This window comes from Fistularia commersonii, chromosome 22 (assembly GCF_037954325.1).
Source record: "Fistularia commersonii isolate RoL2024-O1a breed Wild chromosome 22, RoL_Fcom_v1.0, whole genome shotgun sequence".
In the NCBI taxonomy this organism is placed as follows: domain Eukaryota; kingdom Metazoa; phylum Chordata; class Actinopteri; order Syngnathiformes; family Fistulariidae; genus Fistularia; species Fistularia commersonii.
The window spans coordinates 8,746,666-8,806,395 of record NC_141305.1 but is presented as its reverse complement, the minus strand read 5'-3'; the positions used below and the strand labels follow the sequence as shown (position 1 = coordinate 8,806,395).

Genomic DNA, 59,730 nt, shown 5'->3' with positions numbered 1-59,730 from the left:
AAAATTATGATTAACGGTATATCGGTAATCTGTTTTTATTGGAAACACCAGCGCCACAACAATGATTTACATAAATTCCGTCATAAGCACTTTAGCCATGAGCACTACATATCATGTAAAAATATATTACATATATAATCTTAAATACATAGTGCCCCTCTATTTCTATTACATGAGCAATATAGAGATAGAGTGCTCATATTATCCTTTTGTTTAACCTGCCCGGTCGAGACTGAAGGCCACCCATGTTGAACTGGGATCTGTCCAAGGTTTTTGCCCAGTTAAAAATAGTGATTCCTTTCCACCGTCCCTTCAGTGGTTGCTCACGGGGGAAATGCTAGTTTTCCTAAAATAATCTTTAAGAATGTTACTCTACATGTTAAGTGTCATGAGGCAATGGTTGTGAATTGGCGCTATGTAAATAAAATCTCACCCGGTTTGACTTTCCGAATGCACAACGGAGCGTATTTTATAGTCCATAAAACCAAACGATGATAATAAATCACTCTAAAAATGGAACGAGGCATTCCAGGATAACATCGTTGTTTTATTGTACATCACATATCCTATTCTGAGCCAATCACAATCGGCAACACCCTTTGTCATGGCCAAATGGTTGCAGAATTTCCAGCAAACCGCAGGGTAGGACGAACCTTTCCCTGAAACACTAGTCGCTAAGCAAAGTTCACGTTGTCTTGATGCCTGCTGTGAGGTGTGCTGGTAACTGTTTGAACAGAATTTACTGTTTACTGGTGGCCTGTCAAGAAAGGACAGGGGGACAAATGTTGACATTTCCCAGGCGCTTGGTGCTGTTTGGACACATGTTTCCAACAGGCAGTCAAGCCGAATTGAAAAACATGCTTTTCAAACATTGTCTTATAGAACGTTAACCCGTGCATACCTGCAGCTCTGTGTAAACAAAGCATTGTGGCACTGGGCCGTGTCGGCTATTATATGCAAATATACAGCGAACAGCACGTGCCTGGAAATTATTCCTAAATAACTCATACATGCCCATGAAAAAACAGTCAAATTTTTCCCTTTTTAGGAATGTCCAAATCTGGATCTATATTCCTTGGCCTATATTCCTGCTTGTGAATGTGAGTTAAAGTAGGGATGAATGGAAGATTTGATATTACCACAATCAAGCCAATTTTCTTGATTGTATGATGGCAGGCAGTAAGAATTTTAACAGTATTTGATTCCATCAAGGCCTTCTAAAAGTTGAGTTCACTATTGTCTAAATTGAAAATTTTCACATAGCTACCTTGGTAGATGTATGCGCTTGGTGATATACAAATATGAATGGACATACTGTTTTTGGAAAAATATCCTGTACAGGACTGTCTCAGAAAATTAGAGTATTGTGATGAAGAACAACAAAAATGTCATACATTTTGGATTCATTACAAATCAACTGAAATATTGCAAGCCTTTTATTATTTTAATATTGCTGATTATGGTTTACATCATAAGAAAACTCAAAAATCCTATCTCAAAATATTAGAATGTCATGAAAAAGCAATTTTTGTTTTTTTAATTGCATTACAGAAGATAAAGAACTTTATCACAATCTTCTAATTTTCTGAGACAGTCCTGTATATGAAACAGCAGTTCAGTTTTTCATCTCTAACTTAGTGATGAAATTCTTCTACTCATCCGTCAAGGTGGTTCTCGATTTTTTTTTTTTTTTCCAATATATTTTCAGTGATCAATGTGCCAAACTGATGTTTACAAGTCTGTTAAGCAGTGTTTATGCATTAAACTGATTATGGAAAATGGATAGGCATCATCTCACGAATGTTGTGTTTGTTTTATTGGTTCATATACAAGTCTAAAAGTAAAACTTTAGGACCACAGGAGTATCACACCATCATTATTTTTTTGAATAATCAGCAAAAAACTTATATCATGATGGCACTTGTACTTTACACATCTTGACTTAAGTGAGAATGACAATGATTTTATGAATTAGATAACTTTGAATTTGAGGTATTTACTTATTTGCATCAGAATCTTGTTTATTGGAATAGATATGTATACACACACACACACACACACACACACACACACACACACTTGTGTTTATATATATATTTACATATACATCTAATACATCTATAGTAATCAATATTAATCTGTTTTATGTTTTTTATTGCATCATGAGATGCAATTTTGGTTATGTGCACAGGTACACCTCAAGGTGAATATCCTCCCATTCATTCATTCATTCATTCATTCATTCATTCATTCATTCATTCATTCATTCATTCATACATTCATTAATCTATACAGTGCATATCCTGCACACAGGGCCACGTGGGCTGGAGATAGAGCTGCAGGGTTCACCCCGGCCCAGTTGCCCGTCGATCATAGAGGCATGCAGAGCAACAACCATTCACTCTGTCATTCACTCGTCTGGGCAATTTAGGGTCTCCTTTTAACTAATTTTTTTTAGATTGCAGAGGGAAACTGGAGAACCCGGAGGAAACCCATGCAGACCTAGGGAGAACAAGCACTAGGGAGAACAAGCATTCCACCCAATGAAAAAATATGACAAATCTACAAAAATGTCCAAAATCCTGAGTAAAAAAAGATGATCAAATCAAAATCAGCAAAAGCGATGCCAGATTCAAGATTCATGCAAACTTCGCTTAGAAAGGCACCAAATCAGAATCAGCCCTTTTTGCTGCAAAGTGTAAGCGCTGCCCTTTTAGAAAGCTCTCAAATGTAATATCCCAAGTTCCCTGTGACCCCTTGATTCCTCATTAAATTTGCTTAGAATTACCCTCGCCTGTTGCTAATGCCATGTTTTTAGGCTATTTTCTGGTGTTCCTGCCTTGTGTGACGCTTTGATATTTGTCCTATAGTCTAATAGTTTTGGCTGATGCAATTTACTTTTAAATTTTTTCTTGTCTTATTTTTTTTCCCCTACAAGTAAGAATGTACTTCCATTGTCTGAATCTAAACTTTTGGGTTTGCTTCTTAACTCTAACCAACTATCACTAGTTATTACAGGCCCATGTTGAGATATTAGTAGTATTTTTGCCTGATAAGAAAAAGAGTTAGAATTTCCAAGTATGTCTAAGGCGTGGATCGAATCTCATTCCCCAACGAACGTCCTTGGTGATTAAAAAGTTGCGCAAAATTGGGCACATTCAGACAGAGGGGCCAGACGGCTTTATGAAAACACACACACAACCTCAGATGACGGGAAATCATTAGCCAAGTACCTTTATTCAAAAAGAGAATTATTCTTTTTCCTGAATTGATGTTAATGGTTCAGCTTGGATGTTTGATTCACGAGAGCAAGTCTCGTGATATTTATAAGATCTCCTTGAAAAGACCACTCAGTATTGTACATCGTGTCTCTGAGACAGGTTTACAAAGCACATTTTTAGTGTCCACTGTATAAAATATTTCCTCTATAAATACAGGAAATGGCTCTGGCTGACTGAGATTCCAATTTGTTTATTTAAAACACTTCTTATTTATTCAGGATTATGTTTGATGGGGGAGTTATGCTTTACTTACATAAGGCTTAGCTCCATTCTGTGTATATTTCATTGATAGGTTTCGTGAACATCACTGTGGTGCAATTGGGCTCCAGCCATGGTTTGTAACACTTAATCAAAATATTATATTTGAGTTAAAGTCAGGAACCATTCATAACACTTTCCAATGGCATTATTTATTTGTGTGATCTGCCTTAGTGGTGCCCTGTCATGCAATAGCCTGAGGTCGAAGTCCAATTTATATGAGGAACAAAAGCAGATTGAATTGAAGTAGGGTCAACTATTCATCGCGATGAAATTGGAATGACTGACTGAGAAAAAATTATTTCTGTAAACAACCAGTCATTGATATTTGCTTGCTTCTGAACAACATTTGCATAATAAATGGATTGTTACATTGTCAAATGTGATGTTTTGGGGAAAAACCTGGAATTAAGATGTAGCCACATCTGTAAAAAGGGATTACATTTTTAAAGTGTCCCTTTTTGATTTTTTTTTTTGTAATATGTTTGTTCTAAAAATTGCCCTAGGCATATCATACTCTGATTAACCGGTGGCACCTGTTGCCCACGGACAGCAGCCCCACCATGACCAGGAATGCAGGATATGCATTGCAGACAGTGGATAAATGAATAATTCAATTAATCATTAACTGTGACATGAACACAAATAAACCCATAATTATCTAATATAAATCACGAAGTTGCCATGCAAATCAAGTGACTAAATATACATAGTTTGAGTATTGTATAAAAAAATTAGAAGATGAGAAATCGAGTTAAGGAGATATTTTAAATTACGAGTAAATTTAAGTGTATACACAGTACTTTGCTCATTCCAAATATTCTAATTCCTGTAAGATATGCATTTTTTTCACCTCAGGATCTCCAAAATCCTGAAGAGCATGTAAATGCATCCGACTAGGTTATCGCCGATACATGATTATTCCCAGGTAACATTTTGTGCTTGCAAAAGCAATCATAAATACCTTTTTGATATTTAATTCCATCACCCACATTTTTTTCACACCCACAGGACTTTGAGGTCTATGAATATCTCACTGTGGAATAAAATGAAAGAATGGGGCTTCTGGTTTCAGATAAAATAAAAAAGGAAAACAAAGCAGCTCAAGGAGTTGTTTTCCTTACATGCATTCTTGTTTCACTGGCATGTGAAACATCATCTGTCCTCAGAATGAAATCTGAGAAAACCCCCTTTGTCTTATTTTATTTTACGTTTTTGCACAATTTCTCATGACTAAAGCTGCAGATTTGAACCCAATGGAACATCTCTGGGAGATTTTGGACCAATGAGTAAATGTTCCTTGCTATCATCAACAAAACACCAAAAAATTGAATCTATTAGGGTGATTTCACCCCTGACTTAAGGCCAGTTTCATCCCTTACGGACTAGTTCTTTAGTTGGTTTTTAGCACTGGTGCCTTTTATTTGACCGACGTGAGCAGAGCGCAAACAAATCTGATCAACTCTAGGAAATGTTGAGCAATTTCTTTGACTAAACAAGTCTCTTGAGCAGCTCTGTTGTTCTGTCAACTCAATCTGTGCTTCTTCTCCACACAAAATCAATGAGACTGACCAAAATGCGCTTTTCAGAGAGACATTTCATAAATGAGCCCCGATGAAACCGAACTGGAGGAAAACTGCATCAGCAAACCGACGGTCCAAAAAAAAAGGCCCCAAGATGCCTGTTTCTCCTCAAGTTTATGACACATTTATAAGCTTTTTTAAGAAATTATCAGCAATCGGTATTATAAACTGTGAATATGTGCAACTTGAACAGAGGTAGCTGTGGCAATCAGCTACAAACACCAAACACACACCTCTCACACAATATCTTTCAGTGATCAGCGCATTACGGTCATCGAGTCCAAATCCAAATATAACCTACACATAGCCGGTTAAAGACAGTTGTCACGTGTTGAACTGCTGCCAGGGCTGCCTCCACACAAACGGTTGTCAAGGAAACAGGGTGATGATCTAACTAGTTTAGCCGTTTCCTCACGACTCGTTCCTTTGACAACTGGAATGTCAATTAGCAACGCTTTCAAAGAAAAAAGTCTGACTGGCCTTTGTAAGGATTATTGGAGCTGTTATAACTGAGAGTAATAACAGTTGCTATAAATCATCATGGCTTCTCATTAACATCACTCAGCTGGGCTCTCTTTGGACATGCATTCCAACCTGATATGTGCAATTTTAATGGATTTCCTGCTGGGATGAGTTTAGTCATTCTCTCTTGACTGATGGTGTTTTACTCCTTTTACTCTTTATGTCAGAATGCAATCCAAATGTAACCGGTAGCGATGGCTCTTCTGCCGATATCTGCCTTTTTTGCAAAAAAATTGAGACACGGTATTAAAAACATGGGCACAACGTGAGATTATTTTATTTCTGCTGTTTAGAATGGCTAGGAACGATGGAGCGTTTGAGCAGAGGTCAAATGCTTCAAGAGGCTAATGAAATACAGAGGAAAGGCCAGCTATTTCAATGCATTTCATGACAAACATCAGTTCATTTAGACTTACAACCACAAAGGCACTCAATGTGACTGAAATCAACAGTGTTTTCTTATATTAGTTGCCCTGTCATTGGAGATTGGTTGCTACACCACTGAGCCTCAGCACCCCGAGAACAAAGGTCAGAGGAAAATGCTCAACCTTTTGAAAAGAATCTGTCAGAGACACGCAGTTTGCCCTCGACATTGCATAGCGATCACAGTGAAGGATGGATATCCAGCATCAGCCCTAGTTTCAGATGCTTATGATGATTTCAAGACCCACAGTTAAATGTTTTTACTGCAGGCTTTAACCATAATCACTTTATCTTCTACATCTTTTTGAGCGGATGCTAATCATACTTTGATTAATTGTGTTTGCCATAATCAACATTTTTTCTGAATGACAAGCCTTCCTGGGCACATGTACAATCAAAAATGTTGGAACATAACAGTTTAATGGAAAATATTTGTAGAAAAGAGTGATGTCAGAAAATACACGAACTGACTTCAATTTCTCAACATCACATTGGATAGTTGTGACACGAGAAATGTGGAAATATAAAATGGTATCATGGACACAGGTTGATATTGATTACCTTTGAAATTTTTTTTTGTCTTTGACAAGATCAGAAAAAGTGGGAGCAACTGCAGCATATTATAAAAAATACACAATCAAACTTACTTTGGCTTGCATTTAATTGTAGGAAATACAGATAGAAAAATGTGTTCTTACCTATTTATTTATATTCATAACCCATGTGCCTAGCCATTGTTTTACTAGCGCAATGCTGGCTGTTTTGATGATGCATACTTTGGCTTTTCCACAAGCGTTAACTTTCACTCAGTATGGTATGGTATACATGGTAATAATGCCACATAGTACTGCTTTTGGGTGCCATTTCCAAGGGACAACAGGAGAAGAAAGGAGTGGAAAATTGCATGTGGACGCACACAAATGTTGTAGTTGTGCTGCTAGTATTGAACGGATACAAAAACCAAACGGCATGTCTACAATTTTCTTTCACAAGCATACAAAAGCTCCTTGGGAAATGAGTGAAGCTCACTTGAAGAAATGCCTCAGGCAGGAGATGCTGGATGTCAACAGCCCACTCCTGCAGAAATAGCATCTGATGACAAAAGACAGGCCACCGGCACAATCACAGAGAAAGCTGACGACAAGCCACCCGGTCAATCAGCACAACGGTCTGCAAGCCTACCATGAACATCTGACGTCCAAAAATCATAGTTCCTTACAACAGAAGCTCTCTCTCTGTTAGCATAGCAATGCAGCTGCCGCACACACACCAGCGATTTTTGCAGACTCCTGCCTCTTTTGCGTCATCTTCATTTTGAAGCTCGTTTTGATCGAGCCAAGTTCAACCTTTTGACGACACTATCCAGCCAGCATTGTGACATAAACAACAATGGTGGCCTATGAGTGAAGGTGTTGTATGTTGAAAGTTAGTGTTTTTATGTAGCTGATACGAATACTGATCAAATAGGACATTACCATTTGGTAACCGGAGATCCCTTTAAACTGATGTGATGATGACAGAACCTCACTGTGGACTTTGTGCTAGCAAGGGTGGACATGGTTTGAATGCCTTCTCTGAAACCACAAAATTTGAATAGGCGCTATGGGTGAGCTCCCATGTACCCTTCAGGACCCCGATGAGGTTGTAGAGCCGGGCCACTGTTTCATGACGGCACGAGAACCACTCTGCTCCTCCTCAGTCTGAGGTTCGACCATCCATTGAACCCTCCTCTCCAAGATCCCTGAAAAGGCCTTGCCAGGGAAGGGGAAGAATGTGATTCTCCTGTGGTTCGAACACATCCTACGGTCACCCTTCTTGAAGAGGGGATCCACATCCCAAGACTGCCAATCTAGAGACACTGCCTCCGATGTTGTGATTCTGCAGAGCCGCCTTAAACAATCAGAGCCTTGAGGAACTCAAGGTGAAGCTCATCAGCCACCGGGGTCCTGTAACTTCCTTGGCAACTGTAGCCCCAGAGATAGGGTAGCCCACCTCCAGACTCTGCTATCCCATTGGAAGGCGTGTCTGCGGGATTGAGGAAGTCTTCAAAGTGTTCCCTCCAACGACTCATAACATCCTGAGTCAAGGTCAGTAGAGACCCATCAACATCATACACTGTGTTGATGATGGACAGTTTTCCCCACCTGTGCCGCAAATAAGTGGACCTGGATCTTCTTAACCCTCTTGTTATGTTAAGAGTCAATTTGACCCATTGGGTCAATGGGTGAAATGGGTCAAATGGACCCTTAACATAATAAGAGGGTTAAAGCGGTCTGGAAGTCAATGGCTAAATTTTTGCCTCTGCCACTGTCAAAGATGTACTCTATTTCTATCCACCAGTACCTATCAGCTGCCTCCGGAGTCTGAGTTGAGAAGGTCCAATATGACCACTTCTACAGTTTGATGACATCCATCATCAACAGTGCCCAACAGTCCCTGTAAAAAAATGTCCAAACTTTTCATTTAACCATTTTTCACAATGGATAAATGTGAAAGGCTTGTTGGTAGCTATGATGATTGGCTTTATCAAATCAATTACTTTATATATAGAGCTATAACAACACCAATAAGGTCTACAGTCAGCAATTGACCGTCTTAGGTGATAGTCTGCTGCTCCGGTTGATATTTACCTAAATGCCAAAAATAATTAATGTGTATTACCCCAATATACACCTAAATCCCCCGAATGACTCCTTAAAACAGAGTCCATCCCCATTTCATTAACATGAGAAATAAGAGAAGTCAGCTGTTTCCCTCTCTGTTATCTGTGGTTGCCATGGTCACAAGTCAAGCTGCGGTGGCAAATCGAGAAAGTTATGCCACCCACCCACCCACTCATAGCTCTTAAACACAGGAGATGGATGTTTGTTTCCTGTTCCCAACTGTGAGATAACATTGTTTTTTTCTTTTTGTTGTTTTTGTTTTTTTAAACCCATGACCACAGCATCCTGTATCACTAAAAATGGGAAGGAGCTTAATCACTTAACGGTGGCCACAGAGATCTCGTAACTTTTGGGGAAGTAATAATAACTTAACCTATCCAGGCCAGGATTAACAGTTCGATGCCTCAGGATGGGCATACTGGAAGTTCTCCCGCCTCCCATTTTAGGTCTTAAGAGTAAAGTTTTATGTAAGCTTAGAGCTATAGTCAAATAACGTAAGCACTACAAGACCTCTCTGAAAGCCAATTTTTATTTAGAAATCAGAAAAGATAATAATCCAAGGCCATTTGTTTCATTACATCATCTACTGTAAGATTGAATGCAACAGAGAGTATTTGACGGCAAGTTTGACAAAGATCTTAAAGGCCTAGGTTTTTAGACTGCGTAGACTTTGGAGGCTCACCTGAGGCTGCTCCGCTTAATCCCGACTGAGCCATAATCACACTATATTTATTTCTGACGTCTCCATAATAAGCTAAGAAATCATTAAACAAATGTCAGGTTGCCTGGGTCAGATCTCTTTTTGTAGTTCTGGAATGCACGCGCCAGAAAAATCAGTCCGCTGAAAACCTGACAGAATAATTGTCTCTTTCCCTTATAACCCGGAGGTAACCATGGTGATGCCACTTGAGGAAATGCTTAACAAAGAACCACCAATATAGGTCATGATAATTAGCGGGAGACGACTTTATCTGTCATGTAGCCTTGAGAATGTGAAGGTCTTTACCAGGACGCTCACTTTCTGCAAGGGACATCTATTAAATGAAACATCAACTAATGCAACAGATACAGTAATTTAAATTGAGATAATTGTATCAGATTATATCATTATGCATATCTAATACAGATGACACAAATATTGATATGCGTCAATGATTGCTTCGATGACTGCGATCTGCCTGTCCGTGTTTGATAGGATGACACTGACAAAGCAAGCATAATTTCCTGTTGAAGATTATCCTAGTTATCTTTAATTAATGTAAAGTAGTGAAGCAGTAGGGATTTTTCTAAATTGCATTATTGGGATATTTGAAAATGTCAATTTGAGGGGCAACCAGGGATTTCTGAGATCTCCAGTTCTGAGAAGTCAGTCTTGAGCAGATATTCAGCAACACCAGTGAGATGGCAGCCCATAATGACAAAAACAACCTGTCCTGATAATTTTGCAGCAAAATATTGAATTTTTGGAGGACTCTTTCTTCTCCAGGTTACAATTTAACTAAACTGCTTATTTATTGTCAGGTTGAAAGCAAGAAACGAAAATTCAATTTCAATGGTCTTGTTATTTAAAATACCCAAGAGAACGGATTTTAAGTGGTTTTATAAGGAACCGTTTCCCCACCTGACCTCCAACCCCGACGGTTTCACTGGAATTCAACAAGCTACACCAAAGCAACGCAGATAGGGAAATTGCCAAAAAAGAGTTTTTGAAGAGAATTATGGTGAACTAATATTATCTCTAACATCTTTGCCAGATGGACCATAAATGTTGAGACACGCCCACAACATCAGGGGGCTGAGGGTTTACGGGAGTGTACTTAGAGCCTCTTGAAAAGGGTTTTGTAGCCCTCTCTGGGGGTCAAGACAGGAATCTATGAAGGAGACAAACCCTGTCTGCAGCTTCCACCACCAGTAAAGCGAGAGGAAGATAGACTGCGTGCCTGGAGAGAGAGCATGATATACAGCCCAGGCGTCAAGGTGGATGTTGGACTGCGAGAGGTCACAAGAGAGAAATATCCTGGAATACAAAACTCTACAAATATACCAGACTGCTGCGCTTTAACAGTGCAGATACATGGAGCCAGACCCACATTTCATAATATTAGCAGCATGTAATCTGCAATATGCAATGCGATATCTTGCTTAATCTAACTTAAGTCACTGTAAAGTACCAATATCAAGTCTGTGAGGTACCTTGTTGTGCACGTTAAATGATTTTCTGACAATGTAATAATCACGGCTTATAATAAGGCAGTTGCTGCTGCTGATTTATTTCATAAAAGCAATCACGGTCCCTGTTAAATGTGAATGCTGATGGCGCAGTTGATCGATACAATGATTGTAATGTAATTGCTCAAAGGTAGTCTGAGGACTTTATACAGACTACTCATTTTGTGTACTTTTTTTTTCCCCCAAAAGGAATCTCTTTTGCCTCTTAATCTGACTTTCCAGCAATAAATAGCTCATGTAGGCGTGAGCCTTCATTGTGGGAATGTTACAGTTTTATGGTCATCATAATAATAAAAAATATTGAAGAATGAAAATATGTTCACGGTTTCTGAAGGACCGATGAGCGGAGTTCCTAAGGTCCCAGAGAAAATCATAGTTATGTTTTATGACCAAAAATTGTTTTTTACCAAAGCCTGACAGTGGGAAATTTATAATGTTCATCTCCAAGTGCACAGTGGCATCATTTAGAGCTATATCTAGTTATGTAGTAGGCTGGTGCAGAGTAACGACATTTACTGACATGCATACCATCCTGCAAGTGAGTATTTGTATTGGATCATTAAATCACAGGTGTCAAAGTTATCCACATATCCACAATGCAGTTTTATCAACATTAACCTACATGAGGACACTAGTCAGCGCATCCGGCATTTACCGTCACCTTTAAACAAAATACAAGAGGAAACAATCTGCCAAAATTAAAACATGCCAATAATGTTCGCCTTTCTTTTTGTTCATCTATCTCTCTGTCCTTCTGTCCAAGTTTTCTTTCTGATAAAAAGGCAACGTGTCCTCACCAGTTGCCAAGTGCTGGCTCGTGGGGGAATGCTGTAAATAATTTTAAAGAGCATGGTGTAGATCTGTATTACAAGTAAAGCGTCATGTGTCATGATTTGGTACCTTATAAATAAAACTGAACTTGGTTTATTTGTGTTGTGAAAGGAAGATGTGAGAAAAAAAATATGTGTGTGTCCTTTTCTAATATGGTGTGAAATGTCTAATCTTTTTATTTGTCTGTTGTCTATTTGCCTTTTTCTGTTATTTGGTACATCATCGATCCAAAAGCCAAGCGCTTGCTAATCCGGCGTTTGTTTATCCTCCTCAGCACCCATTTAGGAGTGCTGTGCTCATCTTTGTCCCAGAAAAGGCGGGGCTGTAAAGCTGTTTATTCCACGGAATCTACAATGTTCTCAACGCAAAAAAGAAGAGAACTCGCTATCTGAGGTTAATGAGACCAGAGGGCTGATTTTTACAGCCCAGCTATCGACAGCAAACAATGCAGGAAAGGAGAAGTGGTGGCACTGGCTCATCTAAGCAACATTTCTCTATGATGGAAAAACAGTTGCTTCAGATCTCTTGTCAAAATACTGTTTTTAATTTATTTTTCATGTTGGAGAACAAAATGATTTTGTCAACTAAACATATTAACCATAGCAGAGTATTTACACAAATGTGTCCGGGGGAAACTTAGAAACTGATACCAGATATCTGGTAATGATGATGATACCCATACCAGACATTTTTTAGGTAAAAACTAATGCCAACATCTGCTCCTGGATCCTGGTCAGTCTGCCAGTCCACCACTTATGAGTACTGAGCCGATACAAGCGCTGTAAACTTATAACAGTATTTGATATTCAGGATTTATTTGATATTTAGACATGTTCTCAGTATCCTTCAATACATTCACTGACTGTAAGAATATTGTATTTATGCTTGTTTGGTAGTTAGACCTTGTTTAATTATAACAATACATGAATATGATATTGCTCTTTCTGTTGAATAATAATCTTAATTTAGTGGGATTGTAAACCATTTTCTATTGTTTGAGGAAGACCTCAGTCAAAATCAGTCAGAACTGCAGTTTATAAATAAACTCTTAGTTTTGAGATCACTCGCCTTCTATTGGCTGATGTGCAAGATTTCCTAACGATGCAGTTTTAACGCCACTCCTCTTGTTGATAGCCGTGCTTTATCGGTAATATCGGTTACTCAGAGCAGTTAATAAATACCCCATTTATTCATTCATTCATTGTAACATTAATCCTGCACAGTGGATTGCGCCTCTATGCTGCCTATAATTACACTGGCTTATATCACCCCAGCAACAAATAAAAAAAAACAAGCAAAATAAAGAAACAGCAACAGTAACAATGGTTTTCCTTGCTCATGAATTTCTTCATCGGGTGTACTGCGTAAGAAAACCTGCTCTGAACAAATCTTGTTTCACGTAGTTTACAAAACAAGACAAAAGCCATCTCCTGTTAGCACACAAATTGTTTGGAGACTGGAAGGGGGGGAAGGGGAAGTGGATAAAATAAGAAAATTGAATTTCTCCTTTTCTTAGAAGTATGTATGTTTCATATTATCTGGTGAACTTGTTGAATGGGTTAGACGTGGACTGCGTTTGACAGACGTTTCTCTCATGCCAACAAATCTCAGTAGGTTCTTTTCTAATTTGGGCTTGGTATTTGATCATCAGTGGCGGGAAATTAACTTAACATCTCAGTTTCCGAAATGTATTCAAACGGCAATCGTAAAACGAAGATTCAGTTTGTTGTATGGAAAAGACATCTCCGACTGTTTTCAATACGTGTTAATTTTACAGGGACTTACTGTTTACTGTTTCATTTGTATTGTTTTACTGATGTAACCATCACATGTCATGAAGGAAGAGTCTTGCATAATGTCTCCACCAAATATTTATTTCCAAAGTTCCACAGTCTAATTGCAGGTCATTATACCTGATCCAGAAAGACCTCTTGTGCTACCTCTCCCTTGGGATGAGGCTCTCTGCTGAGAGCAGCCTGTAACTCTGCTGCCAAATAACCAAACAACGACAGAGAGGTGGTGCTTCTTCTATAAAAAAAAAATCCTCCATAGGCTTTGCCTTCCCTGGCATTTGTTCATTGGTAAAATCAGAACGACAAACTATGTCAAAAATATGAGAAAAACTGTGCTTGATAAATTTGAATTTTCGCCGGTTTTGAAGTTTGTACAAACAAAAATAAAAAGCAAATTGAAGGTGAATTAAGTTTGTTCCCGTCATGTAGCTACGGGGTGTAATTTGGTCAAAAGCTGCCGCAGACATTCCACACATTCTTTGTAAACTGTGGCGTGATAGACCGTAGCATCGGTGACGGTAAATAATTAAAAGCTTTTCTTTTTTGTGTAAGCCTTATTGCCAACTGGAACTCTTAAAACAAACTGACATGAAATCATGAAATGAATTCTTTAATGTAAAAAGAAATGTGTAAATGTGGAGGTTCCGAGTTCCCTGCTTTAGGTTTGTTCCAAACATGTCTTCACTATTTGTTGTTTTGATATAAAATCAAAATCTAATCTAAAATTTTCAAAATAATTTTTTCCTTTTTTTTTTCGGATGAGGACGATACCAAAATATGCTTTGTGGTACATTTTAAGTTATGCAACTGTTTATTATGTGTTTGCAGCAATTCCACGATGAATTATACATTATCATGTCGTAAATCTAAATTGCTGCTTTTCTCAACAAGATCACAACAGATATAAAATAAGAAAAAATCAGATGGCAGAGAGAAAAAAAGATAGCAATCTTAAATATATGTAAAATATATTCATACATGTATACAAACATCATCTGTGCCCTGCATCTTATCCAAAGGGGTCAACAACCCAAACCTTCTCCCAAGTGACACCTTCTGTTTTACAAAATCTACACATTAACCCTACAATTACCTGTTCAGATTTTAACCTCAAATGCTTAATTTTAGTCCTCAAATGATACACACATTCATGTAACAACCCCCTCCAACCTGTAACGGCACAAAACTCACGCATTAACTCAACGGACCCCTTTCAACTTCGACCAACGGCCGAATAAACCCCCCCAGTGCTTCGATACCTGAAACTCCCCCGCAGTCTGTTGGAACTGCAAAAACCTCTCGAATGAAGCGAAATATCTTCAAAGAGAAACTCAAGTTCAGTTGCCGTAAGATTTGACAACTATCGTCAATCAATTTAAATAAAAATATAGAATGTTTTTGAAATCCAAGGGTATATGTGACAACAACAGTGACGCAACATTGCTTTCCCATAGTGCTTTTTTTGTTCAATTTGAAAGGTGTCTGTGGGTTGAGGTTGGTTTTCTCATGCAGCCTCAGGGAAGGGTGGTGAACATGGATTATCCAGGGAGTGAGGGGTCCCTCTTGACATCTGACGTCTGTCTGTGGAGACGCCCCAAGTGGATGACTCTCAAATAACATGGTATTTAAAAGGATAATGTTTTGCGTCAACGTTGGGGACCACGAATGATATTAAGTTCTGTGAAAATGGACTTCATTACATGGCGGCTCTCGTTGTCCATCCCAACCCTCAAAAACACAGACGGGGATCAGCAAACGTGCCATCACAGACTATCTCCTCTGTTGTCTCGCGGAAAGAAACACATAAATGTGTGACGAAAGAAAACAAGGAAGAAAGAATATTTTGTTGACAAACACTGCGGCAAAAAAAAAAATAAAAATCTGCAATTATGGAAAGCATTTTTAAAATGGTCGCAATACTGTCGTAAGTGGTCTTCCACGTACATAAAAAAAGAAAATAAATTCTTCTTCTTTCTATCGGGGAAGGAATTACATTTTTGTGACCTCCGACTGTTTATGATTTCATTGAGGCTATCTTGCATGTCGGCCCCAAAGATGTAGAAGTTTTAAATTCTAGACTGCCAGATATCATAAACCCCTAAGCCCTCATAAAAGCAAAGCTGAAGACTCACTTGTTTGCTATTGCTTAGGAGTCTCAAGTTGTGTTGTTGAGGTTTTATTGTTTTATGCGGGGGGTCTTTTTGTGTGGAGTTTGCATGTTCCCCCGTTTTCTGCGTCGGTTTCTCCAGTTTTCTCCCACAGTCCAAAAACCAAGTTAATTAGATGTTAATTGGAAATCTTTAACCTTGAAAATGAATGAGTGAATGAATGACTTTCTGTTACTCTTAATTATTTTCATGCACTGAACTTAGATGCAAGGTAAATATATTTATTATCGGTACGATAAACATATAAATCATCACATAAACAGATTGTGTATCTAGTACTAAGGTTTCAATCTGAACCCGGTATTATGTTAACAGATTGGCAGCCTGAAAGACAATGCTGTCATTGGTGTGAGTGTGTGTGCGCGCGTGCGTGTATGTGTGCGTTTACGTCTATGATTATTTGCTCATCGAGGTTTGCCCACGAGCTGGATGGCTTGTTTGTGTCGGACATATTTTCTGGTGGGCTTAATGTCGAATCCTACTTGTTTTCACGAAATAACAGAACAATAAAGAGAGCAGATTTCATTCCTCTACCACACTCTGTCTTGGAGAGAATTTTGTGGACTTGAAAGAAGAACAAATAATCCTGCATGGACCTATAAAGGCCATGTATGCACAGCAGCCCAGTAAATATTGACTAAGCCCTACGCTAAGCCGGGACCCTCAGTGTGATCTGTTCAAACAAGAGCTGAAACAGTTGCTTTCAGTCAGGAGGATTCCACATAGTCTCTCAGTGAATCACAGTTCAAGCCACCTTTGTAAGTTATTGTCATTTCCAGAAAAACTCTGTTCGGACAACAGTTGCGTCCCCAAGCAGTTTCGACCTTCTTCGTTGACTTCGTCTTGAGCTGAAGTAAGAGGAATAGAAAGCTTTTACGAAGTAAAAATGGAATCAAGCAACAATTCAGTTGGAGATCATATACGGTGACAATACGATAACTTTTCTCTCTCGTGAGGCCTGCGTTCCCTTTTTTTAGATGTACTAAACACCGGCAGTTCCCCCATTAACAGCACTGAGGTGCTAAAAGCTTTCATTTATCTGGGGGAAACACTGAGCTGAATCAAACTTAGGATTTGTACCCATCAGACTATTATTGTCGAAAAAGAGGGAGGGGCAGGTGGGGCGGGTGACCTGCTGTTGTTTGAACTTTGTCATTTATTTTTACCCAAAACTAAATTTCCACATTGGCTTATTTTTTACCGTAACAGTGAAAACTATTTGTAAATTATTTAGAATTCCATTTATACCCTTTTCCTTGTGTCTTTCTTTCACTTTCCTTCCTTGCTTCCTTCTCATATACCCATAGAAATAGATACAACCCACTGAATTTACATCTGTCAGATACACTGTTATTATTACAATTCTTGACCCTCGCCTCACTTTGTATGCTTTATGCAAAACATGATCGAGTCAAATTTGATCAAAAATCTTTTAACTGGAATTTTACAATTGTATCCAACTTGGGTATAAGCATTTCTGTAATACTTTTAAAATCATAATGATATTGTTGGTCAATCAGAACTAAGGGAACCGATGGGGTTTAACACAACACACAGGTAAACTTGTTCATTCCCACTTACTCAGATTCATAGCTATCAAAGTTGTTCCTGCTTTTGTTTTTGTGTTGTTTTTTAATCATTATTGGCTATTTTTCCTTCTCATACCAGTCAATCTAACATGAGTAACAGCCTTGGTAAACTATGGTAGATTGATATTGTGGAATTTGTAGCAAGTTGGTTGACTTGGCCAAGAAATGTTGTTTTATTTCATATACACAACATATATACGATACAGAAACTACTGTTTATTTACACTGCTAAAAAGTTGTTTCAGATGGATAACCTTCCAGTGAAAACATCTGTCTTCGAACAGTCCCTTCACAGCATCTTTGTTTGGACACAACTGACAAACAATGCAATAATCGACCAATGTGTTTTTGCAATAGTTGGCCAGAACTCTGTGTAGTTGATTTTTTCTCACTTCCTACTCATCTTGATCCTTTACTTCACATCTTGTAAAATGACAAGGTAGGTACTGGTGGAGAATAGGGGAAACACAAGCAGCGATATTGTGCCATTTAGCTTGCCCCATATGAAAAGTTTTCCCTTTCACACTGTCTGACATTACCATTGCTTGGGAACAACAGACATGAATCATTCTGACATATTTGCATTTCTCGTCATTTTTCATTAATACCTGTCCCTATTTAAGATAAATAGAATAACAGGCACAATATCTAAATCAATTAGTGTCCCTAAGTGTGTGTGCATTTTCCTCTGTTATGGGTTTGCTTTTGAGTGTGTGTGTGTGTGTGTGTGTGTGTGTGTGTGTCTGTTGGAGGTTAGGGGATGCTGTGATGTCACCATGGAACACAGACTCAGTAGTCACGCGGAATGAATACCTCATCCTGATTACTCCCTCTGTTTGTGTACAGTATTTTTTCTACCTTGTAGACGAAGGGTCATCCAACTTGTATATTTCATCCATGTGGAAAGAGTCGTCCCCTCGGCAAATGGCATCGTATGGAATACGAACCTGTGAACCAAACTATAAATCGGTTTCAGAAGAAAAATACCCAAAATGATGGAAACGGCACGAAAAGGAAGCCATACAGGAAGCAGATAATGCTCGTTCTAAAATAAGTCAATCTGGATTTTACTTTAGTATTGGAGAGGATAGGGCTGACAAACCATGCTGAATTGGCCTGCATGCTTCTGGACAGGTCGGTACCTCCTAGTGGTTATTTTGGCATTGTATGAACAGGTCTTGTATGTTTTTCCCTTGATATTCGTTATTGCTGTCAAATTAAACTTTCTCTATTTATGATTTGACTATGAGAGAGAGAGATTTGAATCTGTTGAAGGCATATGCAACATTTTTAATTCATTTTCTATAACATTTAGCCTTCAAAATAACTAATAAATAACCAAACTTGATGAAGGAATTTGAGCCATGGTTTTGTCTGACCAAAATTCATAACAACTTTTTCATACCGGCGAAGTAATCGGTAGAAATTAGTAGCGCCATAATTCTTTCAAGCTGCCAGCAACCTTTTCTGTCATGTTGACTCGTGTTTGATGTGCAACAAGTTAATTCCCACATATTTTCACATTTACAGAAGTATTATTATTATTTTGCAAATGCTTTAAATGAAAATACTTTCAGTTTGACAACAACCATGTCCAATATTGTACGGTCTTAATGGGAAGTGGCAGACAGGATCTGTTGGGTTTCCTTCCAGCAGTGAATGATCAGAATTTACAATGCATCATCAAATTGTTCAAAATTTAAGTCATTAAATACTCTTGGGACATAGACGTTCGCTTACCAGCCTGCTTAAATAGTTTAATGCGTGATTTGCATCCGCACAGCTTTGTAGTAGCTAACTAAAGTAACCGTTCTTGGCAGTTGAGGGGAAACTCCCACCCTTTGGTTTTTCCTGTTAATTTGGACACATCTAGATGAACAAATACAAATAGGGACACTGGTTTGTTTGTAATCTTTCTGTCACTGTGTTGCCAGTAAATGTAGAGTTTGGCAATCACTATCATGGCAACACCTAATTACAGCTGCCAAGTTATTGGTATGGACAACCTGGGACAGTATAAACTTAAGGGTGTGGTATTAACATTAACACAGCTGATTCTATGAAGTATTCTTTCACACATTCCAGGATTTTGAAGAAATGTAATCTATGCGTGCATTTACTGTATTCACCTTACTGCCCTGTGTGTGGCGCCGGACAAATTCAGCATTGATGCTATCCTGATTTCACAGTGTTTCTGTGCATATGAAGAATACACGCAAATTTTGGTTCATTGTCAAGACTAATTACATAACAATTCGGGGTGATAAAATAGACCGCCTGGTTTCCCGCTGCAATGTCACAGCTATCACCTGTATTGGTTTTATTTTCTTAGGAATATGTGATCAACCCAATTTTGTGAAGAAGCGTGAAGTCTGTGATATCAACGGGACTCTGAAGGACACTGTCTTTGCTGTGCAATACAAACATCACAGAATTCACGATACTGTCGTTAAAAGATCGGGATAATTCACAGTGACATCACAGATGACGCGTTGTCCGAATGAATGGGAGGCTATATAATTTATATTATATGCTGTTGCTTAAGTACACTGGCAGCGTCAAAAGAAGCATGGCCTTGACAGGCTGTGGAAAAGGTCTGCCCCTTTCTAGAGTACAGTGTCCCTACCACCCGAATGCCATTCTGGTGGAGGACTACAGAGCAGGGGACATCGTTTGCACTGAATGTGGTCTTGTCGTAGGTGACCGTGTAATTGATGTTGGCTCGGAGTGGAGAACGTTCTCCAATGAGAAAACTCTCAAAGATCCGTCCAGAGTGGGAGACACTCAGAACCCGCTGCTGAATGGGGGTGACCTCACCTCCATGATCAGCAAGGGAACCGATGCTGTAAGTTTCGATGAATTCGGTAACTCGAAGTATCAGAACAGGCGGATAATGAGCAGCTTTGACCGGGCCATCTTGAATGCCTCCAAAGAAATCTGCACTATGGCAGATCGCATCAACCTACCAAGGAGCATCATAGATAGAGCGAACAATTTATTCAAACAGGTCTATGAGCAGAAGAGCCTAAAGGGGCGAGCGAATGATGCCATTGCCTCGGCATGCCTCTACATTGCCTGTAGACAAGAGGGAGTACCGAGAACTTTCAAAGAGATCTGCGCTGTCTCCAGGATCTCCAAGAGGGAGATTGGGCGGTGCTTCAAACTGATCCTCAAGAAATTGGAGACAAGCGTGGACCTTATCACTACCGGAGACTTCATGTCCCGCTTCTGCTCAAGCCTTGGCTTGCCGATGCAAGTGCAAGCGGCTGCCACCTTCATTGCCAGGAAGGCCAAGGAGATGGACTTGGTTCCTGGAAGGAGCCCCATCTCAGTTGCTGCTGCAGCCATCTACATGGCTTCCCAGGCATCTACGGTGAAGAAAACTCAGAAAGAAATAGGAGATATTGCCGGTGTTGCAGATGTCACCATCAGACAGTCATACCGGTTAATTTACCCAAGAGCAGCAGAGCTATTCCCTCCAGACTTCATATTTGACACACCTGTCGACAAACTCCCATAACTGGAGACACTTGACACATTCACAATATTCATGTGTTGTACTTACAGGACTGTCATTTTTTTAAAGTGCAAGTATGGAGCTCTTTCAAAATAGTGAGCTCACATCACAACCATACTTTTATTTGAGTCAGCGCAGAAAACAGATTCCTGATTTATGGTTAGATTCGTGTTAGCTTTGGACGGCCTGCTTGTCTGACATTTCCAGCACGTTAACTATTTAGACACTGAGATGCTAAATGTGCCTTAATGCAAATCATATGAAATAATAAATGGAATTGGAGTAATTTTTGTGCACCATAGCTGCTGAAACTGATGTAGTCTATTCACAGCAAATTATAATCCACAAAATTCTCCTGCTTAGGGGCTGATGGATTCTAAGACCCTATAAAGCTACTATTCTTTGTGTACCTGTTATAGTTTATCCTGCAGCTTGTCATGTTATTTATATGATTATTGATTTTTTTTAACCATACACAGACATGCATACGCAGCAGATTTCATCAGCCATAATTTAAAAACCCATTACATAGGAGATTTTCATGACAACACAATCACACCGCAATTAAGCGCAGCCTCACGATTGATTTGGTTGACTCAACCATAAAGAACAACATAGTGTGCGGAGGGAAAGTGAAATGGCCATAAAGTATGCACGGGCTAATGAGAGAGGAAGGATAAAGTAAAGAAGGAAGGAAGCCATTTCTTTCATAGCTGAGAGGGAACGCATTCCACCGAGTGCAAATTGTCAACTTGGCCATGTGGAGTGTGAGAATACTATCTGATAAAAGGTTTTTGACGTCATTGAAATTAACAGATGATGGCCAGATGGATGCTGTCCAAATCAACAGAGCAGGCTCTCTGATAGGGAAATGACCAAAATGAGTTTTCTTTGTTGAGGCTAACGCTGACTGGCCCCCTCTGTGATGTTTACAATGTTGATTCCAATCAAAGCGCACATATCGCTCCAAACATCCCTCCGAGATGCCACTGTTTTCCGACCTCACATGCAACTGGATAATGTCAACACAAATTTCTTTCATGTTTTATCCTTCTTTGTGACATGTAAACATGCCATGTGCACTGAGAAAATGAATGGGTGACTGTGGAAGCAGAAAAAAACTTCTTAAGAAATCCTCATGAATCTACCTCAAGTGATTTCAGATAAGAATATATAATGCAAATCTTGTCATTGCAGTACTGTCAAAAAGTCATTTAAGTTTATTTTTTTTCCCAATGTAATGAGTCCTGCAGCTATTTTGCATTTAATGGACTGGTGACATGGAGGTGTCTCATGCAGATATCCGCATGTGTATCCGCAAGTAACCAAAATCAGAGTGCCTTAAACAATTTTTTGAAATAGTTACAGTATTTCTGGTAACTCGGCCTAATGTGGATGCAGCGGAAACATTTCTGGCTCAGGGTTGTGGACAACTGGGTTGATGTTAATTCCATTGCCCACTTATTTGGGCTTAAAGCACATTAATGGCTGTTAGGGGGTGTTCTGGAAGGCCAAATTAGCAAAAAAAGTTATAAAAGCGACGTCTAACCCGAAAAAAACACGGGCAACCACCAACATAATGTTTCAGCCTTGTAACCGGGCCAAACCTCAAGCCTAGTGTAGTCCAAACATTGGATATTCAATGTGCAAAAATTAATTGGAGCTCCAATCTCCATTGTCTTATGATACATTACATGTAGAACAGGTCTGGACAACATTCTTGGTTTATGATGATTTACAGAAACCCAACATTCCCTCATGAGGATGCACTTGGTGACAGTGGCAAGGAAAAACTGCCTTTTATCGAGCAGGACCTGCCTGTCTGTCTGTTTTGAGCGGTTTGGGTAGAATGTGAAAGAGTGCTAATGGTTACTTGTTTCTAGCTGACATGATACAATAATAGTTTAGATTTTCCTGGTGAGTGCCTGGCAGGAGGGCTGCCATGGATCAAGCCAGGTTCTGGAATATAAATTGACATGTTAATTAAGAGTTTAACTATTAAATTGGAAAATTAATGTTTTTTTTTTTTTGCTTTTTTTCCCCAATAAAAACAGACAACCGAGCCTTCTCAGCTCCCCCGAGCTCCTGTCTTGCTCTGGATCGGTGATTTTAAAGCAACAATATTCTCTTTCTTTAAAATGGACTGACTTTTACTGCAGATATTTTATGTGACAAGCCAGTACTTTACTCAGCAATGCCAGATTTATTCTGATAAATGAAACTATGCAGAACTATTTTTCCCCCTCAAAGCTTTGCACTTTCACACTGCTTTGTGGGATAGTATCATGTTATACAATGATAATCAGTTTACTGCTTGCTGATTGATTATCGGTGATCCCTGTAGTTGATGAATAATTGGTAACAATTCTTTATCTGGAAAACCTGTCGTTTTAGAAACACTAAACAAGCAAAATGTTGTTTTTGAAATTGCTCACCAAGTTGGTGGATAGTGCTTTACATTCCATCATGCAGGAACTCTGTCTTTCCTCACAAACACGAAGGGACAAAGTGTCTTTACACGTGAGGCTACAGTCAAAGCTTTGGGATTGTTCAGGGAGTGGATTTTAAATAAACAAAATTCACTACACTAAGGAAACATCCATCACCACAGATATTGACAGACGCCTCAATCCTGTTCCTGTCAGCCGAAGCCCAACTCTTGCATGATATGTAGTTTTTGTTGTTTCCTTCGGAGGAAGGAATTCCTTGCTTACAAAACAGGCCATTCCTCTCCACACGAAAGCAAGGAAACTAATTAATTAAAAATGGTGGCTTTCAGTTTGGTTGAGTGAGAATCTGGCTCTTAGGGAAGTGTATAGTCACAATACAATTTGGGAAGCAAAAAGATGGATCTGTTCCTTTTACATTGCTTGACATGATTTGCATTATATGAGACTTGTCTTTGTTTGAGCCTTATTCATTTCTTTTATGAACCTGACAGCAAACAAGGTAATTTTGCCACTGTATATCAAAATATAGTTGTATAGGTAGTTTGGTTATAGAGCAGCAAACAGCAATAATCAATAAATCTAAAAACGGAAAAAAAAACCCCAAAACATTTGAAAAGCATTTTTTAAACAATTCCCTTTGGATCTTTGTCTTAAGAGAAAGTAATAATGAATCAACCATTTGTTAAATGACCACTCCTACATGGCTCCTAACGGGGAGTAGTAACACTGACCAAAAATGAATGGAATCCAGCGTAAAGTTTTACAAGATTTGGTGAAACACTTCATAAGTTACAGAGTGGAGAAAAATGGTGAGATGCAGAGGGGATACATTAATATCAGATTTTGTCAGATATTGTCAAACACTGAAGCAGCCAAACTGCAATTATAATCTTGGCTTTACTTACAGTTTCAACATTTCTCAGACATTCCAGATAAATAATTCAAATAATGCTCCAAGGGCAAGGTGCGACTGACTTCAGAGCAAATAGTATCAAGTTTGGATTTGGTTGGAATATACATACATACCGTGTAAACATGTTAAAGATGATAAATATGGATAGATGTGCTCTATGTGCTCCTATTTAAAGACCGACGGGGTTATCGTCCCAATAAAGACAAATCTAGAGCTGTTGCTAAACAGGGATCGTTCAAATAAAACTGATGTGCTCTTCAATTTCTTTATCGGATTCTTGACTCAAATCCAACGACACAATCACAAAGATTTGTGATCATGTTGTCATCCGAGACATGGGAAGTCATGGGCTTTGACACAGACCGGGCCGCCGTGTTCCCTCGATTTTGACTTGTTCCTGACTCCCTGTCATACATCTTTTACATCCTCCAAGTTGCTGTCCCCGCTGTGCCGCTCCTGTAATTTCACTAATCTCCATCGTAGGTTCTCTGAGCAAGCCTTGACAGGTTATTTAGATCGATAATAGTGCTGTATCGATTGCAGCACACTTACGCACTTCTAAAATCTCGCATTCAGTGGCAGCATTTCAATGAAATGTGAAATGACACACTACTTGCTTCCAGTTTATGTCCTAAATACTATTACTTATTAAGAGACAGACGACTGCTGTGGTGGATCTCTAAAGTGCATCTTGCAACTGACTTAAAAACCCGATGATTTATTAGTATATAACATACAGGACTGTCTCAGAAAATTAGAATATTGTGATAAAGTTCTTTATCTTCTGTAATGCAATTGAAAAAACAAAAAATTACTTTTTCATGATATTCTAATTTTTTGAGATAGGATTTTTGAGTTTTCTTAAGATGTAAGCCATTATCAGCAATATTAAAATAATAAAAGGCTTGCAATATTTCAGTAGTTTTGTGATGAATCCAGAATGTATGACATTTTTGTTTTTGTAATTGCATTACAGAAGATAAAGAACTTCATCACAATATTGAGACAGTCCTGTATATAAATAAATCAAATCACAAAGGCACTTAGTCCATATGCCATGTTTGTGTATATAGGAGTGTAAAATTACTAGAGTAGATAATATCAAGGAATCAAGTAATAAAAGAAAGGGAATGAGGGACATGGGTTTCTGTTGATGGTATCGGCTTTTCTGGACAGCCAGAAGGGAGCCTAGAACCGCAAAGGTTTTAGGTCACATTGCATTATTTCATGTCATCATGAGGAAGACCACAAAGACCACATTAAGACCACATTTGCTCCTGCAAATGACCGGGCCAGGGGTGTAGCTTTATCGGCAGGAGGTAAAGTTGAAGATGGGGGAAATGGATTGGAAGGGTGAGGGGAGACTCATGCAAAATCACATTCCAATGTCATTTTGAGGGTGAGAGATTTGCTACGATAAGCACTGAAAATGTGATTCCCCAAATTTTCTTTACATAAAAAAATTTAAATAATGGAAAATTTACAAGCAGCACCCCAGTGTGCTTTAAGAGGTGATGGAATTCGATCAGTGGCATAGAAGAAAAATACATTGAAGTTTTCCTTTATTCTGCTGTAGTTTACAATAGGTTAAACAACAACATAAGATCCCATAGAAAACAATGATTTGTTTCCTATCACATTCAAACTTTCCATCTGGCAAAATGCAGATAGGCATTTAGCCCATTTACCCAGTTGTAAGGATGTTCCTATCAATGTGGGAACTGATCACAAAGGCTGACAGAACATTTTAATAAAGTCGACTATACAGGGCTGAAATGGTTTATAGGTGGAGCAAAATGGTTGCTACAAAACCTCAAATGTTTTGATTCCATTCCATCAATGGCTGATGATGTACAATCAGAGCAGTGCATTACTGAGACTGAGGTGTGAACAAGTAATAACAAGACGGAAAAAGGGCTGAAGAGATATTTCAGACAAAAGTAGATGATATCCATATACCGGAACAGAGAAAGGTGACAGCACAATGGAAAGATTTGCACAAAAAGTTGGCATTCATTGAGAAAAAACATAACAAAAAAAGGGACACAGCAAGGTATATAAAGCTGGTATGTGACATTAATGTCTTGCAGGGAGGAGGAACCCCTTCGGGTATGGGTCCCCATGGGGCAGTTTGGCTACAAAACCTTAAATGTTTGTGATGTGTTGTGGCTTTGACCTATAGGTGCCCTGACAAACCAGGGCCTTTTGTGCAAAACTGTCATATGAGGCCCAATGTGAAATATATTAAGTATACGGTGCCCAAAGTCTGAAGAACTTCCCACCAATCCGATTTGGAGACCTATGACACACAGCTTAGCCTTGGGTCATTCTTCCCATTCATCCATCAAAATGTTTTGACATTTGAAGTCAATTTCAGAAGGTGAGAAGCTCCGAAGACAGATTGTTGGTTTTGGCTTGTAAAAGGATGTTTTGGTGAGTTCAGAAGCTCCTCTCGGTACATCTACGGCCTTTTTTAACTTCCTGAGGAAGCGCTATTATGAGGTAGCCTTTTCGGGTTTTGACGCTCCCTTCAAGCTCCTTGAGCAAACATTCACGAGTGCTGTGTATTCTATATTCTAAATATGCCAAACGATACACAATAAAGTCACTGCAAACCACTTCATGGGCTTTTTAAAGTGTTTATTAATGTAAAGTACAACTGTGGCATCTCCACAACAACTGAATAAACACTTTGACCCTGATGGGATATGATTAAAAGCTCCAGAAAATGATTTATCAAACGAATAACATAATTTATCAACTAAATTTAAAGAATGAATCATTAGAATTCTTTGCTTTTGCAGTAATAAGACATCAAATCAGTGTACAATTCTCTTTGCCTGGAAACAATACAATCATTTGGACTTAAAAAAAAGAATATTTCTGGAGCTGTCTCACCACCGGTCATCCTCAACCACTTTCCATATTTCTTTTAGTATGAAAACAGATCAGACGGAAAGCCTGCCAAATATTAGTATGAGACGTCCAAATGTGATCAAGCAACACAAGCGGTGTCTTGTGATTTAATTTATCTTGATAAAAATGACATGTGCCCCCAGGTGAGAATCCAACGTTATTTCATCCAAGTTTAGATTAGTTAAGAAAAATTGGCACACAACTAAAACTAAATGAAACTTTATATTTCAGCTATTCAGCACAGCTTTGTAAAGTATGTTTAAAGCTTGAAAGAACACTTAATTTGTTTTGTACACAAAGGCCCCAACATGCTCCACTCAATTACTGTACATAAAACCAGTGCAAGATCATTGTCATGCGTCATTGTGTTCTGGAGAGTGTCACTTCAGAGTGGGAGCTGCAGTCCACTAGAACCAATGACCTGGGATCTTTCTGAAGGATTAAATTGAGGAAAATTAAATGGAGAAAATTTCTAATTCCGTATGTATTGGTTCCTCAAAAAATACAGCATTGAATTTTATTTGATTACTTCTGGAAATATTTCGAGATCAGTCACAAAATCATGAAGGTGGGCTTTCATTGATTTATCTATTTATTTTCAAATGTGAATATTGATTTGTCGTTAAAAGACAATTGATACATAAAATAAAGTAATGGTAACTTCATCATTTATGGAAAGACTGTGAAATGATTTAGATACATTTCTATTAAAAGGCTATATTTGCTATTGGCTTAGGTTGCATTAAAATCCCCTCCTAGCTGGACCAAAGAAAATGCACCAGAAAAGATTTTCCTGAAACTCAGCATCGTGTCAGGGCAGTAGAAAGAAACCATTACAGTTCAGATTCAGGTATTTTTTTAAATATCAGTCATTCTATGAAGAAATACTACATGGATCTTTGTAAAAGAAAAAAAAAGTTAACTGTGATATCATCTATGAAGGTGTAAAAGTGGCTATTGGTTTTGGTAGAGGTACGTGGCCTCCGATTGACCATACTAAAAGTCAAGTCACCCAGCTGCACCATGTAGAGCTCGAAATTAAGTAAATGGGATATTTACTGATAAAAAAATTCTAGTTTAGAATGTTATACAGATGTGGAATCTCAAATTTTCCCTGTTTATTTAATATAAGTGCGCTGATTCAAGAGTCTCCAATAAACGAGTTTCTTTTGCAGTATGCTGACAAGATGCAGCAGGTGCCATTGGGTGGCAGATTAGAAATTTGGTTTGTTTGATGGCTGCTGGGTCCAAAATAGAAAACAACATCAGTAGCTTAATTTCAACCGCCCAAAGATATATATATATTTATATATTAGTTTGTGCCCCTGTTTTTTTTTTCTTCTTACAGGTGTCTTCCAAAGGCTTGCATTGTTATTGCCCACCACCTCGGAACACAAAGACTGTCAACCTGAAATGCAAAAGCAGTTTCCCCACCCTATCAGTACATGACAATGCAGTGTTTAGGGCATTTACACAACTGCCTTTGTTTCCCTGTTGCTTCCCCCTTTATGAAAAGGTACATTTGGGACACAGATGTCAAACATGGTATGGACTTACATAAGAGGCGATAGCCAATCTCTTCAGCTATGCGGTGGTCCGTAAATTAAATGTGCTGCGGTTCATCATTACACAAGTGTGATCAACCTCGATTCCATGCCGGGATTCATTGAGCAACTTTAAGCGAAACCAACTCTGGATAAGAAAAATGTATTGATTTTTTTTTTTTTCTTTTTTAACTCCTGAAGATGATAGATGTTGCTATGAAGTGCATTGGATCACTTTGTTCTGATAATTTGGCGTACTATTTGAATTAAATGATGGCCAATAAAGAGCTGGTTCTGCTGGTCCAATTTTTAATAAGGTTTGTTATCTAGGAAGATGCAAGGTCCAATGCACCTTGGATGCAGAATTATATGACTTGTTACAGGCCAGTGTTCCGAGGGTGCAATGATCCTGGGGGCCATTCCCTGACTTAGTCTCATGTCTGTAAACAGAGTATCGAACGGGGGAACGTAGGACACTGAGAACATTGGCAAGACCATACATAGTCTCTGTTCTCCAAACGCCAAACCCAGGAAATTCTGATCAATGACAAGAGCAGCAGCTCCCACGTGATTTTTGTTGATTCAATTTGGTTCATTTCATACATTCTCCATGAGAAACTACATCCATTGAATGTGAAAACCCTCTCCAATGCTCCTTCTGCTGTCAGCCATGTAGTATCTCAATCGCCACCCATCTAAATACTTTGTTTATATAAAAACTCATACGAAACTCTATAAAATCCTCAAATAATACTGTGGCCAAAGATTTCTAACATTACAATCCTTACCCTTTGTATGGAGGAAAATCCAAGTGGTGATGTGTGACTGCTACAATTGTCCTGAGTTACATTGAGTCAAAACATTGGAGGATACAAACACACAATTCATTTTTAAAAGTGTGGCTTTCCTTGCAGCCACTGAGAGTCTTTGGCCACTATCAAATTTATGAGTGGATCGCTACTGCTTCTGATTATGCAGCTGAGAAGTTTGATCTGATGGAATCCTCTCGTAACTGACGGTGCTTCCCAGTGTCACAATCCTCGGTGTGTGTGCGGCGCTCGATGGTAATCCTGTAGTTTTTTCTGTGGCAGAATAAATCACATTAAATAGCACGCCTTGTTTTTCAACTTTATTTTCAGAGGACAAAAAAAATGATGCTCTTAACTGTATTATTCCGCTTTTTTTTTTTTTAAGTTTCAAAACACATGGGTTTTCAATGACGTAGCAACAAAAATACATAAAACGGATTGAACGAACCCCCGGAGTTTCACTGAAAGAATCTGGAGAGTCATTATGGAAAATTATGCGTCAGTTCATGTTAGCGTATTGTTACCTGAAAATGTAAAACGCTATAAGCATTGCAGTTCCCAGAACAGCTCCCACTACAACTCCAGTCAGTGCCGACACTCCCAGTCCACCTGTTTGGGAAAAACAAAACAAAGAGTGACGAGACTGTAGTTTTTATGTAATAAATTAATAACAACATTGCAGCATAGGGGAAGTTATCATTTACATGACTTGTCTGGTATCTCTGTGTGGGTTATGTGCATTTCCTTCAGCATGAAATGTTCAGCCTTGAAGGACGGCAGCAGCTGGAAAGTGTCATTTACGCCAAAGTAGTTGGCCACCACCTGAAGACAATGAAATGGAAAGGGATGAAGTAGCATCACCACATGCAATTGTGGAAAATGCTAATATCCAATAAGGATGATAAACAATCCTTATGCTGGATGTTTGTTGCTTAGGGTGAGCAACCAGCATCAAGTATGGAAGGTATCACATTATGGTCCACACAATACTTTCTATCACTTTGTGTATGATGACATTTTCCTGAAAAAATATTTAATAAACACAACACTATAATATGCTCATTTGATTATGTGAGAACAATTTAATAACGTCTACTCTAAATTTTTGTTTCAGTACTTCCATCAGGATTTCCTTTTTGAAATGAACTGCGAATATATAAAACATAAATAATTCTGTTAATGCTCATTTTTTTCAATAAGGTTATAGTAAGTTAATAATTGTTTTGCCTGGACCTATATTAAACTTAAAAGTTATTTTAATGCATGAAGTCCTTAAACATGAACCCATCTCTCCATTCTACCATATATTAGCCTGTAAGTGGATCAGTTGTTGTTGTGGTATGCTGTGGTTGTGGTATGTATAAAATATTTCAAGAAGGTTGATGGACTCAAACTAACCTGTTGCAGATAAGGGTCTGAACACTGTACTATGAATTTTTGTACCAGGGTTTCAGTTGGAAATTACTGCCTCAGTGTATTGTTTTTGTGAGTACAGAGAACATAACACACAAAATCATACCAAAGCCTTGTAGTCATGGTGACAGACAAACCAGAGCTCCAAGCATTTCAGTCTGACGTTCACTATGGCGTGTAGCTGGTTGCGCATCAACCATGCTTACTTAGTTGAGATGGCAACAACCGAATCAGACTATTAGTATTGCAAGGAGGACAGTGGATGTGGGTCAGCCAACTTGGCATTTCAATGGCCTCTGGCAAACAATTCAAACTGAGCCAAGCAAAAACAAAACTCCACACATTATTTATAACAGCAAATGCCAAACTCTATTAGCAAACAAATGTATGCTAAAGAGTCCTATTATCCACTTCCCGTTTGATTATAATTGAGCCAAAAAGAAATACTGGTCCTTTTACAAACAAAAACTTTTTTTTTCCCCTGTGAAGGTAGTTCATTCATTTATTTTCTACACTGCAGGTGGGTGGGAGGTCACAGGGCTGCAAAAGGAGATATACACAATTCAGAGTTTCAAATTTACCTATAAGTGAACCCGTGCAGATGAAGAGAATATGTACACGTATACAAAACTTTAAAAGATGCGGTCCTTTTTGGCGTGAGGCAACCGTGTTAACCACTGCAGACTGTGCTACCCATGTTTTTATCGAGGCAAAATTCTATTTTGTGCTGAAAAGTGCAAATACCAATACAAATGCGTCACTTTTTAAGTACAGGCTCTTCTCTATTATCAATGCACAGATGATTTTTTAAATTATTTTTGGGGAATTTTCATTTTTCATTAGGTCACATTCAAGTCCGATCCCTCGAGGGTTGGTCTCAGCTGAGTGATTGTTCCTGGTTTGCTGATGACCTGTCATTACCTTAACCTAACAGAAGGTTTGGATAGCTTAGTGAGGAGTGTACATAAGCATAAGGAATAAGGGATTGCATCACATCAGTTTGGCATGTCCTCAGTTGTGCCTCGGTTTTCTATCGGAATAAAATAATCACTTCCTCACAATTATGTAGGGGTGGAGATCACTGATGGTGTTTTGCACTGTTGTGCAGAACAGTGCGTCAGAGTCTCAAGACTTCTTTAAGTCAATGAGTAGTTTCTGGAATGGTGCACTGCCTGGTGGCATAACGGATTGCTTAATGTGGATGAGCTAGGAACATTTCAGGTGATGTTGGGGACGTAGATTCCAAGTGGTCCATGTTTGCAGCAATCCTGTGCTGTTCTTTGAGGATCATTACAACTTGTTGTGGAGACACACTAAGATGCTAAAAAAGGGGGGCTTTCAGGCATTGCTAGGCCAGGAATGTCCCCCCGAATTGGAGACAAGAACCAGGGGGCAAGAAGGGCAGCAACTTCACTGGTGGCAATCATAAACACCTGGATGCGGGAGATTTTGAGAAGGGCTTTCGTATGTTCTCAAGGATGTTCTGATAAAAAAGCAGGGCCTCGCCCGAGGAAAGAGAGGCCTGTCGATCTCGACACAGGAGACTATCAGATAGTGATGGAGCACCACAAAGACGAAAGTTAAAGTTCATATGGTCATTAAGATGCTCCCAAGAGCCAAGGAACGAGGTGTGAATGAGATTCATCTGGACATGCCAGAGGCTTTTGACCTTGCGGGACCCTGGCTGACATACGTCTTTCAGGTTAAACGGCGGTTGTGGACAGTGTCTATGGAGTGAAAAAAACCCCGTTGGTGATTCTCCTTTTTAAATAGGAGGCTAGGCTGATGTCTCTCAACTGCAGGCAGAATCACACTGCTCAACCTGGGTTAAGCTTACCCTTGGATAATGAAAAAGGAGATTGGATAATTGTTAAACAATTGATTCGGTAGGAATTATTTGGATTCTACCTCTGTCAAAGAACAATTGACTAGATCTACACTCACTGTGGGCTCCTGGAGGGTTCATCACTCAACCTCTCTACCTTCACTTTGTGGACCTGTGCTATGAGCTCAACTGCATGCCATGGGATGTTTTATGGGGGTTGTAGCATGAGTATGAGGTACTGTATTCATTGATATGAATCGTGCACTCCCCCCTTCCAGCACTGCTAGAGCTGTGTTTGCTGTCTTGGTACAAAATGAAACATAAGAGAACTCAGCCAAGCCTGGCCTTTGTCACCGATTCTATTAATGTTGTTCACGGATAGGATGTCTAGTTGCAGTCCGTTGGGTGAGGTTGTCAAGTGGAGATGACCTCACAGTTAATTCTAAGCTGCTTTTAACAGGTGATGTAATTTTCTGATTCCTCATCATAATACAACCTCCAGTACACCCTGAAGTGTTTTACTACCAAAAATGAACTTGCGAGTGTGTAAATTTGCTTTAAGCCCTGTGGACAGCCCAGAATACGCTGAAAATAATTTGAGCCTATATGGCCGGGTAAGGTTTTTGTGCGTCCTTAGAAAACCTCAGCGTATGTCCCTCGGCAAAGAGACACTACGGTCAACTCATTCAACTGGCTGCCAATGCAATCAAGCCCAAGATAATTTGTGGGAGAATGAATGATGATCTGAATGAATGGAATGGCCTGGATGTGGGCCTGAAGCAGCCGCTCCTGTGTATGGCTGGACACAAGATTTGGTGAATATTTTTCACTGACAGTCAAAGTCTGTCCTCATCTCTTCAATTACTGCATGTGTGCTTACAGTATGTTTGGAGAGGATTTGAAGAGACCATAATCGGATTGCCAAACCAACCGCAAACAAAGAATACTAGCAGCCATGGAAACAAGTAATTTTTACATTTCAAAGGGTAGTCAAACTCGTTCGCCTTCACAAAATAAAAATAGCTATAAAAGTTGCTCCTTTCAGATTAAAATCTCATCAAAGTGCAAGAAAAAGTGTGAGGTCAGTCATATGTAGGTATTGAGGCAAATTGTTGTCCATACTTGTATAACAAAGCAAACTTCTTAACCGCTTTGAAAACCAACAGCAATCAGATACAATTCCTTCATGCATATTTTACACAGGAAAACTTTAATAAGCCTGAAAGATAACTAGAATTACAAAATGGTCCATCAAAAGGAAAGTAGCTAATCCAAGCTTCCAATCTCAATGGTGTAAATGATTGGTCTGATTTGAGGCTGCATTGTTTGGAAAATAACAATTTGAAAGTGATTTATGACATTCCAGTACTTAACTTTATGGAGGGGTGAGAAAAAAACGACTTTACAACTGTAAAATTCAACACTTGAGGCCATATTTTGAGAAAATGCTACAACCCAATGTTGACTTTAGTACCCATGAAAAGCATGTGGCAAAGTGAGAATCTAGTTTCTTACCTCATAAGTTCCAGCGTCAGTATTTGTCATGGCCATCAAAGAGAAATCTCCGTTTCTGTCACCATTGACGTCCATGGATACCTGGCCAGCAATTCCTGTTCATCGTTACAACATTGATAACTTGCTTTATCTACATGCACACAAGAGAATATTGCAGTATATGCCACTAACTCTCTCACACACACAAATAACAGTCCAAATCCAAGGACTTGTCCTTTATCAATTATAAAAGGGTTGAGGCAGTCATTTTTCAATTGAATATCAACTGTTATAATTACCTTCAAATGTTCTGTTCCACATTTGTGAGGTAATTTCTGTCCCATTCTTCTTATTGTATCCATTTTTCATCGCTTCATGCAAGGCGATGGCATACAGCAACATTGCATCGTGGAATCCCTCAACAAACATGTTCACCTGAAATGCAACAGGATTTAGAAAATAAAAACAGAACATGATTGGAAGATCTTTTTTAAGGAAAGACCTCTTTTTTGTAGGCTTATTATAATTATCAGCTCAAGAATAAACATTTGCTTCTGCTTCTAATGTCTCTCAATAGTGTTACTGCAACATATGTCGGATCATGTCCCATAATACAAAAGTCTCACTAAAGCAACCATACAATATTGCCCTTTAAAATAATTAATGTGCATAACTTTTATTTCTAATACAGCAAAGTTATTTCCATTCACTTTTATTTCAATAAAACAAAGTACTTAGGCAGACAGGCTTCCATCTCACTATGGAACTCAAGATGAATTGAGTGTTATAATTTGTAGCTGTGTAATAAAGTGATCTTACTAACGTCATGTAAGTATGCATGTATGTATGAAGCGATACACTGCTGTGTAAAAATTTCCCCTAAACTGTTAGCAGATAATGTTGACTTCCACTTTTTGTGTTGCGTAAATATTTCCATCTGACATTGTTTGTATAGGGTTGGACAAATTGGTTATAACACCTATCCATAATAAAGGAGCTTATTCTTATCCTCAGATATATTTTTCATGATTATACGCATGTAATTGTTCAGGACACAAGAAATCTGTTCAGTGATAGAAAAAAAAAGCATGATGTAAAAAATTAGCATGTACATCCAGTATTAAAAATAACCAGCATTTATGGTACAAAATGATTGTTTTGCCATTTGTAGGCCAAATAAACACTAACCGAACCTGCAAAGTCATAATAGATTACATATTTAGAATGATTAACTTAGGTTAGTAAAATGCCAGGAAGACACAGATGTACATACACTCCCACAGTCTTTGCAGTTGTCAAAACCAATTTTTTCACTGGACTTCTTCATTTCCAGGGAAAAGTTTTCAAATTCAGGCTTGACTGTCCTGAGCAAAGTCACGGTGTTCAGGGAGGCGTAGGCTTCTCTTGCTTCGTTGTCAAATTTGTCCCCTCTCTTCCATGAGCCATTGCCTAGAATAGAATTTAAGAGGAACTTTATAAGCATCAATATTCGAAAAAAAATAAAAATATTCTTGAATTTGCATCTCAAGCTTCATTATGTACTAGTGGGCACACACACAGTGAATTAGATGCCATTACTGACCCCAATCATTTTGGTCCTGTTAGAACTAGAAAACCAAAAATTTGGACCCAGGTTTAAAAACACTAAAATCATCCATCGTGAATTTGTTCGAGCCCTTACATGGGACAGTTACTTATCCCTGATCTCACAGTGCGTCGCCTGTCTTTTAACCCTTAGAGGTTACTTGTCTACACCAGCAGATGATGTGAAAAAGATTAATTTCCAAATTATTTTTTATAAAGAATGATCTCCAAAGAGACTAGATATGTCTGCAAGTTCAAGCAAAACATTGCAGTTCTCATTTTCTAATCCACTGAGTCTGACCAAAGAATTGTGTCCAAAAAATGCGCCACAGTCGGAAAGAAAGCAAATATATAACCATAAAGTTTATCATTCGTCAGTTAACTTTACCATAGGAGGAGGAATTGAAGAGTTCAATGTTGAAAAACATATGACTGCCATTGGTGAGCCGTCGTCTATGCACACCCAGCATGATCTCTCGGATTTTGTCTGCTCTCAAGCACATGATTACCACTGCAAGAAAATGACAGACAAATTCAGTCAGTCAGGATTGGAAATTTACAAGAATAAAACAAACAAACATTAAAATGGAGGGACATTTTGATAAGACAAAAGATTTGGTCAGTTCATAGCAGAAACAGCTTGCAGCAGCATTGAGATCCCAACTCACGAAACCTTGCTCGATGATCTCATCTCTTGCTCATGCTGTCAGTAATGACGGCGTGATTTTATTTCACATAGAAAAACGAAACTTGAAATAATACTAAAACAGAATAGCATACTTTTCTGGGAATTTGTCTGAGTATAGACTAAGATAAAGTAGGGAAATTTCTGATTGCACCTCAATTGTCTCCACTGAGAACTGGAGTCTGTAAAATCATTATATATGTGCGAATATACATTTAAGAAAGGGCATAACTTGATTTAAAAATTTGTTGCGAGAGAGAGATCCACATCTGTGATGCTCTCCTCCCTTGTAAGCTATTTTTTTGCGGTAGCCGTTTAAAATCGTAATTTTTCCCTGTGCATTGCACCATATTTCAAACATGCTTCTTGCTTGACCGAAGAATTTTCTGTTTTTTTTTTTCCTGCAAAATACATGACTGAAAAAAAAACCTTCATACTGCAGCCATCACTCTTAGCATTGTACTCATATTTTTTAGATTCATATGAATGGTCTTTGTCGTTCATTACACATTTAATTATTTGCGTATATGAATACACAACAAGCAAATCTGACTGACGTATTCGTCCATTGCACTGTAAATCCATATAGAACTGCAAATAAGGCATTCTAATGAAATCTGCTGTACATTGCCTTTCTGCAGTTTCCCTTATCCAATGGATCACTTTATTCTGTTACACATTGATGTCCCAGCCTGTGATCATGAAAGCATTTCTACTTGTATTCTATTCTACAGATTTATACCTGTAAAGGTCAATTATTACCCTCTCCAATAAGCATTAAATGCGTTTCCTCTTCCAAATGGTTCTCTTGACAAAGATGTCAGTGACTACTGGTATAAGCAACTGCAAAAATCAGTGCTTCTCTTTGGCTGTCTTCTCAAAAATGCAATAAAACCCAATAATGGAGCTTTAGAATAAATACCATCTAAGAGTTATTCAAACAGGGGGTTGATTTGCAATCAAGAGACATGTTTTTACATTACTTCCCTTCTTTGACCCATCAGTCTTTTTTATTTCCTGTTTCACACAGATATTTTGTGACGACATGTACGCTAGCTGTGAGACAGCGGTGAGGTGTGCTGTAGGTGTAACAGAAAAGTTCAAGGTGGAAGAGGGACTCCATCAGGGATCAGCTCTGAGCCCCGTCCTGTTTGCACTGGTAATGGACAGGCTGACAGATGAGGTTAGACAGGAATCTCCATGGACCATGATGTTTGCAGATGACATTGTGATCTGTAGTGAGAGCGGGGAACAGGTTGAGAAACATCTTGAGAGGTGGAGGTATGCGCTGGAAAGGAGAGGAATGAAGGTTAGTTGCAGTAAGACAGAATTTGTGTGTGTGAATGAGAGGAACCCGAGTGGAACGGTGAGGCTACAGGGAGAGGAGATCAAGAAGGATACCAAGCACTTAGGGTCAACAGTCCAGAGCAGTGGAGAGTGTGGAAAAGAGGTGAAGAGATGGGTTGTACTGTAAAATGAAAGGAAAGGTGTACAAGACAGTGGTGAGACCAGCGATGCTGTATGGACTAGAAGCAGTGACAATGACGAAAAGACAGGAGGCAGAGCTGGAGGTCGCAGAGATGAAGATGCTAAGGTTCTCTTTGGGAGTGACAAGGATGGATAGAATCAGGAATGAGTCAATTAGGGGACAGCCCATGTTTGATGTTTTGGGAGAAGGTCAGAGAAGCCAGACTGAGGTGGGCCGGTCATGTACAGAGGAAGGATAGTGAATATATTGGTAGACGGATGCTGGAATTGGAGCTGCCAGGCAAGAGATCTTGAGGAAGACCAAAGAGAAGCTGACGTAGTATGGACGTATGGATGTAGTGAAAGAGGATATGAAGGTAGTTGGTATGAAAGAGGAGGATACAATGAATAGAGTTAGATGGAGAAGGTTGATTCGCTGTGGCGACCCCTGAAAGAAGAAGACATATAGATATTTTGTAGGTGGAATATATGTTTAAACATTGGGGAAGTTGAATGTTGTCCCTCAAAACCAAACCATTCTTTTTAAATTTAACCAAAGCTGACCATGACCATGTCTTGGTCTTGTAAGGAGATGTTATGTGAGTCGCATCACAGTTATTCTTGCATGTCGTGATGGTAATCCTTGGCAATCCACCTATTCTGTCATCTAGGTATGAGGATGTGTTGAATTAATCAACAAATATTTGAGGTTTCAAAGGCACATCAGAATCTGATAAGACTTTGCTATGGTCTGGTGCTGTTTGAACACAAGTGAGCCTCTTTAGCGGGTAATCCTGGATCTGAGGTGCGTCTGTCTCCAATTAGACCCCTTAGAAGTGAATCAGCCGGAAGATGGAATTCCATAGAGCAGGTTGCGAAAACCAGATGTTAGTAAAAGCACATTTAACTTGAATAAACAGAAACAAACCAAAGCACTCAACCCTCTTGATGGAAAAATCCCTTTATTTCATTTGCAAGTTTAATCCTGTAATCAGACACCGACTCTTTGAAGAAAGCGATACGCCATTGTACATCTTTTAGTCATTGTCTTTGAACAGCGCTCACTAAAGAAATAAATGGATTTTGTCTAGTCTCTCAAACATCGAGCAACTTGGTTGGTTGGGTTCAAAACCTCCTAAAAAACAGTAACTCCTTTTTCTCACTTGGAGTTTCAGGCAGCCCCTGTGCCACAGACTTTTGCTGTACATTGAAGTGTAGTTTAGGGAATTGCTTCATTCAATTCATCATCTCTGTTGATTTAGACAATGACGCTGACAACCTACCTTACACGTAAGTCCTGACAGACAAAACAGACTATCTGAATTAATCATTGCAGACCTGGATGGAAGTAAATTGCATCTGTTTTGCGAGGAGTTGCACTGCTTTTGTTTTGTGTAGCTTTCAGTTTGTCGCCTGCGTGGACAATCTTGAGTGGGGACTCTACATCATTCTTCGCATGGAAATATATGAAGGACAGAGGACACCAAAGCAGGGGAATCAAAGTTTTTCTTTTTTTCAGGATTCCGTCTATGGTGCTTTTCTGAGCGCCAGAGTCTGTAAAGAACTTTTGCCAATAGAGAATCGAGAGTAATTCAACTTGTCCCTCTGCCAAACTACAATAGACTTTATTACATCAGGGCATTTCATACTGCCTTGCTCTTAGGGTCTGCAGGATTTAGAACTGCCTTAACAAAAGACATAACATTAACAGTGTGTGTTCAAAAATATAATGCATATTATTTGATGCCATAATCTGACAAAAATCACTGCAGAATGGCAACATCCAGCTACTGAGGACCGTCGCTATGCACATTTAGTGACATTCCAACGGTTATTCATTACAGCTTACAAAGACAATATCGATGTTTGTTGAATTTGGGGGGAAAAGACATCCCTACCTGAAATGCTTGATTATTTAGTTGATTATTGCAAATGATTATGAAGTAATTACTGAAATTATTGGATGCTCTGATATGTTTTAAAAAGAAATGTGACCTTATATTATATAGACCTTATATACTGTTTATTGACCTGCAGGTTTTGTTGTGTCTAAAGTTAATATCAATGTCAAAATATTTTGCTGTGACATTGGAGGTGTCTGCCTCACATCCCTGGGATTAAGAAATCAGATTACACATTAAAATGACTTTTAATCACGAGGTTGTTAACCAGCATTTACAGACTACAATGTTCAATTGTCATGTTTTCAAGAGCTGACCAGTTGTTTGGTAGCATCGTGTTTCTTGTTGGTTAAGTTGTTGACGTTAAGGGACACAAGTGACACAAAAAAACAAAGATAAATGAACAGGAAAAAAAGAAACATTTTGCAGCCAAATAATCCATTAATGTATTTCTGTCTGGTCAGGCTGCTTGGCTTGGATCACACCGAAGGGACATTGTGTAACAAAAAAAAATCCTGGATTGAATTGAAAAGTATTGTTTTACAAATATGTTCAAGTTTTAGCCAAATCATAATCTTTGAAACATAAAAAAGACGTGTTTTCCAAACTTTCGTGGGGCTTTTTACGAGGCTTGACAGAAAGTTGTCTGCCAGTCTCGCACACTAGCAATCGTATCCCCTGTGATGACAGCGATCTATTCTGATTTGTGAAACAAACATTTGCTCTCGAACTTAATGCATTTGGTGCCAAAAATCTAATGTAAATATCTCTTTTACTCGGCTGATATAAACTTTTAATTTGGTGTGCCAGTTATTAAAAATAAACAAACCTATAAGCAGGTAACCAGACAAACAAGGTGCGCAATTGTAAACATAGAAACCCCAGCATTAATAGCGAAGATTCAGACTCCTGCTGGAACATTCCTCCCAACTCTGTCACTCAGACACACCTCCTGAAATATCCAGAGTCAGTGGGACAAACTTCACCTCAGTCCTGCTCGTACTACAGCACCCTTTAATTACACTGAGCTTGACACACTACTGGCCCTGTGTGTGCTCTGCAGGCTGTTCCATGGGGCAGCATCAGCAGCCGGCTGTATTTCAAATTTTCTGGATTTTTTCTCTCTCTTTTTTTTTTTTTTTTTTTCTATAGAGCACTGATCCAGATTGCTAAAATTGGGGCAGCATATGAAACAATTACCAACGGATCGGGGTGAAGTTAAATTCCCTGGGTTAGCTGTGAACCTATTTTGCAATTACAAGGGTGTGCAGTAGGTCACTACAGTCAGAGTTGAATTGAATGTGACTTTGGTGGGACCGAACTAAAAGGTTTGCTGTATCCTTTGACCAGTGAATGTGTACTGGTTGATGTGCTGTGTAACATTGCTGTCTTTGCTCTCCCTGGCTGTACTGTAAGACATTTGTGGTTGTACAGTAACAGCAAGTCAGTGCTTTACAACTATGCAGCAGCCCACAGGGAGTTCTCTGCAAACACAAAGACCTCATACAGACTGAGCATTGGAGAGCATTTCCCTGGAGCTTTAAAATCAGTAGTTGACCAAATACAAGTAGGTGCCCAATTTTCACTCCTACGCACAGTAATATTGTACGCAGAATGGTAATTTATACATCCTGGAAATTAATCCGGGAGAAGTCTGAGATGTTGATGCAGTGAGTGAAACTGAAATGAATGCAAACCACACTGAGGGCTGACGAACTTGTTAACAGTATTTCTTCTGCCAAGAAAGTGATGTGATTTGTTTGGTTTGGTTGTCTGCATGTCTGTTAGCAGGATTGCACCAAAACTGGCAGGCCAAGTTTTACCTTGAAGGAGGGCATACTTTGGGCCAATGAAGAGACCATTAAAGTTTGGGGGCAGAGCGCTTCAATGGCTGCATTTTTTTTCTTCCTTTTTTTTTTTTTTTTTTTTTTTTTTTTTTTACTTTGGTCCGAGCAGACGACTCCCCTCTTTGAGTGCCTGACTGTTCGCTGGGCTGCAGTGTGGGCCAAGGAAGATGTCATTATAACATATCAGACCAAACATGACTTTTCATAAAAAAAAAAAAAAAAAGAATAAGAATAAGAATAAGAACAACTTTATTTATCCCGAAGGAAATTGTTGTGCCAGAGTTTCAAGTAAAACATAACAATATTAATAATAGTAGGAAATTGTATAAACAGTAAAAAAAAAGGGGGGAGAATAAGAAATACAAATAAAACTATAAAGTGTCAAAGTCAAGGCTATAAAGTGTTTTAAGGTCTTAAGTACAAAGATTTTGAGATTCCCTGCGGCTGAAGGAAGAGGAATTAAAAAGTCTGATAGCCTCAGGTAGGAAAGACACAGAAATGTATAAATGCTTATGTCTGATAAATGTTTCCTGTTGTGGGATATTCATATAGGGTAACTTCCTTTTTTGTTTTTTTTTTGGAGGACAGACCTTAATTAAAGGAAACAATGTTAACACCTATATTCAGTTCATATGTCACAAATAGCCTCAACTGGCTAAGAAATTGAGATGCTAATGAGATAAAAGTGCTCGCAGATATCTAAAGATTTTCATTTACACAAAGGTGCAATATTAGCTGTAAAGGGCCAGAATCAACCTTGGTACGAAATTAGCATTACCTATACAATGTTAGCCTTCAGGTGGTTTTCATTCATTCAGTACCAAATACAAAGTTGTTTACGTGTCAGTACATTTATTTTGATTGTTTTAACCGAAGCTGGAAACAAACTGCAATTGAGCTCTTGCTCTTACAGCTGATTCTTATCACTTGGCGACACTTTTGGGTCACAACATTGTTATTTTGGTGAGTATACTTGAGGGTGTACTTCCTGTTTTCTCCTGAATAACATGGAGACTTCACATACTCCACGAAAAGTGTGAAGCTTGTTCTTGCTCCCTGCACGGCGACAACAAGAACAAGAACAAGGAGTTCTTTCTGCCCATGACATTTGTCTTTATCTGTAGACGCTGTTTGGCCTTTGCAAATTTGTGGCGAAGGTATGGCCATCTTTTGCGAGAGACACTCTCCTCTATGGCTACCTCTTTCCAAATATAACTAGCCATTTATGTGTCTTTCTATGCTATACTGGATGTGATACATAGATTGCCATACCTCCTCACCGCCTCTGCCAGTGGCTCCTTAAAACTATCCATGTCTGTATAACCGTCTGTGCGAGTTCCGCGTTTCTGCATCAACCGCACCCACTTCCAGTTTCTGACCAATCCCACGATAGTTATTCGACACCCAGTGAGAATAATGTTCTGCCCAGATGATGTGTCGAGAACCAGCTGCACGAACTCCTGAACCAGGGCCGGCAGAAACGAATGACGTCATTGTGTTCTCGCAGTCCTGGTTAGTGGAGGCCTTTCAGATAGCAGCACCCTGACGGCCGTTACACAAAATAGAATCAAGGATGGCTACCTGTTGGGAGTTTTTGAAAGAATGTGTTTATTTAAGACAAGTAAGGTAGTGGGATGGTGTGTGCCCCTTCCTGCTCTATTCCCAAGCATGCCAAGCTAATGATAGCATGCTAATGGCTCATTATGCTTTTGTAAAGTAATGTGAGAGCTGGTTACAGATATGGCATGTTTATTTGATTGTATTTGATGGCCAAAAATCATTTTTAGATGACCGCCTATCCTGCACGCAGGGTTACAGGGGATGCTGGAGCCTATCCCAGCTGTCATCCGGCGAGAGGCGGGGTGCACCCTGGACTGGTCGCCAGTCAATCGCAGGATGACATATACAAATAGACAACCATTCACTCACTCTGGGCAATTTTCCCAATTTTTTCCAATTAATCTGCTGCATGTTTTTGGACTGTGGGAGGAAACCGGAGGAAACACAAGCAGACACGAGGAGAACACGCAAACTCCAAACAGAAAGGTCCTCTTGTCGGAATCCAACCATGGTCCGACTTGTAACTTTTTAAATTTTTTGAATGTAAGTGATAACATTTTTTTTGTATATGAGGGTTTGTGGTTGTTGTACTGTATCTTTATGTTATACGCAAAAAGGCGCAAAAATGGTATCTCAATGTTTTGTCCGGTTATTGTGTTGTGCTGTACACTATGTAATTTTGTCGCGTTGTAAATTTCTCATTTATATAATCTTTATTCTTTACATTATTTGTAAACCACACAGCTGTTTCTAGCAGGGTTTCTCAGATTAACATGCTCTGTTAAGTAATGTTAAGTAAATTAAAATCCCTGTACAGAGTTTTTGTTCCCTCTGTTACATCTTACTCAAAAAGGATTGTAATGAAGATACAATATATAAGCGGTGACAATTCACAGTAAATCAGGTGTATATATACCTTTTTTTTTTTTTTTTTTTTTTTTACATTATCCATGTTGAAAACAACTAAAGAGAGCCAGAGGAGTAAGGTCTGAGAGGGACTTGGTAATTTTTCTCCAATGACATGGCACATTACCGAACATATAATCGTGTTTTTGAAGGTTAAAACCAGACAAGGAGACAGGGATGATTTGTCTGATGGTGATTAATTGTCATTCAGCAGGTTATCGATGTGGATCGCTCCGCATTACTCCGTCTGACTCATGAGCAAAAAAAAAAAAAAGATATCAGTGCACCAAAGAAATGAGCACACAATGAAAAACAGGATTTTGGAAATGTTAAACAGCCTGTTCAACATTTTAAAAGGTATTCAACTTTGGCCTGAATGTTATGAGAAACTTTTTCAATCAGTCTGAGTAAACGCTGTCCGCTTCTCCATCCATGTTAATTGGTTATATATATTCAGGGTCGGGACATTTTAAGCCTCAAAGTGGGTTTTCAATCTCTCAATTTCTGTTATAAAATGTGAAGGAGATGGAAGAGTGCCAGCTTTGGAGTTTTTTATGGAAGTGGACTACTGGAATTATTGGGAACAGCACCTCCTATGAGGAGCTGTTCCTAACAGTGTTTTATATGAATTAAACTCTGCGATTCCTTTTGGCCAAATCAAGTTCTTGCTGGCCATCTCTAATTTTCATAGCCGTGATGCACACTGACTTTCAACCATTTTAGGGGCGGTGTGGCGGAACCGATTATTCCTGGTTCGATTCCTGGCTCCTCCTTAGTGTTGAAGTGTTATTGAGCAAGACACTGACCCTGGACGGCAGCCTACTGCTCATGGTTCATCCATGATGGGCTAATTTCAAGAATAAATTTCCCCATTGGGATTAATTATAATTATTTTGTTGGTTATGTTCATGTTTAAAATCAAAAGAAAAGAAACAACTGAAATGCCACTGATGGTAATTGAGAACTGGTTACAGTTTACAATGACTACAAAAGCAGTAAGAGTAGAAATGGTCTCCAAGACCATAAATAAAATATTTTGGAGAGTATTGAGATTCAAGGTTCGTATTATTTCAAAAACATGGCAGCGCTGTCCGTGTCTGTGAAATTTCATTTCAAGTAAGCAATATACTGAAACATCGCTCTATACAACATGGGCTTAAATGCCAGGAATGCCAGGATTTTTGACACTCTACTCCAGGGTAAATATCCCCTGTTACAACAACACAAGCAACACACAGACGGGCTCAGAACATTTTTTTTTTCTGACTGAGAAAACCTAAATTAACATGAATGTCGTAGAAATAGTCTCTCGATGCTAAAAGGATAAATGCCCTCCTTTCGTTCAAACAAACAATGGCATCCACATCAGTGAAATCAGATGACATGAAACCCTTTCAACTTCTTTAAAGTGCTATAGCGATGATTTCATTCTGGCACCCAATTTAGATGTTCTTGTTAGTTTAGCATTTCCTGGTTCATAGAATTAGTGCTCTGGTGAGTTTCCTCTTGCCTTAATGATTTACTCGTTTTCAACTGTACACCTGTCTAGTTCCTTGTGTATTTTTTCTTTACTTCCCACCACATATACCAGTCTTTTGACTGAATCTCGCGCTTTTTTCATCCGTGTACATCCCTTGGTGACTTCTACTCTGATTTTTGATCTTGGCTCAAGTCTTCAGCTCCACTGTGTACTGGCCTTATAGCAATGAGATTCTTTAAAGTGACCTGTTGGTGAGGGAGGAATGATTTTCCACCTTTTGTTTCACAATTAATATCACTAGAAATCAAATGATGCCAATCAACTGATTGCATTGTGTTTGTGTTTTTTCTTCCCATGTCAGTTCTTCTATAAACTAAAACAAAACAATGGTAATGAAACCTATAATTCTCAGATTGGATATAGCCCCCATTTTTAATGAATCCATCATGTACAACACAAACAGTAAGTGCACTCACATTCTTTCATGTATCTTCAAATTACATCTTTCTGGTAACACTGTGGATACTTTCAAGTCAATGGTTTATTTTTTTTCCACCCCATAACTTCATAACTTCATAACTTCTATCTTCAATCTTTGTAGTTACTGCTAACAGCTAAGACAATTTATATTTCATTATATTTCTTATTTATTCCTTTCCACTATTATCTATTACTGTTATGTTTTTACTTGAAACTCTGGCACAACAATTTCCTTCGGGATAAATAAAGTTGTTCTCATCTCATCTCATCTCAATGGGTTTCATTATTCAGGGCGTAAAATGCAACGCTGCAACTTTATCAAAAAAATTTATTACAAAAATTCTGAATGTGCTAAACATGTATAGCTCACCTCAGGGAGCTCTGGTGGATTCCTACTGCTCCTGTCAATGGTCTACCCATGTTGCAGACAAGGAAAAGGAATGAGAAGTGTGCAATTACAGCAGCCTGACTTGACTGATTATTTAAATCTCGCATAGGATCAGCATGTCTGGACCTTTCCAGGTAATTTTTTTAATTGACGTACTGTTGTTTCCTTAATGATTCGCATGAAAGATTAGAGAGGCTGCTTTTAGTGATTGCAATCTTTTCCATGTGCCAGTAACATCCCTGCAGCAAATTCCACGGGACACTACAGAAACAAAACTAAAAATACAAAATGTAAACTTGACAGGACAGAAGGAAACTCTCCAGGGGATAACAATTATTCAATATTTAAATACGTTTGACGGACAAGTGAGCAACAAGACTATCATTTTTAAAAGAACTGCACTCTTGATTCGACTTTGGATAAGGTCTTGTGTACAAGCACAGTATCTTTAAAAATATTGATGTATTATAGTATCTTTCATCACCATAAACTTGGGAAACGCAAATATAGCTGGAACTATACTTCCCTAACAAATACACTGGTTAGAGTGACGTCACACACTTATGATACGAAAGTAAAAATATCATTGGAGTGATAAAGGTAAAATTCAGATTCCTGCTTTTTGAACCTACCTGTGAAATACTTGTATTTAACTGTTTTGACCCAAATGCCAACACCGATTTGTAATTTCTAGTAGTTTTTTTCATGAAATAAAAGATTTTGCATCATGGATTTGTGGAGTCTGATGAATTAATGGGAAGCATGTCACAGAGAAAACCTTCCTATGTTAACTAGCCTGAGGAACTAGTTCTCTAGTTCTGGCTCTATTTCAGCACAGATTTCAAGGACATTGATCTTCATCATTCACAGTTTGGCAAAATAGTTGGTGGTTTCGATTCCTCTTCTTACTGTCCAAATAACTAGCCTTCCAAATCACCTCTCCTCCTCTTCGTCTTCTGGTACCTAAATTTCTCTCTTCTCTCCCCATTCATGTTTTACTCGCATTGTCACCTCTATGAACATGTTTTATTAATACACGTGCAACTGCGTGGACAAAAAGTAAAGATATATGACAATAAAAAAATCAAAATTAGATTTAAAGGATAATTGAACAACCTAGACAAGGGGTGGGCAATTATTTTGGCTGGCGGGACACATTTCTTTTTATTTACTTTTTGTGTGTGGGCCAACTTGGTGTGATGTAAATTGAACAAAATGAAAATTGCAAGTTAAATATTTACATTTTTGGGCCATTTTATTTCAACTTTAAAATTATATCATTGTACCGGCATTATTTTGGAGGTAATCATCCATACAAAATTAAACAAAAGGAAACAAATATTTCAATGTGGATCGAAAATAAGTGTTAAAATATTCAAAGAAAATAGTTTGGCGGGCCGGATAAAAAAGCAAAACGGGCCAAATGTGGCCCGCGGGCCGTAAAATGCCCAGGCCTGGCCTAGACTGTATCTTGACAGTGATGTTTCTGACCCCGGCTCCTTCTTTTGAAGTTGCGGGAAAGCGGGAAAACACACTATCATCTATTCTTATGAGTCAGGGTTTCTCATAAATGTATCCTATTCGCTGAACACACACATGCAGATGATCTTTCTTATTGATTTTGTTTAGCTGCGCAGCTGTAAAGCTGTAACTTTATTGTTCCACTCAATCAAAAACAGACCTATGAATAGCATCATGTAATATTCAATGTTGGTTGATTCTGCGGTGCACAGATTCACAAAATGTAAGTGTGTGATCGTGTCTTTATGGGGTTAATAGGAAACGTACTCGAGCCAGAAACAACAGATTTGGCAGCAGATCATTTAAACTACTGCATTCAGGAAACACTCCTGAATTGATGCAAACACTCTCACACACATGCACACACAAACACATCGAGCGATTTCATTTTATTTGCATCTTGCATTCATTTCATCTCAATAATATGGTTTGTGCATAGCTATCATATATTCACTGGTGAGGATTATTTTTTTGACCTTTCTTAGATATAATTATCTATTACAGAGCCGTTTAAAGAATTGGGAAAGATGGGATTTTAATTGAGACCTTTTTTTTCCCATGAAAATACTTGACCACACTTTGATCCCAACAGAACTAATGAGATTTGTAACTACTTTCCAAGTTGGGGAAACATGTATAAACCGGTCTCCTTCACAGACTCACGATGTGAATTTTTCAGTATGACTTGTTTAATAAAAAACAACTGCCCTCTGTCACTAATGCCCCCTTTATTGGAGACGGTTTCCGTCATCATACTGACCGATCCCATTATGTTGTTCATCTAAACGGCAGGTTTGTCCCTAACGCAATTACAAATGCACTGCCACAGGCAGTATTCCCCTGCCTGCAAGCAGCTGCCCCTTGGTCACCTGTTTCCGACCAGTATCCATACGAACGTGCTGTTTAACTGTTTCGGGACCGGCGCTGTTCAAAAAAAAAGTCTCCAAAATATTTGCGCCAAACATCCCCTTTGGAATTTCTTAATTCTTAAAATGTTATATTAATAATAAGGCCCTGGTCAGGTCTGTTATTAAGGTCCTATCTGGCATTCAGATGCATCCCCAGGTGTCAACTGTGATCAGATCTCAGCCTCCATCTCTAGATATACACAAACACTCACATTATTTCCCTTTTGTTGCAGGGGAAAAATGAGATATAGTGCACATGTTTCATTTTGGTTGTGGAATGTAACAACTTCATTCTCCTGGAAAAGTGGGGGATTCATGAAATTGAAAAGTAAACCGATCCGGATGGATGACCGCAGAGAGAACTGGGGGCGGCTGCTTTTTGAGTCAAATAAACATTGATAAGAGATGAACAAATTCCTGAAAAATACAAATATTACAGACTCGGTGTATGACGATAATAAATCGCCACTGTTAGTCCTTGTTGGTCGCACTGACTAGAGCTGAGCGTCCAGATCGTTGGTCTCACTATCACACGAACGTCGGATCTCTTACCTGGTGGTTTCTTGTCACACCACAAGACATTCAAAGACCGCCAGGATCTCGGGACCGAAGGTAATGTTCGAAAAGCATGTGAAATTTTCCGACAATGTGATGTTGTCACAACCTACAACTTCAAACCCGCTGGTAGAAATGTAGCATGAAATGGCACACAGATCCAGATGACGTACCAGCACTAAAACAGAACACAGCGTTAACATCTAAATAGGTTTCTTTGAGTCTTTTTGTCTCTCCTAGTTTGTGGAATTTTATCCAGACGACTAACCGCTGGGATTTCACTCTGCTAAGTAATTACCATCAAAATAGATGAGTGTGGATATCTGATGATATTACACTGACTTGTATTTTTGGACTGCCTCAGTCTGTAATTCAATAAGTAATACGATTTTAAATTTTGCCACAAATCGGCCCTGACGCTCTCCTCATTATCCACGTTGCACATTGTTGTAATGAAATTCAGAATCTGAGCAGGTTATATCAACAATTCAATTCAAACTGAAAAAAATCTGTAATTGACAGACACAAGTACATGGCTTGAAGAAGCACAAAAAGGAAATATTTAATGGATTTAACCCAAGCAGCCTGTCTGTCATCAAAAGAGTTATATTTGGGGTTAAAAATGTAGTGGTTTCATTTGTTGAACCTATTTTTAAGGTAAACATAGTGGGTTTTGCAGGTTCTGGTTAATTTGCATTTCTGCAAAGTGTAGCTTAAAAGTGATCGAATCATTTCCGTTTCCAGAGTTTGATATCCTAAGCGGCAAGCAGGTGAGCAGTGGTGGTAAAATGTTTTGTTTAGTGTGTTTACACGGTTAAATTCACTGGTATTTGAAAGGCCCCTGAAATGTTCAGTGCTGATCGAGGGCCAAACAGAGATGCTGTATTTTAAAGACTGCGACTAACTGTGATGATAATCCCAAGAAAAATGAATTCATTGAGAAAGTGCTTTCAATCCAACTCCTGTATAAACATGAAGAGTTGAAAGTAGGTTAAAATAAAATAAAGAATCATCATTCATTGCATTTTCTATTCCACCTATCCTGCAGGAACCGGAGGAAAGCCAAGCAGACGATACGCAAACTCCACAAAAGAAAAGCCCCCTGTCAGAATCTAACCAGAAACCCTGTAAGGTGGAAACGCTAACCACTGCACCACCATACCACCCATAATTTACTTTCACTGACATCCCAAATAAGATATTTTTCCCTCAAAAAAAAAAAAAAAAAAAATCTACAGATGCAGGTACCATCTTTTCTTGATCTGGCAGTTAAAAGTGTTGCCATTCCAGCCGATGACAGATTGTGCTGCTGATAGAAGCTCTTAGCTAAGAGTCAAAGCAGGTACTTCGATAACATCGAGAACCATTGCTAATAAAGACACATCCCTTACTTTTAATCAAAGTACAGGGCTTAATGGAGCCCCTTTTTTTCCTCCAAGGTAAAAAAGACTGGAGATATACTGTCGAATTGCTCTTTAATAGATGGCATGTGTCTGCTCCGGTATGAGTGGAATTGCAATGCAGGCTGTGATAGTCTCTGCCCTATTTAAGGAACAAAGGTTGGGGGAATATCTTCTATTTTAGCGAAGCATCCATTTGCGATTCTTCTTACAAAAAGCCTTGAATGATTAAATCTGGCTACTGATAATCCAGAAACAACAATACATTCAAACACATGACAATTTCTTTGTCTTTTGCCTCCATCAGTGCACTGGAACAGCCTCTTAAGGGAATGAAAGGAGCCAGATGTGTTTCTAAAAGTTTGTTGCCATTCTATAGGTAGATGCAACATGTCATATTTTTACTGTTCCTGCTGATTTTCTGTATTTTAATAACATTTCCCTGTTAATTATTGTCACTTCACTTTCTCTGATCTGAGGCAAAATTTTGATTATTTAAATGTAATCGATGCAACTTCGAAACCCTGACACAGTAACAAATATTTTAAAAACAGTCAATGATTTCATGCAACAGTTTCAAAATTAAGATTACAGCTAAACATTATTTAAAAATTTTTAGTTTCTTAATCATATAAGAGTGCATGAAATTCAACTGATGGTGTTAAATTGACTCTCCATGATCTCAAATCCATAAATCAATTTTCATTCTACTGTACAATTGGCCAATTGATATGCAAAATATCATTTAAATCGTAATAACTAACACCACAAGTGTCATGAGAAATATCTATTTTAGTCATTATAGAGCTGGCTGTCCCTTGAAAAGGGACAGTGACATATACCTGCTAACAAGGAGGCCAAAAACGCCAAAGTTACAAATGGGATGAACGTAATTTCCGAATTAAACAAAGAGCTACTGGATGTTCGTCAATTTGATACAACACTTCGATGAGCCGCTACTGGACAAAAGGCTGCCAAAGGGTTAACCGATATCTTCAAACGAAAAAAATAAATCACTGTACAGAAAAAAAAAAACAGCACAGGGGGCTGAAGAGCCCTCTTGGTCGCCATTCTGAAATCACTGAACGTCATCCTTTTTTGTTTGTTTTATGAGTATTTCCCAAAAAACTACTTTTCTGTAGTGGTCACAGATTGTTTTCACCGCGTCAAAATAATGGTATCAAAATAATACAGAAAAGTCCTTCATATAGCACGCAGAATATATAAGTGGATTACATATACACACACAGACACACTCAAACATATATGGTTTGTAACAATAATAATATATGTTTATAATAATCTAGAAAATTAAATGGGTGTTAGTTGTAAGAAGTAATGGCATAAGGACCATGTAAAATGAAGAGATGAGGTAATAAATTAAAATCTTTTCAATCGACTTTGTAATTGCGGCTGCGAAAAAGTTTATTTGATTGACATTTTTTTTCACTAACACCTGACTTGCAATGTTCAGAGAAAAAATATATGTATTGAGAAGTCAATGACAGTTGAGGTTGTACAACAAAAATTATTTTTGGCCTAGAATTAATGGAAATGAAGGGGAGATACAGTGCAAGCAGAAAGGGGTTCGGGGGGCCTCTGTACTAATGTCACACGTGAACAGAGATGCAATGAAATTTCATTCGTCTGATCAATTCATTCGATTCTGATTGTCAAAACAAAACAAAAAAGGTTCACACTTTTCTGAAATGACAGACTTTCCACTTTCTCTGATGATCAAAACAGCAGTCTAAAGAAGAAAACATCCAGATTATAAATCAAATCTGTCTGAAATTTGATATCAGACACGCTCTTAAATAGAATAGAAGTCATTAACAAGTTATCATTTATAATCTGGATGATATATCAAAATAAGCAAGGAAGTATTACGAATATGAATAGCACTGATGTGGGTGTTTGTATAACATACCTTACATATAAATATATAAAGCCAGATATTAAATGTTTGTGGTTGTGATGGATGGATGTGCATCTGGCCTCCCCCTAATGGTTTGTTATGCTGAAACCCATCAAACCTCTCAGTAAAACACCTGACATGACTTGAATACTAATCCTGGCCCTCTGGTACACTTTGTGGCTCTGCAGCATTTACCGTGCATAATATATGCTAATTTATGCAACATGGACTTCGATGATATGTGGTGCTGTAATCAGAAAGCTGAGGATTGCGACAAAAAAAACTGCTGTTATTCTCTGTGGAGACGCTGCAGCTGCAAACTGACACACACACACACACACACACACAACAAAACGGCAGCCCCAACTTTAGACTAATGTGTTCAGGTCACACTACGTTCCATGGAGGGTCATTTACTTGAATGAAAATGTAGACTGGCTAGGTTGTGCAGATATATCACAGCTTTTATACGATGGGTATTTTCGGTGAGGAATTTTAATGCACTTAAAGTCCGACAGCAATGGATGCAGATCAGCAAAGTTCAGACGGTGACAGTGTCCAAGGTGTTGGAACAGCGACAGACCATCTGGTTCTCTGTGTGTCCATAAAGCACCTCTGCAGTGCAGACAGATGATAAAATGCCAGCGGTGTGCAGGACATTATGTAAGTGTGTGTGTGAGTGATGAGGGTGAATCAAACCATCACCTCTCCCCTCAGTGTCACATTCTCTTCCATGAGAAAGGATGAAGTGGCTCCGTTGGCTGATCACAAGGCTGCAGGCAAACAGGGCTACAGTCGCTGGTGTAGTTTAATGCTGAAACAATTAATCTGTTAGTTGCACGCTATCAACGTCTTGTGACCGGGACTCCTTATATGATGAGTAAGATATGGATATTTATTGCAGTTTAGTACGTGCTTTTCATATATAGAAGCCTTTTTGTGTCTTCTAGAGTGAATGACATACATTTGAGTAAAATTTACATGGATTCAACACCAAAATTGACAACCTACAAAAAAATGAATTGCCTTTTATGGATTTTTTTTTCAAAGTATATGAATATTGTTTGATCTACTCTCTAATTTCCAATCAAATTAGCCATTACAGTAAGTTGCAAGTAAAACTCTACCACTGGATTGAGGACTTTAGGACTTAGCAATGTGAATCAACCCCTGTTGCACACCCAACACAAGTGAGGGGTGGATAGAGGGACAAAAAGGACAAAAAGTAAAAGTAAAAAAGTTAAATGAACCCATTGTCTCCATGCAGGGAGATAGTTTTTCATTTAACCACTACTATTCAATGATTCAGAGATGACTCTTTGTATACTTTGTCAAATTTGTTACAACTGAAAAAAACAAACACAAAAACAAACAACAAGCAAACAAACTCACACACTTCAAATTGAACTTTAGGTCAGGAGATTAACTCAATTACTAATTTAAAGATACATTAATCAGCCAGACTCAAAGTGAAGGAAAGGACTCAACTGCAGTCACTCCCTTAATACAAAAATATCAAATGTCTTTTCGTTTACTGAAGCTGCAAAGAGTCAGAGCGGGTCATTGTTGGCCTCCTATTAACTGACTCTTGCAGTAACTGATTACAGCAGTTTTAGGTATAAGCTTAGGGCAGCACAATTCATTCATTCATCCATCCATTCATTCATTCATTCATTCATTATCTATTCTGCTAATCCTGTAGTCAGGATAGTGGGGGTGCTGGAGCACTTTCCAGCTGTCACACGGTGATAGGCAGGGTTCACCCTTGACCGGTTGCCAGTCGATCACCAGGCCACATATAGAGACAAACAACCATTCTCTCATTCACACCTCCGGGCAATTTAGGGTGTCCGAATAACCTAATGCATGTTTTTGGACTGTGGGAGGAAACCTGAGAACCCAGAGGAAACAAAAGTAGACACGGGGAGAACATGCAATCACAAAGGCCTGTTGGCGGAATTGGACCGAGGACCTTCTTGCTGTCAGGCGGAAGCACAAATAATTGCACCATCAAGGCACTGGATAACACAACATCATGTCATGAATTATTTTAAGAACCTTGTTAGAACCCTAAACCTCCATAATAATGTTTCCTGCAATCAATTAGGTTATTGCCAGCACCATTATATACTTTCCTTGTGGTTTTAAAGAAGCCAAGTAGCTTTCCTTCATTTCCATGCGTTTAATTGTGTTTTATATCATAAACTTACCAGTACTGCCTCTTTGCAGTTTTAATTACTATTGCGATCTGACAATTAAATGTAAGTGAGTCAAATTCATTTTGTCAAAGTTTTCTGTGAAGAGCAATTTTCTGTTTTTTCTTCAGGACTCATGAAAAAACTGAAATTATTTTTTGCATATTTATCAGCATTTTTATCCATCGTGGATGAACCATGTGCAGAGTGTAGTCTTGCTTGACTAAAATTGCACAGGCTATGAGCGAGGGCCTCGAACGGGGACCTTTTGATTCTTAGATGCGATTTGGGGACAAAAATTGTGGCCATTTATGCAATAAAAAATAATTTGATTTATTATAAATTAATACATTTTGAAGGATGCAATCTTAATCCCCCACGACCGTCCTTGTCTGTCTGATAATGAAATACTTTGTTTATCAACCTCTAACCTAAAGGTACCGGTGATTTGTAACCATACGTTTTTAAAGACGTTTCTTGCTTATTTCTTTTGTGATCATTCACCAACTATGGTCCCTCTTATATCATAATCTCCTGTCAGGTAACTAACTGTTGTTGATAATTCTTTGCTAATTATTTTTATTAAGATTCATATGATACAAATTCAATTCTTCTTCCTCTCCTTTCCGATTTCCCCTGAAGGAGTTGCTACAGCTATTCAACTTTCTCCAGCTAACCCTATTCTCTGGATCTACCGCTCTCACACCAACTAACTTCATATCTTCTCTCACTACATCCACAAATCTTTTTGGTCTTCCTCTAGACCTCCTGCCTGGCAGCTCCAATTCCAGTATCCGTTTACCAATATATTCACTATCCCTCCTGATAGAACCATTTTAGTCTGGCTTCTCTGACCTTCTCTCCAAAATATCTAACATGTGCCGCTCCTCTGATAGACTCATTCCTGATCCTATCCATCCTCCTCACTCCCTAAGAGAACCTTGGCATCTTCATCTCTGCAACCTCTAGCTCTGCTTCCTGTCTTTTCGTCATTGTTACTGCTTCTAGGCCATACAGCATCGCCGGTCTCTATCGCATTATACCCCTGACACTTTCCTCCATCCGTTCCAACCTGCTTGTACCTGTCTCTTCACCGCTTCAACCTTTCCACACTCTCTGCTGCTCTGGACTGTTGACCCCAAGTTCCTGAAATCCTCCAACTTTTGATCTCCACTCCCTGTAGCCTAACCGTTCTACCTCGGTTCCTCTCTTTCACAAACATATGCTCTGTCTTGCTGTGACTAACCTCCATTCCTCTCCTTTCCAGCGCATACCTCCACCTCTCTTGATTTTCCTCAACCTGTTCTCTGCTCCCACTACAGATCACAATGTCATCTGCAAACATCATGGTCCATGGAGATTCCTGTCTAACCTCATCTGTCAGCCTGTCCATCACCAATGCAAACAAGACGGGGCTCACAGCTGAATTTGACAAAATCCCACCCCCACCTTGAACTTCTCTGTTACACCTACAGCAGACCTCAACACTGTCTTACAGCTAGCATACATGTCCTGCACCAGTCTAACATACTTCTCTGCCACTCCAGACTGCATCAAACAATACCAGTCCTGGCACCCAGTCATATGCTTTTTCTAAGTCTACAAAAATGCCATGCAGCTCCCTCTGGCCTTCTCCGTACCTCTCTAATAGCATTCTCAAAGTAAGTACTGCATCTGTAGTACTCTCTCTAGGCATGAAGCCACACCGCTGTTCACAAATGCTGACTTCTGCCGAGCATACAAGTCATCTACCTCTATCTTTAACTTATGTTGTATCTCCCTTTACTCCTGTCTGTTCTCTTCAGTCCCCTCAGTGTCCCACTTACTTTGCTAACAGCTTTCTCTGTATATACTCCTGCACTTCCTCATTCCACCACCAAGTCTCCGTATCTGCTTTCCTTCCAGATGATACACCAAGTACTCTCCTACCTGTCTCTCTGATAACACTAGCTGTAGTTGTCCAGTCATCTGGAAGCTCTCCCTGACCACCCAGAGCCTTTCTCAACTCCGCCCTGAAAACCATACAACACTCCTCCCTTTTCAGCTCCCAGCACTTTGTCCTCTGCGATGTCTTTGTCCACTCGATCTTCCTTGTTACCGGGGTCATCCTACAAACCACCATCCTCTGCTGTCTGGCTACATTCTCACTTACAACTACTTTGCAGTCACCGATCTCTTTCTGGTTACCTCATCCATACAAGATGTAGTCTACCTGTGTGCTCCTACCTCCACTCTTATAAGTTAACATATGATCCTGTCTTTTCTGGAAAAAAAAGTGTTTACTACAGCCATTTCCTTCCTTTTTGGAAGTCTACCACTATCCGTCCCTCTGCGTTCCTATCCTGGATACCAATCTACCAAATCACTTTTTCATCCCCTCTATTGCATTCACCAACATGCCCACTGAAGTCTGCACCGATTACCACTCTCTCATCTCTGGAGATACTCTGCATCACTTCATCTAACTCATTCCAGAACTTCTCCTTCTCCTCTAACTCACATCCCACCTGTGGGAGATTGCCAATAACAACACAGAGCATCACAGCTTCAATTTCCAGCTTCAGATTCACAAGTCTATCTGACATTCTTTTCACCTCCAGAACATTCCTAACAAACTCCTCCTTCAAGATAACTCCTACTCCATTTCTCTTCCTGTCAGTACCATGATAGTACAGCTTAAAGCCTGCTCTTAAGCTTCTAGTCTTAGTACCTTTCCACCTGGTCTCCTATACACACAGTATATCCACCTTCCTTCTGTGTATCATGTCAACCTTTTCCTGTCATAGTCCTGATATTCAAAGTCCCTACTCTCAGTCCCAAACTCTTCCCTTTCCTCTTCTCTCTCTGCTTCTGAACACGCATCCCTCCTCTCCGTCTTCGACCGACAGGGGCCCAATTTTCACTGGTAGCCTGTAGGTCATCGCTACCAATGGCGGTTGATTTTCACATTATATCATGCAAATTCAACTGATAGTGTAAAAAAAACATGCTAATTCCAGGTTACATTAAAATAGTAGTAATGTATTATCTTAAAATCACCATTTAAGCACCTAGAGCTCATCTAAAATGAAGAGTTGCCACGGCAAATCATTTGCAACCCTCTCCTCTGCATCCTCTTCTCTCACAACAACTTACTTCATGTCCTCTTTCACGCCAACCATAAACCTCCTAATGGTCAATTGCAAACATTTAAAACAACTCCCTGCTTATGTAATGGTAGGGATAATACTATTTGTATTGCCTAGGATCTTTCATCTTGGTGGCTTTTTAAAATGTTTTTCCAACCTACATCCAGAAATACCTTTAGGTTAAGTGTCAGGGTGCAGAGACTGTGCAATGTCTATCAGAGGGATTCCTTTACCCCATTCAAACAATATTAGTGTTAACTTCACCTTGTTTGGTGTCAATACGAGAAAGAACAATGGTGTTTGTAAGATAATAACTATGATCTTATTAGAAAACGAGATAAAACATCGGCATGGATTAAAGATGCTGCACTGAACAGGAGCAACGAGGTTGAGTGATCGCCTACATGACTGGGTGCGCATGCGCACTAACACTTGTGCGCGCTTTTTGCAGTGTTTGCACAGTTAAGATTTTTTTTTTTTTTAAGATTGTAAAATTTATGACGTTACAAATCCAGCGTGAAGCTGGTAGAACATCCACGCAAGGAGATCACGTTGGGGAGTGGGAGTGGGATCTTCAGAGTGGGGATTAACACCTGGACAGGTGAATAAGAGACAAGTTTACTGACCCTGCATGTCGTGCATGTTGTGGATGACGTCGTCCGCGTCCAGGGGGTCGTCCTGGTGCAAGGTGTACGACTTGATGTTGAAGTCCACCAGGCGATGGTAGATCCCCTCCAGGGTGAAGTAGCAGTTGCGCTCCTCCATGTCGTCCTCGTACAGCAGGAGCGCGCTTTTCCAGCCGAAGTGCTCGAACATCGCGCTGAACGTCTCGGCCATCTTCACGTAGGACGGCGCGACGCGGGTCAGGTGTGAGAACTCTCGGCTCTTCTTACCGAAACCCGCCGCCAAAGCACCTGCCGAGATCACGGGGATGTTCCAGTGCGACGCCAAGCGCACCACGGCGGCCGCTTCGTACTCGCACACCGGTCCCAGGATCAGGTCGGGCTTGTTTCCGCACGTCCGGTCCGCCAGCCGGAAAAAGGCATCGTTGAGACAGTCCGAGTTCTCGAAGTGCAGGCGGAAGCGGAAGTCGGGGAAGTCGGTCGTCAGGCGCAGCTGTGCGTAAAATATCGCCGGCGCAACTCGCGCGTAAGAGAAGAGATACGAGTTATTTTGCGGCAAAAACACCATCACGTCCACGTCCTCGGTGATGGAGCGCGTCACGGCCGGGCGGAGGACCAGGAGAAAGTACACGCACAGCATGTGGAGGGATGGCATGGTGCCACAGTCGTGTTCCGGGGCTCCGGTAAAATGAGCGAGTGTCCCACGGAGTTGGCTCCAAACTCAGCCCCCCCACCCACCCACCCCACCACCACCCGGCCGGCCGGCACTGCACGGGGTTCCCGGGCAATAACTCTACCTGTCTTGGAAAACAAGCGGGATCCACCAGATTGCACGTGTTTTATTCTGCATTGAGGGTTTTTTTGTTTGTTTGTTTGTTTGTTTTTCCTCTCCCACCCATCCCCCCCTCCCACTGTACCGGGAGCTTCCCTGTTGAAACCTGCTCGGAGTGGGATCTCCACCAG

General features: G+C 39.2%; 1 protein-coding gene and 1 pseudogene across 1 annotated transcript; one reads left to right on the top strand and one right to left on the bottom strand.

Moving 5' to 3' along the window:
* The first annotated feature begins 19,909 nt into the window (after positions 1 to 19,909).
* Positions 19,910 to 20,860, top strand: LOC147221616 (transcription initiation factor IIB pseudogene; annotated as a pseudogene).
* A 5,985-nt stretch (positions 20,861 to 26,845) lies between these two features.
* npr3 (natriuretic peptide receptor 3) lies at positions 26,846 to 59,512 on the bottom strand. Its single transcript, XM_086169267.1, has 8 exons — positions 58,771 to 59,512; positions 36,194 to 36,316; positions 35,495 to 35,670; positions 34,521 to 34,656; positions 34,243 to 34,337; positions 30,194 to 30,311; positions 30,014 to 30,098; positions 26,846 to 29,762 (listed from the first exon to the last, which is right to left on the bottom strand). Exons 1-8 carry the CDS (start codon positions 59,420 to 59,422, stop codon positions 29,651 to 29,653), a joined length of 1,497 nt encoding a protein of 498 aa, XP_086025393.1. The 5' UTR covers positions 59,423 to 59,512; the 3' UTR covers positions 26,846 to 29,650.
* Between the last annotated feature and the right edge of the window lie 218 nt (positions 59,513 to 59,730).

Excerpts from the sequence above, each read along its gene's own strand:
- npr3 (XM_086169267.1), bottom strand. The coding sequence starts at position 59,422 with ATGCCATCCCTCCACATGCTGTGCGTGTACTTTCTCCTGGTCCTCCGC. Across the intron at positions 36,317-58,770 it reads CAACATGCACGACATGCAGG|TGGTAATCATGTGCTTGAGA; the intron begins GTCAGTAAACTT and ends ATTTTCTTGCAG. Across the intron at positions 35,671-36,193 it reads CTTCAATTCCTCCTCCTATG|GCAATGGCTCATGGAAGAGA; the intron begins GTAAAGTTAACT and ends ATTCTATTCTAG.